The 72,089-nt window shown below is 38.4% G+C and overlaps 2 pseudogenes; one reads left to right on the top strand and one right to left on the bottom strand.

The window, feature by feature from the left end:
* Positions 1 to 37,878: 37,878 nt before the first annotated feature.
* On the top strand, positions 37,879 to 46,720 carry LOC116893275 (annotated as a pseudogene).
* Positions 46,721 to 68,933: 22,213 nt separating this feature from the next.
* On the bottom strand, positions 68,934 to 69,057 carry LOC116895065 (annotated as a pseudogene).
* Positions 69,058 to 72,089: the final 3,032 nt, after the last annotated feature.

Raw genomic sequence — 72,089 nt, 5'->3', positions numbered from 1 at the left:
TGTGCGCGTGCGTGCGCGTACGTGTATGTGCAAATGCATGTATGTGCATGTGCATAATGAGGTATTAAGATCTAAATTCATTCTACAAGTAGATATCCACTTTTCAAAGCACAATGTACTGAAGTCTTTCTTTTCTCCAGTCTATTCTTGACATTTTGTCAAAAAATAAGGTTTCTCCAATTGTGTGAACTTATGTCTTGTTTTATATTCCATTGATTTACATGTGTATATTTTCTTTTCTCCAGTCTATTCTTGACATTTTGCCAAATAATCAGGTGTCTCCAATTGTGTGAACTTATGTCTTGTTTTATATTCCATTGATTTTCATGTCTATATTTTTTATTTGTGAAATGCTGTTTTTTGATTCTGTGCCTGTGGTGTAATTTTAAATAAGCTACAGTGTTTGCAGGATTGGTTTGATTTTCTAGAATTTAGTGTTTTCATATAAATTTGGCATTGACTTGTTGTTTGGAAATTTTATATCTGTATAATGTATAAATATAAATGATTATCAAAACCATTAACACTCTCTATTCTCACTCTTAGTACCATTAACCTCCATTCCCTGTAGTTCTCCTTTAAAACATTTATGTCTACTTATTTGTCATTCATTTAATTTAACCATTATTAGAGTCATCAGTGGAACTGTGGATTTTTAACTACCCATTGAACCCTAATAGGCATCTCAGTGGGAACACAACTGATAACAGTGACTTCTTGTCACCTAGAATACTTCAAAAATCAGGACTATAGCAGGGTATAATAGTATCCCCCGAGAATCATCCCAAAATCATGATGGAAGAGACTTGTTAGAGCCCATTAGAAGAAGTTTCAATTGCTTTGTGGTCATGACTCCATTTGCTCTGTCCTGTCCACATGTTAGCATTTTACAGCTCTTCTCTATTTCTTTTTCAGATTCAACATTTCTCACTCACTTTTCTTTTTTGAAATTTTATTTTTCTTGTATATTTCATGTATTTACATTTCAAATGTTATTCCCCTTTTCCCCTCTCATCCTGTTTCTATGAGGATGCTCCCAATCTCACCTACCCATTCCCCTATCATTGCCCTGGCATTCTCCTACACTGGGGAAAGGAGCGTTCGCACGATTAAGGACTTTTCCTTCTATTGATGCTGAACAATGCCATCCTCTGCAACATATGCAGCTGGAGCCATGGGTCACTCCATATGCTCTCATTGGTTGGTGGTTTAGTTGCTGGGAACTCTGGTGGGGTCTGGTTGGTTGGTACTGTTGTACTTCCTATGGGGTTATAAACTCATTTAGCTCCTTCAGTCCTTTCTCTAACTCCTCCATCAGTTTTCTGTAACAATCTCTAAGCCTTAGAGTTTGGTTGTATAAGGTTCCATTTTGGTATGAGCATGTAAACATTCTGTAGGAATTTTAATATTTATTTCCTGTGGATGATGTCATTAAATTTTTGATTTGCATTTTGTTTAAAATGTATACTTCTTTTGGTAGCATGGCTATTTACATAACATTAATTCTCCTAGTCTGTGAATAGGGTAAGGTTTACCTTCTAATGTCTGCCTATGTTTCATTCTTTAGTGAATTCTTTTTACTATAGATGAGTTAGTATCCTTAGTGTATGCATTACTCTATTACTGTGATAAAACACCATGAACAAGAAAAAATTATAAATGGAATGATCCATTGGGGGTTTAAGTTCCAGAAAGATAAGGGTCCAGCATCATTACGGAAGAATGTGTGGTATAAGAAAAGCAGCAATTGCATTGGGTCATCAACCAATATCTCACACCTGTTTGTGGAAAGAGGAAACAAAGAGGGGAACACTGATCTTTTGAAACCTTAAGTGCCACCCATGGTAATATATTTTCTTTAGCAAGTTTCCATCGGATAATTGTCCTGAACCTTTTACCAACTAGAAACCAAGTATTTGAATGTCTAAAACTTATAGTGGTCATCTCTATTTCACACACACACACACACACACACACACACACACACACACACATACACACACACACTCTCTTGATTAAGTTGATTCTGACATGTGTTCTTGAGATAATTGGGAACAGAATTATCTCTATGATTTGTTTCTCATTTTTTTGTCACTATTATGTAGGGTAACTACTGATGCTTGTATATTAATTTTGTATCTATCTTGTAGGTTTGATAAAATTTTTATTTTATCTAAATCTTTTCTGGTAAACTCTTTTAGACCGCTTAGTAGTATAATTGTCAAAACTAAAGATACTTTGACTTCTCTCTTTCTTATTGTATTCTTTTTTCCCCCTTTGTCTTTTTGGCTTTTGTCTTTTTGTTCTAGCTTATGCTTTATGAATGTTTGCTTCATGTAAATCTGGAGGAAGAGGGTACTGTGAGCTACTATGTGGCCATATTCAATTGAATCCTGATTTCCCAAAGAGAACAGTGAATGCTTTTAACTTTCTTTGATTGTTAACCCTGTCCCTATGTGTTTAAACTTTAAAATGCCATTTGGTTTAATTTTCATAGTTTTTATTTGTGTAGAAATTCATTCACTTTTTAAAGATTGTACATATTATTGAAATGTTTTTTGAAGTAAAATTTAATAATTTTCTGTATTTCACTTGTGTTTGTTATAATGTCTCATTTTACTGTTTTACTCCATTAGCTTTGAAATGCACTTCGTCTTTTGGTTAATTTATCTAACATTTTGAAAGAACCAACTATATTTCAAAACCTTGCTATATTTGTTTTGTTCCATTAGTTTTTTCATTTCACTAATCAATATCAGTGATTTCTTTTCAGCCACTGATTTTAGTGTTTGTCTTGTTTTTTCCAAAGCCTATACGAGAAATATCTTTGATTTATTAATGTAGGTACTTTGAGCTTGAAACAACTTTATTAGAACTGTTTTCATTGCATTCTACAGACCAAAGAATGCTTTGTTTTTATTTTTTTTAGGTGTATTTTTTTCTTGATTTGTTCAAGGACGCATTCATAAAGTTGAGTTGTTTCAGCTCCTCGAATTAGTTTGCATTCTAGAGTTTTTAATTTTTGTCAGATAGAATATAAGGGATAATTTTAGCTTCCCATGTTTTTAAGACTTTCTTTGTGTTATAATATATGATCTTCTTTATAGGAAATTCAATGGGTTACTGAGAACAATGCATATTTTAGGATGTTTGGATAAAATGCTCTATAGAAATCTGTTAAATCCATTTTGTCTATGATATTATATAATTCTTTATTTTTCTATCAGGATGACCAGTCTATGGTTGAGTTTGAGACTACTATGGTGACTGGTGATAACTTGTTACTGTATATCTAGTAGCATCATTTTTTTTGGGGGGTAGAAATGGGTGACCTCTGTTTAGAGTTGTACAGTAATCTCCAGAATATTCCCTCAATCAGTAGAAAGTGATGTTTATTCTTTCTCACCAAATTTGGTTTCAAGTCTGTTTTGTCAGATTAGAACAGCAACACCCCCTGCTTTTTAGCATCATTTACCCAAATCACCTTTTTCATCATTACATTGTAACATTTGTCATTTATGCTAAAATACAATAACTAAATACTTCCTACTCTTTTTATCCAATCTGCTAGCCTTTGTCGTTTTATTACTGAATTGACACTATACATATTCATTTACTACGGAATGGTGTCTATTGATTTTTTTTTCATTTTGATGATTTTGTCAAGGAGCTTGAGCTTTTTCACCCTCTTCATCTTTTTACTTAACAGTTGTACTACTTTGACTTATGGTTTTTCTGATAAAATACTTCATACCAGGAGCAATTTAGGGAAAAATGGTGTTTATTTGGCTTATACTTTCTTTTCTTTTTTCTTTTTTCTTAATTACTTCACTTGTTTACATTTCAAATGATATCTCCCTTCCCAGTTACCACTCTACAACGCCCTATCCTCTTCCCACTCCTCCTTCCCCTTTGCCTCAGTGAAGGTGCTCCTCCACTCCCTCACCCACTCCCACCCCACTACCCTATAGCATTCCCCTATACTTGGTTATTCAGTCTCCAGGAACAAGGGACTTTCCTCCAAGTGATGCCAGATAAGGCCATCCTCTGCTACACATGCAGCTAGAGCTATGGGTCCCTACACGTGTATTCTTGGTTGCCAGTTTAGTCCCTGGGGTCTCTGAGGTGTCTGGTTGTTTTTGATATTTTTGTTCTTCCTATGAGGTTGCAAAACTCTTCATCTCCTCCATTCCTTCCTGTAACTTCTCCATTGGGAGTGTTCAGGCAGATAATTGACAGCAGCATCCTCATTTGCAGGTTCTGGCAGAGGCTCTCAGGAGACAGAAATAGCAGGCTCCAGACAGGAAGCACTTCTTGGCATCAACAATAGTGACTGGATTTGGTGGCTGTATAAAAGAAGAATCTCCTGGTAGGACAGTCTCTGGATGGCCTCTCCTTCAGTCTCTGTTCTACTCTTTCTCCCTGTAAGTCTTTGAGACAAGAGCAATTCTGTGTTAAAATGAAATTTTTTGCAAAGCATGGGTGGCCCCATCCCTTAATCGGGGGCCATGCCCACCTGCTAGATATAGTCTATACAGGTTCTCTATCTCCTTTGGTGGGTTTTTGGCCAATGTCATCCCCGTTGGGTTGGCAGAGACTCTTGCTTTCATGGCATTTAGGACTATCTACTGGGTCCCTCCATTTCCCATTCTCCATTGCTACACACCTCTTCAATTTTCTGACCCTCTGTACATCCCCCCTCTCTCCTTCCACACTGGATCCTGTTGGTGTCTTATCTTCTCTCCTTCATCTCTTCCTCCTAAGTCCCTCCTAACCTCTACTTCAAGTGATTATTGTGCCCCCTTATAAGTAGGACTGAAGCATCCACAATTTGATCCTCCTTCTTGAGCTTTATATGGCTAGTAATTTGTATTATGAGTATTACAAGCTTTTTCCCTAATATCCACTTAGAGTGAATACATACCATATGTGCTTTTTTTGTGATTGGGTTACCTCATTCAGGATGATATTTTCTAGTTCCTTCCATTTACCTGAGAATTTCACCAAGTCATTGTTTTGAATGGCTGAGTAGTACTCCATTATGTAAATGCACCACATTTTCTATATCCATTACTCTGTTGAGGGACATCTGGGTTGTTTTTAGCATCTGACTATTATAAATTAAGGCTGCTATGAACACACTGGAGCATGTGTCCTTGTTATATGTTGGAAATCTTTTGGGTATATGCTCAGGAGTGTTATAGCTGGTTTCTCTGGTAGCTATATCCAATTTTCTGAGGAACTGCCGGAGTGATTTCTAGAGTGGTTGTACTAGATTGTAATCCCACCAGCAATGGAGGTGTGTTCCTCTTTCTCCACATTCTCACCAGCTTCTTCAAGGATTTGTATTGACACTTGTGTGTCTCTGTATTAATCATTATTTACTGGAGAAAGTTTTCTGTTAATGGTTGAGAGATGCACTAAAATATAGGGATAGGTATAATGAAAACTGATTTTGAGTCAGTTGCTGAAGCATATTCAAAAAGCTCACTCTTAGAATAAATAGGTGTTAGATACAAGGACTGGTACCCTTCAGGATTTATGGTAATTATGAGGAGCATGTAGTTCTGACAGTGCAACCTCTCAGGAAGATGTTCCTGCATAGAATCAGGGCTACGTAAGTCTATGAACATAGGAGTTTACTAATGAAATTAATTTTATCTGTTTACTCCTCTCTCTCTCTCTCTCTCTCTCTCTCTCTCTCTCTCTTTCTCTCTTTCTCTCTTTCTGTCTATCAATGTAGTAGTTATCTCAAAACACTTGATCTGAATTCATAAGTCATTTATAGTTTATTCATTATAGTGGTTATATGAGGCATATATATATGTATATATATATATGTGTATATATATATATGCAGATATATATGTATTCGGCATTTGCAGATACACTTTTACCCTTGAGCATTATGTTCCTTATACCAGTGTTGTAACTCACAGTTAATAAGTTCCAAGTTCCATTGAAAACCAAGGCTCTGCATGAGGACACAAATATCATTACCCTGTGATTCACTACTTTAGTATAGAGAATTCTGAGATGGATATGCTGGTAAACACTTTTGAGAGAATAAAATGCATTGCATAATATTTGTCCTCCCAAATACTTCATCATATGGATGCTGCTTTTTAATTTTTGAGGTATTAATAGATCAAAGAAGTATTTCATTTGGTTGGGTTGTATTATCCTGGTTTTAAGATTTAAGCAATAATTTTTCACATACCAGTATGATTATTTTGATTTTATATTCAGACACTACAGAATAACATGCTAATTTCAGTCACTATTTGCTTGATAGAAATTCTGTAAAGACATTGTCACAATCAAGTCACATGTCTGAGAATGTCTTCTGACAAACTTCAGTGGTCCTAGCCCTCTAATACTTCACACTGGGTGTTTCCTTGACAGTGGTCAGACCATTAATCATGGTTACTAATGTCCTTAGAATACACAGAGGAAAAATGAACTGAGGATTGAGGGAAAATCCCACTAACTGCTGGCCAAAATAAAATCCTGAGAAATTTTGAAAAACACTCTTTTGTGAGAACTGCAGCCTCTAGGATTATGAGACTTTCCTTTCTCACAAGAGTTAATCCACCACATATTAGGGTTATCCTGTTATTTGACACACTAAATTTTACAGAGATATTTACACAGAAAGAATGAAGAGAAATGTACGTCTAATGGGTGTATATGCAAAGACATGGTTCTCTTATCTGTACTAATTCATTCCAATGGAAACCATATTGAATTTGCTGAGATTCTTATATCACAGTTTATAGTGTGACTTATTAGGATTCAAGTATGCTATAGGAAACAATAATGAAATATGCTCTAATAATGAATATATTAACAAATCTGAGAGAAACAATAAATACTGAGAGGTTCCCCTCTCATCACATGACACTTTTATTGTTATATCAATTAATTGTGTTTTATTTGAATATGGTGTATCAATAATTACTCTTTAATTATGGTTTTATACATGTTTGTTAATCTATCCTACTGAGGAATTAAGAATAATTTATATGGTACCTAAAGAGAGTAATGTAACAAGGGAAAGCATTACTTCTCTTGTCAATATTTTGGGCTTCAACTATTTATCTATCACTATTATGCCAGGTAACATATCAAGGACTAATTATACCTCATCGACAAAATGAGATCAATGCAAGCACCTTGCTCACTCATTCACGAATGCTTTCAACAATTCCATATTGAGTATCTTTTATAGGTCTGATATTCTTTCACAAATGACCCATCACAGCTAAAGAAAAAAGTTATCTTTCACAAATATTAGCTACATGATCATTCCATTCATATATACAAAATGGAAGTGCACGGAGTATATTGAAGTGTTACAGTTAGGATATAGGAGATAAAATACAGGAAAACGGGGGCTGCAGTTATATACATGATATAGAGATTGGAATAACTGATTACAGTGACATAAATAAGAAAGCCAATAAATATATGTTTATATAGAAGACATCAGAACTCCGGGATGAATAAGCATGCAACATATGAGGAACAATTAAATAATTTGAAGTCTCTAAGGTCAAAACCAAAAGACTACTGTAATGCTGTGATGAGAGCTAACATATGTTCAAAGAAGACAGAGATAGAAAGAATAGGGGATATGATCATGAACATCTTCATGCATCACCAAATACAGTAGTTGTGTGAAAACAGAAGTCCTGGGATATTCTGAGCTGGAAGTCACTTGGATTCCTTCATCTGTTGGAAGCATCAAAATGACTACCATGCAGCTCACACTTGTGCATCTCCAGTTCCAGGGGATCTGATGCTTCCATCCTCCATAGGCATCTGTATTAATTTGTACTAACACACACACAGACACACACACACACACACACACACACACACACACACACACACACACGCACACACACACATGCACCATTATGTTTAACTTTATATATTTGTAAATATTGCTTATATCCTGTGAAGAACGTATATAATTAAACACTAAAACATAGAAAAAAACAAATGAAGTTTGTTTAGATAATTAAGATGAGAAACTCTTTTGGGTAAGATAGGGTGATGGATTCAGGCAAAATGGGAAGCAGGAATAATCTGGACATGTAACAAAAGAGACATAGTGTTGCTTCTAATAGATGGTATGGATTATAAATCAGGAAAGGAGAAGGTGGTACATTATTTCCAAAGAGGAAAAAGTCTTTATGTATATTATTTTATGACATAAAAAGTGTTTTCCAGAGAACCACTGAAAGTTGGATTTTATTAACCGTGTGGTCCTTGTGAAGTAGATAGTAAAGCATGTGAAGTAAGGAGTGAGAACAATGTTAAGATTATCATTAGCCCACCTATATATCTGATTCACATTTTGTGGGGTACACCTGGGGACTGGAAGAATTAATTTATGCTAGCCCAAGCTGAAACCTTTGATAAAATATACCAGGAGAAAAATGGTGTGTTTCCCTCCAGGGCTGTTCCCATGGGAACAAGTTCTTTGAACTTTTAAATCTGTATATGATTTTCCTGTCCTTGTATATATGAATGATTGGAGTGTTCATAGAATAAATATTGTTATTGAATTGTATTTTCTCATTATTTTCTTCATTTTATAACCTATTCACAGCCCTTATCTCCTTTTTTTCCAGTCCCACCCTTACACACTCCTTCCCCTGTTTTTTCCTTTCCTCCTCAGAGAAAGGGAGACCCTCCATTAGTACCAACTTGTTCGGGCATATCCCGTCACAGTCACAGAAGACTAAGTGCATCATCTCCCACTGAGGTCAGACAAGGTAGCCCAGCTAGGTAAAGGAATCAAAATGCAGGCAACAGAGTCAGAGACAAGTTCTACTCCATTTGTCAGGTGACACATATGTAGAAGAAGATACACATCTATTACATATTTGTAGGAGCTCTATGTCAGTCTATGCATACTCTTTTGCTGGTCATTCAGTCTGTGTTAACACCCATGTTTGTTTACTCTGAAGATCTTGTTGTGATGTCCTTGACTCCTCCACCTCCCTCAATCCTCCCACTCTTCCACATGACACCATAAAATCTGCCTATTCTTCAGCAGTGGGTTATTCTTAGTTAGGGTTTTACTGCTATGGACAGATACCATGATCAAGGCAACTCTTGTGAAAATAAAGTTTAATTGGGGTGGACTTATAGGCTCAGAGGTTCAGTCCATTATCATCAAGGCAGGAACATTGAAACATCCAGGCAGGCAAGTTGCAGAAGGAGGTGAGAGTTCTACATTTTTTCCTTAAGGCTGCTAGCAGAATACAGGCTTCAAGGCAGCTAAGATGAGGGTTTTAAAGCACACACCCACAGTGACAAACTTACTCCAACAAAGCTACACCTTATAATAATGCCATTCCCTGGGCCAAGCCATCACATGGTCTCTGCATCTGTTTCCATCAGGTTCTTGACAAAGCCTCACAAAAGACAGGTATCCTAGGCTCCTGTCTGTAAGCATAAAAAGGTATCATTAATAATGTAATGTATTTTCTTTCTCCAATGTGATGGGTCTCAAGATGAGTCAGTCATTGCTTAGTGATTCTTTCAATCTCTGCTCTTTCATTATCCCTTTATATTTCTAGGTTGTAGAAATTTTGGTTTGAAGCATGCTGGTCCCTCCCTTCACTGAAAGGTGTAACTATTTCAGGATCCATATCACTCACTGCTAATCTCACCCCCATAGATTCCATAACTGGGTTTGATCATCAAATAAATCCTGGTGTTGAATTGTCAAGCTTTTTTAAAAGATCCTATTGGTAGTAATAATTGTGATGGCAGCAACAAAAGTAGTAGTAGTAGTAGTAGTAGAAGTAGTAGTAGTAGTAGTAGTAGTTGTGTGTGTGTGAGTGTGTGTGTGTATACCAATTTTTGTGCATAGTGCCTTTAAAAGTCAGAAGAGTGTAGTTACATGCAGCTATCTCTTGGCAGCATGTTTTGGGTCCTAGGAACTGAACTCAGGTCCTTTATAAGAGCAATATGGACCTTTTAACCTCTGATTCATTTCTCCAGCCTCAATTCTTAGTTCTTGGGTCATCAAATGTCAGCTACTTTTATTACTGGTGTGTTATAGATTCCCATCTAATCCCAAATTGGTTTATGAAATTCTATCTTAAAAATATTTAACCATAAAATTACCACAAACTGAAATATTTTTACTCTATAGAATTGAGGAAAAAATATCTTCATAGAGATTCTGAAATGTTATTCAAATATCCTATCATTTAAGACATTTATAAACTTACATTTCTGTTCAAAATTTTAAAATTGTATATCACTTTTTCTTCATTTTTGGTAATTTCTAGTGAGTGTATAAAATAATGTGTCTCATTATAAAACATTTATATATATATATATATATATATATATATATATATATATATATATATATAATTTACTCAGTATTGAACTCTACTGCCTAGGCATGATTGTTCCTGTGATGTACCCTGACTGTTTTCATGTAGTATAGATACACATATATGAATACAGATGTGCATATGGAAGAAAGATTGCAACATTTTCTTCTGTTTTCTGTGGTTGAGGAGATTTTTCCTATAGTTTCGAGGGAGAATAGAGATAGTGACAGGTAGAATACAGTTCAAAGCATAAACACAGTCTAATAGACTGAACATAGTCGCCCAAATAAGCAAGGCCAAATGGTGGTAGTGATAAAGGAAGACCAAGAATAGGGAAAATGGGGAGAAGGGGGACAAGAAGACTGACAGAGCCAAGAGGGCACATGATTGCAACATCAGAGTTATATAGGAACTAAAAACTGGAGAATGGAAGCTCATGATCTGGAGAAGTTTGGTGAAAGGTTAGGGTAATAAGGGCTGACAAAACTCAGGATGCCAGCATTGATTCTATAATAGGTACTTGCTAACAAACCAGGAGGCCAGCATGGATGTTTATATGCCAATAGGCATCACAGTTATCTATTTGTCCTGAATTTCTTTTATGCTTGACATTCTAGCCTTACTGTAGATGGTAAGCAGCAATGTCCTTCTGTACCTACTTCTTTGCTGAGTAAGGATTTCAATCTGACATACCTGGCTAATAAATATTGGAAGGAAAGAGAGGTGTATAAGGTCCAGAAGATTGATGGCATCTGCTTTATTTGCTTCACAGGTTCTGTGTGATCAGCAGGAGCTAGCAAATTTCAGGCAGCTTTGGAGAAGTCTGAAATTCTGAAATTCTGATTCAAACCAGAATCTCAAGCCAGCTTGAAATTTCATCAGAAAAATCTAGTTTATGGTTTTTTTAATAAGTCCAGGGATAGAAATTTTTATTTAGAGAAATTTTCAGTCTTCAGGTGATTATAAATCTGCTAAGACAGATGCAGATATACTGTAGGTACAGAAGGTAAAGTTCAGATGCTTAGGGTAACTTTTATATTGGGTACATCCTTGAAATTTTCAGAACTGTGATCCTGGTATTTGGGGTTTGGAAGAAGTCCAGACTAGCAGTATCATAGAGATAGAGATATAGATGGAGGTAGAAATGGAGATGATAGAGATACATGGATGGATAGATAGGTAGAATCCACAAATAGGAATATGTAATAGGATTATCCCTCTGCCTCTCCTTTAACCCCATCAGACTTCTGAACCATACAGAAAAAGCTTCCTTTCCTTCACCATCTTACCTGCTCTCTGATATCTCTGGGCCAAGCCAAGCTGCCCTAAGTACACTGCAATCCAAGGGAGACTACCATTCTTCAGTTGCCGCTACTCCCTCCTCTATCATAACTGCGACTCCTGAACCAAACAGGCTATCTTCCCTTCCCTGACATCTATCCTGCTGAGCCTGAGCCCCAGTTTTCTTCTGGTTTGCACCTTACCTGAACCCATGGCACATTAACATGTTCTCCTCCCCGCAAAGCCTACATGTCTCACAGGCAGTCTGCCCTAACTAGAAACAGAGGTGATACCATTGCCCCAATACCCACAGCAGCTAGAACCCTCATAGAGCATAGCAGATGTGATATCAATAGCATTCTGCTTGAACCCCATAGTCCTTTAGATCTGTACCTCCACCTGAGCCAATGACAGATTGATGTGTCAGTCTTCTGAGTCCAAAGTCTTCTCATCTCCCAGGAGGTCTGCCCTAACCAGGGACAGAGGGAAATAGTGATACAGTGCACAGGGTACCATAACAAAGGGACAGATGATGCTTGCCATAACCATGCATACAGGAGTCCTGCCAAAAACAGAAATAGCACTGCCTGCCTCCTAGGAAGCCTGCTGTAACCCAGGTTACATTGCTCTACTTGCTACCAAGGAGGCCTTCTCCAGCCTGAAAAACTCAGGCAATTTAGCACCTTAGATAACCAGATGGCCAATACCAACTGCAAGAACATAAGCAACAGGAGCCAATGTAATTTGAGCCTCTAAGAACACATTTCTCCTACCACAGCAAGCCCTGGCTACCCTGATACACCTTAAGACCATGATAAATCCCATCTCATGAAGATGATACAGGCATTTAAGAAGGATAGGATTTCTTTAACCCCCTTAAAGAAATACAGAAAAACACAGGCAAACAGGTGGATGACCTAAAAGAGGAAACAAAGAAATCACCTTAAGAAATACAGGAAAATACTGTCAAACAGGTGAAGTAATCAAACAATATGGTCCAAGACCCAAAAATGTAAAGAGAAACAATAAAGAAATCACAAATGGAAGCAACCCTGGAGATGGAAAACCCAGTAATGAAATTAGCAGAATACAGAATACTAGAGTTGGAAGAAAGTGTCTCGGGCATAGAAGTGGTGTGAATGTTTGCAGCCAACCATCAGACAGAGCATGGGGATCCCAGTGGAAGAATTTGGAGAAGGACCGAAAGAGCTCTTGCAACCCCATAGGAAGAAGAGCAATATCAACAAACCAGTCCCCCCAGAACTCCCAGGGAATTAACCACCAATCAAAGACTACACATGAAAGGACCTATGGCTCCAGCTGCATGTGTAGCAGAGGATGGCATTATTTGGCATCAATTGAAGGGAGGCCCTTGTTCTTGTGAAATCTCAATGACCCTGTGTAGGGGAATGACAGGGCAGTGAGGTGGGAGTAGGTGGGTCTGGGAGCACCCTCATGGAAGCAGGAGAGGGAGTGGGATAGGGGTTTTTGGAGGAGAAATTGGAAAAGGGATAACATTTGAACTCTAAATAAATAAAATATCTTATAAAAAGAAAAAGAAAAAAAGAAAATGAATGGAGCAGAGACAAATAATATGAGACACAGAGTTAAGAAGAAAATTCAAACAGCTAAATGCCTTCAGAAAGGAATTGGAGCCTTCTGATTCTGCCTGTGCCCAGAGCTGACCCCTGCCCACAGATGTCTGTACCCAAATCTTATGGAGGAGAGACTTGGACTCTCAGAGGTGCAGACAATCCTGAGAGTTCAGAGGAGACCTCTACTTCTGCTCATATTCCTGGCCCAAAAGGAACCCACCTAGAGCTCTATGGACACAGGATCCTAGGAGTAGTCAGGAAAAGGATCCTTCCAGACTTTGCCTGTGTTCAAGGCTGAAAGCCAGTCACCAGGAGCGCTGACACACCTGAGAGCACATTTAAGACAAATTTGTCTGCTCTAACTGACCAGCCTGAAGCCTGCAGGAGCAGTATGGGATAGGACACTTCTGGATTCTATTTCACCTGGAACTGACACAGCTCCACGGTTCTCTGAACCCAGATGCCACTGGGAGAAAAGAGGTCTATAGGAGTGCTGACATACAGTCTTACAGGAGGACCAAGCCACTGTCAGAGACAGAAAGACAAGCTAAAACCAGGACAACGTGATGGCAAAAGGCAAATCCAGAAACCAAGACTACTTTGTATCATTGGAACCAAGTTCTCCCACCAAGGCAAATGCAGGATATCCCAATATACTGGAAAAGCAAGATTTGGATTTAAATCACATTTCATGGGGATGATAGAGGACTTTAAGAATGATATAAATAAATCCCTTAAAAAATGCAGGACAACACAGGTAAACAAGTAGAAGCCCTTAAAGAGGAAACACAAAAATCCCATAAAGAATTACAGGAAAACAGAGCCAAACAGGTGAAGGAATTGAAAAATACCATCCAGGGCCAACAGTTCCCTGCTCCCAAACCCTGTGGGAGAGAGAGCTCACCGCCCTGAGAGGAGGGCACTCCTGAGACTGCAGAGTGGGAGAGACCAACAATACTGCCTACCCCTGCCCACATCCCTGACCTAAGAGGAAACTGTATAGGGCCTCTGGGAACAGGAAAATAGGAGCACTCAAGCGGCAGTTAACCTGAGGTCCAGACACCACTTGGACCAGAAGAGTCCTGATCAACAGCTCCCTACACCCAAATCCTGAGGGAGGGAGAGCTAAACATTCAGAGGGGCAGACACACCTGGGAAGCCAGAAGAGACTACACTCTGCACACATATCAGTGACTCCAGAGGAAAATACCAAATGCCATCTGGGACCCAGGTGCACGGGGGCCTGGGGAAAAGGTGGCGCAGGGCCTCTTGGTTTCTGCTCTCACGGAGTGCTCAAAAGCAGCCCCCCCAGGAGCAACTTCAGCCATAGGACCACAGGTAAGACCAAATTTTCTGCTCCAAGCAACCTGCATGGTGGACTCAGGACCCAAGCCCATAGGAACAACTGAAGACCAGTAGAGAGGAAAGACTACACGCCTGAAAGCAGAACACTCTGTTACCATAACTGGTTGAAAGAAAACAGGAAAAGAGGCCTACAGCACTCCTGACACTCAGGAATATAGGACAGTCTAGCCACTGTCAGAAATAGAAGAACAAGGTAACACCAGAGAAAACCTGATGGTGAGAGGCAAGCACAGGAACTCAATCAACAGAAACCAAGACTACATGGTATCATTGGAGCCCAATTCTCCCACCAAAGCAAACACTGAATATCCAAACACACCAGAAAAGCAAGACCTAGATTTAAAATCACATTTGATCATGATGATAGAGGACTTCAAGAAAGACATAAAGAACTCCCTTAGAGAAACGCAGGAAAACACAAATAAACAAGTAGAAGCCTACAGAGAGGAATCACAAAAATCCCTGAAAGAATTCCAGGAAAACAAAATCAAAGAGGTGAAGGAATTAAAAATGGAAATAGAAGCAATAAAGAAATCACAAAGGGAGACAACCCTGGATATACAAAACCAAAGGATGAGACAAGGAGCTGTAGATACAAGCATCACCAACAGAATACAAGAGATAGAAGAGAGAATCTCAGGAGCAGAAGATTCCATAGAAATCATCGACTCAACTGTCAAAGATAATGTAAAGTGGAAAAAGCTACTGGTCCAAAACATAAAGGAAATCCAGGACTCAATGAGAAGATCAAACCTAAGGATAATAGGGATAGAAGAGAGTGAAGACTCCCAGTTCAAAGGACCAGTAAATATCTTCAACAAAATCATAGAAGAAAACTAACCTAAAGAAAGAGATGCCCATAAGCAAACAAGAAGCCTACAGAACTCCAAATAGATTGGACCAGAAAAGAAACTCCTCCCGTCACATAATATTCAAAACACCAAAACCACAAAATAAAGAAAGAATATTAAAAGCAGTAAGGGAAAAAGGTCAAGTAACATATGAAGGCAGACCTATCAGAATCCAACCAGACTTTCCACCAGAGACTAGGAAAGCCAGAAGATCCTAGACAGATGTCATACAGACCCTAAGAGAACACAAATGCCAGCCCAGGTTACTGTATCCTGCAAAACTCTCAATTAGCATAGATAGAGAAACCAAGATATTCCATGACAAAACCAAATTTACACAAAATCTTTCTACAAATCCAGCGCTACAAATGATAATAAATGGTAAAGCCCAACATAAGGAGGCAAACTACACCCTAGAAAAACCAAGAAACTAATTGTCTTGTAACAAAAAAAGAGAAGAAAAGCACACAAACATAATCTCACATCCAAATACCAATATTACAGGAAGCAATGATCACTATTCCTTAATATCTCTCAACATCAATGGACTCAACTCACCAATAAAAAGACATTGATTAAGAAACTGGATATGCAATGAGGACCCTCCATTCTCCTTCCTACAGGAAACACACCTCAGAGACAAAGACAGACACTAACTCAGAGTGAAAGGCTGGAAAACAACATTCCAAGCAAATGGTCGGAAGAAGCAAGCTGGAGTAGCCATTCTAATATCGAATAAAATTGATTTTCAAACAAAAGTCATCAAAATGATAAGGAAGGACACTTTGTAGTCATCAAAGGAAAAATCCACCAAGATGAACTCTGAATCCTAAATATCTATGCTCCAAACACAAGGGCACCTACATACATAAAAGAAATCTTACTAAATCTCAAAGCAGACATTGCACCTCACACAATAATAGTAGGAGAGTTCAATACCCCACACTCATCAATGGACAGATTATGGAAACAGAACTTAAACAGAGACATAGACAGACTAAGAGAAGTCATGAACCAAATGGACTTAACAGATATTTATAGAATATTCTATACTAAAGCAAAAGGATATACCTTCTTCTCACCACCTCATGGTACTTTCTCCAAAATTGACCATATAATTGGTCATAAAATAGGTCTCAATAGATACAGAAAGTTAGGAATAATCCCATGCGTCCTATCAGACCACCGCAGGCTCAAGCTGGTCTTCAACAGCAATAAGGGAAGAATGCCCAAATACACATTGGAAATTGAAGAATGTTCCACTCAATGATAATTGGGTCATGGGAGAAATAAAAAAAGAAATTAAAAACTTTTTAGATTTTAATGAAAATTAAGGTATAAAATACCCAAACTTATGGGACACAATGAAAGTTGTGCTAAGAGGAAAACTCATAGTTTTGTGTGCCTGCAGAAAGCAACAGGAAAGAGCATATATCAGCAGCTGGATAGCACACGTAAAGGCCCTAGAACAAAAAGAAGCAAATACACCCAGAAGTAGAAGGCAGGAAATAATCAAACTCAGAGCTGAAATCAACCAAGTAGAAACAAAAAGGACCATAAAAAGAATCAACGGGGGTTGGGGATTTGGCTCAGTGGTAGAGCCCTTGCCTAGGAAGCGCAAGGTCCTGGGTTCAATCCCCAGCCCTGAAAAAAAAAAAAAAAAAAAAAAAAGAATCAACGGAACAAAAGTTGGTTGTTTGAGAAAATCAACAAGATAGATAAACCCGTAGCCAGACCATTGAGAGGACACAGAGAGTGTGTCCAAATTAATAGAATCTGAAATGAAAAGGGAGACAAAACTACAGAATCAGAGGAAATTCAAAAAATCCTCAGATCCTACTATAAAAGCCTACATTCAACAAAACTTGAAAATCTGCAAGAAAAGGACAATTTCCTAGACAGATACCAGGTACCAAAGTTAAATAAGGAACAGATATATCATTTAAACAACCCCTTACCTCTTCAAGAAATAGAAGAAGTCATTAAGAGTCTCCCAACAAAGAAGAGCCCAGGTACAGATGGGTTCAGTGCAGAATTCTATCAGACCTTCATAGAAGACCTCATACCAATATTATCCAAACTATTCCACAAAATTGAAACAGATGGAGCACTCCCGAATTCCTTCTATGAAGCCACAATTACTCTTATACGTGAACCACACAAAGACCTAACAAAGAAAGAGAACTTCAGACAAATTTCCCTTAGGAATATCGATTAAAAAATGCTCAATAAAATTGTAGCAAACTGAATCCAAGATCACACCAAAACAATCATCCATCATGTTCACATAGGCTTCAACCCAGGCATGCAGGGATGGTTTAGTATATGTAAAACCATCAACGTAATCCACTATATCAACAAACTGAAAGATAAAACCACATGATCATTTCATTAGATGCTGAGAAAGCATTTGACAAAATTCAACACCACTTCATGATAAAAGTCCTGGATAGAATAGGAATTCAAGGCCCATACCTAAAATTAGTAAAAGCCGTATACAGCAAACCAGTAGCTAACATTAAACTAAATGTTGAGAAACTTGAAGCAATCCCACTAAAATCAGGGACTAGACAAGGCTGTCCACTCTCTCCCTACTTATTCAATATAGTTCTTGAAGTTCTCACCAGAGCAATCAGACAACAAAAGGAGATCAAGGGGATACAGTTTGGAAAAGAAGAAGTCAAAATGTCACTATTTGCAGATGATATGATAGTATATTTAAGTGATCCCAAAAGTTCCACCAGAGAACTACTAAACCTGATAAACACCTTCAGCAAAGTGGCTGGGTATAATATTAACTCAAATAAATCAGTAGCTTTCCTCTACACAAAAGAGAAACAAGCCAAGAAAGAAATTAGTGAAAGGATACTCTCCGTAATAGTCCCAAATAATATAAAATACCTAGGTGTGATTTAAACAAGCAAGTGAAAGATCTGTATGACAAGAACTTCAAGCCTCTGACGAAAGCAATTGAAGAAGATCTCAGAAGATGGAAAGATCTCCCATGCTCATGGGTTTGGCAGCATTAATATAGTAAAATGGCCATTTTACCACAAGCAATCTTCAGATTCATTGCAATCCCCATCATAATACCAATCCAATTTTTCAGAGTGTTAGAATAATTTTCTAATTCTTCTGGAATAACAAAAAACCCAGGATAGCTAAAACTATCCTCAACAATGAAAGGACTTCTGGGGGAATCATTATCCCTGAACTCAAGCAATATTACAGAGCGATAGTGATAAAAACTTCATGATATTGATACAGAGACAGACAGATAGACCAGTGGAATAGACTTGAATACCCAGAAATGAACCCATACACCTACAGTCACTTGATTTTTGACAAAGGAGCCAAAACCATACAATGGAAAAAAGATTGCATTTTCAGCAAATGGTGCTGCTTCAACTGGATGTCAGCATGTAGAAGAATGCAGATTGATCCATGTTTATTACCAAGTACAGAGCTTAAGTACAAGTGTATCATGGACCTCCACATCAAACCAGATACACTCAAACTAATAGAAGAAAAAGTGGGGAAGAATCTCGAACACATGGGCACAGGAGAAAATTTCCTGTACAATACACCAATGACTTATGCTCTAAGATCATGATTTGACAAATGGGATCTTATAAAACTGCAAAGGTTTTGTAAGGCAAAGGACACTGTCATTAGGATAAAATGGCAACCAAAATATTGGGGAAAGATCTTTACCAATTCTACAACTGATAGATGGCTTATATCCAAAATATACAAAGAACTGAAGAAGTTAGACTGCAAGGAGACAAATAACCCTAGAAAAATGGGTTTCTAGCTAAACAAAGGATTCACAGCTGAGGAATGCCAAATGGCTGAGAAACACCTAAAGAAATGTTCAACACCTTTAGTCATAAGGGAAATTCAAATCAAAACAACCCTGAGATTTCACCTCAGAGCAAAGAGAATGGCTAAGATCAAAAACGCAGGTGACAGCAGATGCTGGTGAGCATGTGGAGAAAGAGGAACACTCCTCCACTGTTGGTGGGGTTGCAGACTGCTACAACCATTCTTGAAATCAGTCTGGAGGTTCCTCAGAAAATTGGACATTGAACTACCTGAGGACTCAGGTATACCTCTCTTGGGCATATCCAAAAGATGCCCCAACATATAAAAAAGCCACATGCTCCACTATGTTCATAGCAGCCTTCTTTTATAATAGCCAGAAGCTGGAAAGAACCCAGATGCCCTTCAACAGAGGAATGGATACAGAAAATGTGGTACATCTACACAATGGAATATTGCACAGCTATCAAAAACAATGACTTCATGAAATTCGTAGGCAAATGGAGGGAACTGGAAAATATCATCCTGAGTGAGGTAACCCAATCACAGAAAAACACACATGGTATGCTCATTGATAAGTGGCTATTAGCCCAAATGCTCGAATGACCGTAAATGCACAGAACACATGAAACTCAAGAAGGATGACCAAAATGCGAGTGCTTCACTCCTTCTTTGAAACGGGAACAGGAATACTCATGGGAGGGAATAGGGAGGCAACGTTTAGAACAGAGGCAGAAGGAACACCCATTCAGAGCCTGTCCCACATGTGGCCATACATATGCAGCCAGCAAACCAGATAAGATGAATGAAGCAAAGTGTTGCAGGCTGACAGGAACCGTATGTAGATCTCTCCTGAGAGACATAGCCCGAATGCAGCAAATACATAGGCGAATGCCATCGTTAAACCACTGAACTGAGAACAGGACCCCCGTTGAAGGAATCAGAGAAAGGCTAAAAGAGCTTGAAGGGGCTAGAGACCCCACATGAACAACAATGCCAACCAACCAGAGCTTCAAGGGTCTAAGCCACTACTCAAAGTCTATACACAGACTGACCCTGGGCTCCAACCTCATAGGTAACAATGAATAGCCTAGTAAGAGCACCAGTGGAAGGGGAAGCCCTTGGTCCTGCCAAGACTGAACCCCCAATGAACGTGATTGTTGGGGGAAGGGCGGTAATGTGGGGAGGATTGGGAGGGGAACACCCATAGAGAAGGAGAGGGGTAGGGCTTAGGGAGATGTTATCCAGGAAACTGGGAAAGCGAGTAACAATCGAAATGTAAATAAAAAATACCCAATTTAATAAAGAAGAAAAAAAAAGTAAAAAAAAAAAGTAAAAGCAAAATATCATCCAGGATCTAAAAATGGAAATAGAAACAATAAAGAAATTGCAAAGGGATACAACCTTCGAGACAGAAAACCTAGAGAGAAGATCAGGGACTTAGACACGAGCATCTCCGACAGAATAGAAGAGATTGAATAGAGAATCTCAGGGGCATAAGATACCATAGGAATCACTAATACAACCATCAAGGAAAAGGTAAAACACAAAGAGATCCTAACCAAAACACCCAGAAAGTCCAGGACATAATGAGAAGATCAAGCCTAAGGATAATAGCTATTAAAGAGAGTGAAGAACAGAGCCTCACATGCATAATTCCACCTCTAACAACAAAAATAACAGGAAACAAGAACCACTAATTCTTAATATCTCTTAACATCAATGGACTCAATTCCCCAAAAAGACATAGATTACCAGGCTGGATAGTTAAAAAGGAACCAGCATTTTGCTATATACAGGAAACACACCTCAGTGATAAAGACATAAACTATCTCAGAGGTAAAAGGCTAGAAAACATTTTTCCAAGCAAAAAGTCCAAAGAAATCAGCTGAAGTAAGTATTCTAATATCAAATAAAATTAACTTTCAACCATAAGTTATCAAAAAAGCTAAGGAACACTTCATATTCATAAAAGGAAAATCCACCAAGATGAACTCTGTTTTGAATATCAATGCTCCAAATTCAAGGACACCTACATTCATAAAAGAAACCTTACTAAAGCTGTAAGTACAGATTGCACCTCACACAATAATAGTGGGAAATTTCAACACCCTACTCTCACCAATGGACAGATCATGGAAACAGAAACTAAACAGGGACATAGAGAAACTAACAGAAATTTTGAACTAAATGGATTTAACCGATAGTTATAGCACATTTCATCCTAAAACAAAAGAATATAGCTTCTTCTCAGTAATTCATGGTACCTCTCTAACACTGACCGTACAACCAGTCACAAAACAGGCATCAACAGATACAAGAAGATTGAAATAATCCCATGCATCATATCAGATCAGCACAGATTAAGTCTGATCTTCAATAACAACAAAAATGACAAACAGCCTACATCCACATGAAAGTTGAATAACACTCCACTCAATCATACCTTGATCAAGGAAGAAATAAAGAATGAAATTAAAGACTTTTTAGATTTTTAAAGAAAATAAAGGCACAATATACCCAAACTTATGAGACACAAGAAAAGTAGCGCTCAGAGGAAAACTCATAGTTCAACAAACCTAAAAGCTCTAGTGCAAAAAGAAGCAAATACACCCAAAGGACTAGTCTGAAGGAAATAATCAAACTTGGGGCTGAAATCAACAAAGTAGAAACAAAAAGAACTATCCCAAAATCAACAAAACCAGGAGGTGGTTCTTTGAGAAATCAACAAGATAGATAAACACTTAGCCAGACTAACCAGAGGGCAAAGACCAAGTATCCAAATTAACAAAATCAGTAATGAAAAGGGAGACATAACAACAGCATCTGAGGAAATTAAAAAAAAAATCATCAGATCCTACTACAAAACCTGATAATCAACAAAACTGGAGAATCTGGACAAAATGGACGATTTTCTAGACAGATACCATGTACCAAAGTTAAATCAACATCAGATAAACCATCTAAACTGTTCCATAACTCCTAAAGAGATTGAAGCAGTTATTAAAAGTCTCCCTACCAAAACAGCCCAGGACCAGATGGGTTTAGAGGAGAATTCTATCAGACCTTCAAAGAAGACATAATACCACTACTTTAAACAATTCCACAAAATAGAAACAGAGGAACATTACTAATTTCTTCTACGAAGCCACAATTATGCTTATACCTAAACTGCACAAAGACCCAACAAAGAAAGAGAATTGAAAACTCTTACAAATATAGACCCAAATATTGATGCAAAAATTCTAAATAAAATTCTTGCAGACCAAATACATAAACACATCAAAACCGTCATCCATCATGACAAAGTAGGTTTTATTCCAGGGATGCAGGAATGGTTCAATATATGGCAATCCATCAACATACTCCACGATATACACAAAATCAAAGAAAAAAAACCACATTGCATGCTGTGAAATCATGACAAAATTCAACAACTCTTCATGTTAAAAGTCAAGAAAGATCAGGAACTCAGGCCCATACTTAAATGTAGTAAAAACAATATATAGCAAACCAGTAGCCAACATCAAAGTAAATGGAGTGAAATTTGAAATAATCCCGCTAAAATCAGGGACTAGACAAGGCTGCCAACACTCTCCATACTCACTCAATATAGTATTCAAAGCCCTAGCCAGACAACAAAAGGAAGTTAAAGTGATACAAATTGAAAAGGAAGAAGTCAAACTATCGCTATTTGCTGATGATAAGATAGTATACTTAAGTGACCCAAAAGTTCAACCAGAGAACTAGTAAGCCTGATTAACAACTTTAGCAAAGTGGCTGGGCATAAAATCACTCAAACAAATCAGTAGCCTTCCTCTACTCAAAGACTAAACAGGCTGAGAAAGAAATTACGGAAATGACACCCTTCACATAGTCACAAATAACATAAAATACCTCGCTGTTACTCAAACCAAGCAAGTAAAAGACTTGTATGAAAAGAACTTCAAGTCTCTGAAGAAAGAATTTGAAGATCTCAGAAGATGGAAAGATCTCCTATGCTTATGGATTTGCCAGAATAATATAGTAAAAATGGCCATTTTGCCAAAGGCTATTTACGGATTCAATGCAATCCCCATCAAAATTTAAACTCAATTCTTCATAAAGTTAGAAAGAGCAATTTGCAAATTCATTTGGAATAAGAAAAAGCACAGGATAATAAAAATTATCCTCAACAATAAAAGACCTTCTGGGGGAATCACCATTCCTCACCTCAAGCAGTATTACAGAGCAATAGTGATAAAGCTGTATGGTACAGAGAGAAACAAGTAGTTCAAGAGAATAGAAATGAAGACCCAGAAGTGAACCCACACACCAGCATCTGTTGTTATCTCTGTTTTTGATCTTAGCCAGTCTGATGCATGTGAGGTAGAATCTCAGGTTTATTTTGATTTATATTTCCCTGATGACTACGGAAGTTCACATTTCTTTAGGTGCTTCTCAGCTATTTGAGCTAAGAATTCTTTGTTTAGCACTATGGCCCATTTTTAATAGAGTTATTAGATTCTCTGGAGTCTAACTTCTTGAGTTATTTGTATATTGGATATTAACCCTCTATCAGATGTAAGATTGGTAAAGATATTTTCCTAATCTGTGGGTTGCAGTTTTGTTCTGATGACAGTGTCCTTGCCTTACAGAAGCTTTGCAATTTTATGAAGTTCTATTTACCAATTCTTGAACTTAGAGCATAAACTATTGTTCTGTTGAGGAAATTTTCCCTTTTGCTCATGTGATCAAGGCTCTTCTGCACTTTTTATTCTATTAGTTTGAGTGTATCTGGTTTTATATGGAGGTCTTTGACCAACTTGGATTTATGCTTTGTACAGGGTGATAAGAAAGGAGGATCAATTTGCATTTTTCTACATGCTGACCTCCAGTTGAATCAGCACCATTTGTTGAAAACACTAGCTTTTTTTCCACTAGATGGTTTTAGGTCCTTTGTCAAAGATCAAGTGACCATAGGTGTGTGGGTTCATTTCTGGGTCTTTAATTCTATTCCACTGATCTACCTGCCTGTTGCAGTTCCAATACCATACAGGTTTTATCACTATTTCTCTGGAATACAGCTTTAGGTCAGGGATGGTGATTCTCTCAGAAGTTCTTTTATGTTTCAGAATAGTTTTCACTATCCTGGGTTTTTTTTATTTCAAATGAATTTGCAAATTGCTCTTTTGAACTCCATGAAGAACTGAGTTGAAATTTTGATGGGCATTGCATTGAATCTGTATGTAGCTTTTGGCAGAATGGCCACTTTTGCTGTAATAATCTTCCCAATCCAAGAGCACGAGAGGTCTTTCCATAGTCTGAGATCTTCTTCAATTTCTTTCTTTAGAGACTTGAAGTACTTGTCATACAGATTTTCACTTGCTTAGTTAGAGTCATACTAAGGTGTTTTATGTTATTTGTGACTATGTGAAGGGCATCATTTGTCCATGAGAGAATGGGACAACTTCTTGGTACTGTACTATGAAGACATAAAAAAGGTGAGCATCCATTTTACAATTACCACACAATTAAGAGCTAGACTCTAGCAATGAAAAAGGTTACTGAGAACTGTGATTTTTTGTTTGTTTTGACTTATTCAAAATTATCTTGTATTAATTAAAACAACTTTTAAATGTGAATGTATTTGATCATATTCACCCTCTCCCAGAGGCTTTCCAGATGATCTATGCCTTCTCATTCACCCAATTTTAAAGTTTTTCCACAAAACATGTAGTACAAGAACAAGCCTCCCAAATCAAGAAAAGAAAATATAAAAGAATGCAATATAAAATAATGTGCTGAATATTTGTACATGTGTCACAGGCTAGAAAAATCTGAGAGGAGCGAACTTTAATTAAGAAAATGTCTCCATAAGATCTAGCTCTAGGCAGTTCTGCAAGAATTACCATAATCATTGATTGAAGGGGAAGGGCCCAACCCTCACAGGAGCTGTCATCCATGAGTTATTTAAGAAAATAGGTTATACGTAGTATGGTAAAGGAGGCAGCAAACAGCATGCTTCTATTGCCTAGGCATCATTTCCAACCACAAGGTTCCTGCACATTTTAACATCTTGTCCTGACATCCTGCAATGATATATAAGAGTGATATGTAAGTTCAAGTGAAATGAGATGTGATAAAAGAAAAACTATCATATAGAAATTAAACCAGTCAAAACAACAAAACTAATAGAATCTAATTAAAAGTACTAGGATCCAAGGTCCACACATTCACTCACTCAGTAATCTCATGTAAACACTAAACTAGAGACAATGTTATAGACAGAGAGTATGTGGGACAGACACACCCAAGCTCTGTCCATGCTGCTTCCCTCTCTGTTAGTCCATATCACTTTGTGCTCTCAATTTTCTCTTTCTTTAACAATCTATTATGCCTTTCTTTTGCAGGGTTCCCTGATCTCTGAAAAGAGGGCTTTGATAGAGATGTCCATTTAGGGTGTCTCACACTATTTAATTATCTATTATTTAATTTATTGCTGTAGGTTTCTACATATGTCCCCATTTGCTGCAAGAGGAAGTTTCTTTGATGATGCTTAAGCAAGGCACTGTTCAAGGCATATAGGATAAAATAATGAGGAGTCAATTTACTACTTTTTTTTTTCTTTTTAAGATCAATATTTTGTTTTACCACAGGGCCCTGGGCTATCTAGTCTCAGGTCCATGGTCAGCCATGTAGTTTACGATACAGAATCCATATTATGGAATGGGAATTAATTCAAATCAGTTATTGGTTTTATATTCCCATAAGCTTTGAGCCACCACTGACCTAACTTATCTCACAAGTAGTACAGCAGTATCGATAGAAGGATTTGTGTCCAGCTTGGTGTTTATATTTCTCTTTTGAGCAGGCAAAGTTCCTTTCTGTACTAAAAGGACACTAGAATGTAAGGGTGGATGTTCCCTCTAGGGACCAACTTCACATTCATATATTTGTATAGGTGTTGTCTTTATCAATTGGGGACTTGCTGTCAGTTTGTTGAGAGCAATTTCTAATCTTATCAACAGTCTTTTTTTTTGTTTTTGTTTTTTGGTTTTTTTTTGTTTTGTTTTGTTTTTGATGGTGATTCGATGGGATCCATTTAGACATCAGCACAATTAGATGTAACACAATCCTAATACTGGAATTTTTCATTCATTCATTCTCTTTCTTTGGAACAAGAGATGGCCATTATTTGGTGATTTCACTTTGAACACTTTCATATATGCAGATTTTAGGAAGTTTCCACTGTTTTCGGTTTCAATTCTACCTCTCAAATGTCTCTTAATTTTACCTGTCTTTCCCCGTACTCCCTTTCAAAACCCCCTCTCCCTTCCCCTTTCCCACTTGATTCCTAAATCCTAGCTCTTGAACATGCTTTCATAGTTTGTTCTGTATATTTAATTTTTGAATTATTATGTGCTCAGGGAACTTTTTTCCTGGTTCAATCTACTTGGTGTTCTGTATGCTTCTTGAATGTTGATAGGCATCTCTTTCTTCAGGTTAGTACTTTTTCTACTATTTTGTTAAAAATATTTGCTGTGCCTTTGACTTGACTTTCCTGTTTTTCTTCTATTTATATTATTCATAGATCTGGTCTTTTCATTGTAGTGACCAAGATTTTGTGGATATTATGTGCCAGGAGTTTAATATTTTATCATTTATAACATTAAATGTAATATTAATATTAATACTTAATTTATTTATTTTTTCTTTAATATTTTCTTCAATGTATTCCTTTCTTCTATAATGTCTTCAATACCTAAGGTTCTCTATTCTATCTATTGTAGTTATTGGGGAAACTTGCCTCTGTGATACTGGTTTGAGTTCCAAAAATGTCCTTTTTGAGATTTCCTTCAATTTGGATTTCATGCATTGATTCTCTTTCTACTCGGGGGAAGTCAGTTCAACTCGGTTTTTTTTCCTCCTGTGTATTTGTGGTTTATAGATTTCTTTAAGGGAGATATTAATTTCCTTTTAAAAGACCACTATCATATTTATAATTTGTTTTAAAGATTTTTTTCCTTTTGCCTCAGCTATGGTGAAATATTCAGGATGTGCTGTTACAATTGCTGGCCTCTTGGGGATATATATTGTCCTGGTTGTTATTGTTTTTTCACTGGAATTTAGGCTTTATACTGGCTGGTTTTGTGTATTAATTTGAAACAAGCTGGAATTACAACAAATTTTAATGACTCCCTTAAGGAAATGCCTCCATGAGATCCAGCTGTAAGGTATTTATCAATCCGTGATTATTGTGGGTGGACCCTTGTGCATGGTACCAATCCTGGGCTGGTACTCATGGTTTCTGTAAGAAACCAAGCTGAACAAGCCAGGGGAAGCAAGCCTGTAAGTAACATCCTTCCATGGCCTCTGTATCAGCTCCTGCTTCTTGACCTGCAGGAGTTCCACTCCTGACTTCCTTTGGTAATGAAATATAAATTGAATATACCCTTCTCTCCCAAATTACTCCTTGGTCATGATTTTGTGCAGGAATAGACACTGTGACTAAGACATGCATCTTAGATTAGGAAGATAATCAGTTTAGGTGCCGATAGCTGGTCTTGTCTTTATTGGGTGGGAGTTTTGTTTCCTGGCTTCTGTTTCACTCTGGTTATTAAGATAATGGGGTAGATTTATTTATTCTGTAGCAACTAAATTGCAGTACCAGATTCCAGTGTTTGTGAATCGTGGGACCTCAGAGTTAGGCATATATATGTACTGGACTCAATAAAGGGACTACACAAGAGGGAGGACAGCAAGATATTCTACCAGGATCTGTTTAGTCGATCTCCTGGAAATGAGGTCAGAGAGTGAGGAGAGGCCACAGAAGAAGGTTTGATAAAGTGGTGGGGATGAGACTCACAGAATCGATTTGAAGAATGTTCAGGGAAATGAAGATGTGAAGTAGACACCTAATTGCTCCCCTGATCATAATTGGGTGTAGCTTCCTCGGGAGTCCATTCTGGAGTTGAGGGCTGGGGCAAAGCAATTCTTTTACCAAAGTTTTGTGTTTTGCTGCAGAGATAAGTAGGTGTCTGTGTCATTGGACTTAAGACATGTTGGGAGAAGTGAAAGATTTATCTGTAGATAGCCTACCTATTTCTATAACCAGAGTATTCTGCTAATTTCCAGGAAGTGTTGAACTTGGGATCTGAAATAATGCAATAAGTGGAGGGCATAATTTTAGAAGGGAATGGTCTTTGGATCCACTAGAGAAGGAAAGTGTAAGTTTAATAAGGCACTATGGGATCTACCTCCGGGGACATTTTGTTGTCCTCTTTTGTTTGTTAAGCACCTCTTTTAGAGTTTGATTAGATCTTTCTTTAATTTCTTGTCTTGTAGGTTTATGTGAAATGGCTGCAAATTGTTTTATCTAATAATATGTAAAAAAAAACTCTTTCATCTTATTAGAGGCATATGTCGGTCCATTGTTCATTTTAATTTATATGAGTATTCCCATGATGATCATAAATTCTAACAAATATGTAAAAAATGTCCAATGATATACTGAATGTGCCTGTAGTATGGTGCACATATTTCAGTTTATCAAACTCTGTAAAATAGAATATATCCATTTGCCTAATTTATTTCTTTGGATACATTTAAGGTTATGTCCTGTAGGTAATAGAGTTTGGTTATATGAGTAGGAGAGTGCCTCACAATTTCCTTGGGTTGTTCCTAAGTAATGGAGCATTCTTTCTTTAAGCCTTTGCTGCTAACATGGTGGGTTTTTTAATCTCTGAAGCCTCTCATATACTTTCTATCAATAGATGGTCAATTTCATTACTATCTTTTGGTGATGGCCATGAAGAACTGCCTGGGATCTTATGCGTGTTATATATACTGAATGACTCCTACTTCTGATATATTGTGAAATTTGAGTAAATAGTGAAGTCAATTCAGTATCATCATGAATAAGTTAAGCCAACTCTATGTGTAAAACAATCCTTTCTGCATATTGAGAACCCGTTACTATACTAAGAGTCTCTTGAAAATCTGACAACACTGTGAACATTATATATAATTCAGACTCCTGAACCAACTTACAGGGAGTTTCAGCCACTTTACATACATCTTCTGATTTGTATTTTGTCTTTTTTTATTTATTTGCATCAGTGTAAAATGTAGGGGACCTAGAAATTGGAATTCATTTGATTATATGAGTGAGAATCCAATTAGTTCTTTTTAGGAATTGAAGTAACTTTTTTAAAAAGTATCTGTTGTTAATAACTCTCAAGAAATTACTTCACACTCTTTGCCAATATTCATCTTGTGCCCAAAATTAGGCAATTTTTGTATTAGTAAAAGGTACCACAGTTTCAGCTGGATCCATTCCAGATTAGTGTTGAAGTCTCATATTTTCTTCTACTATCAATTTATAGACCTTCTTTATATTGGCTTTTAATACCTGCCTCTATTTATGAGCTAAAATATCTATATTTTATAATCTTACTGATATATAAAAATTCTTGTAGTGAATGAGTGAATGTAAGATAACTAAACTGTGGGCCATTTTTCAATTAATAGAATCTAGATGTTTATCCTGTAATTTTCTTTCTAGCAGATCTAACTCCTTCTCAGCCTCAGCTGATAATTTCCTCTGGCTATTTAAATCTTTAGCACCTTGTAATGTATAAAAAAAAAAAAACCATTTAACTCTTGAGTAGCCAAGGCAATAACAGGCTGCAGCCAGTTAATATATCCTATTAACTTCTGAAATTTAGTCAGATTCTTATGATTTGTACCTTTTGTAGCCTAACCTTTTGTAGTTACATTTTGTAATTTATTCATATTTTAGATAATTAATAGAATTCCCTCTTTGTATTTTTTCATGGGTGATTTAAAATCCCCAGGAAGGCAAGTTCTTTTTCCTTCATCAAAATCTTTACTTATTTATATTTGAATCAGAAATAGGGCACCATCCATATAATGATAAACATTGGACTGGAGACATTGTTTATAAGGTCCCAAGTCTGGCAAAGCTAAAACCCCACCTATGTCTCTCCAGCCCAACTATTGCCTGTGGATATCTTTATCTACCAATTGGAATTAACTGGGATCAGGTTCCCAGAAGCTATGTGCTAACTCCAAATCTTAACATTAGAATACAAGCAGCATTAGGCTAACCTACTAAAAATATATGTCTATTTTCACTTTTCTACATGAAATTATAAAATTTGAACAATGCCATGTGTTGGAGATTCTTTTCTTTTTACAATGTATAGTTTTGGCTTCCTTGTCCAAAACCAATGTCTTGTGGGTCTCTTTCTGGATTTTTCAAATCTATCCTATTGATCAACACAGCTGTACAGTACTGACATAAAAAGACACATTTGTCAATGAATAGTTGTTATAAGGGCAATATCGCCAGGGTAGGATTGCAAGAAGTGGAGGGAGGGGCTGCAATTTGAATATTAAAAAATAATGTGTTAAAAAAATAGGAAACTTCCTGGAGGTTCCAATACCATCCTGGTGCTGTATTTCTCTTCTCAAATCAATTCAATTAGGGAAATCAGACATTAAACCAGTAGAATTTAGAAAATACAAAACCTCTGACACTTTCTCAAAATGTGGATGGAATCAGTCCTCTTATTTGTAATCCTAGCCTGAGCTAAATATATCAGTTATTCTCTAAGGTCCCAATAAATCAAACTTGGTATTCTTTTTGAATCCTGTGTGTTCTTTGGCACCAACATATCAATATTTTGTCAAAACCCTCAAACTTTGAGCAATGTTTTAATTTCTCCTCAACAATAACTGTATATCAGCAAAGTGGCATTTGCTAGTACCACTAATTAGCCAGTATGACCCTGAGACCACCAAAACAAACTCCTCATATGACTTTGCAAAGTGCCCTTCTTCAATTTTGAGTAAGAGTGTTGTGTGTGTGTGTGTGTTTGTGTGTGTGTGTGTGTGTGTGTGTGCATGTGAGTGTGTGTGGGAGAGAGGGGTTGCTGGAATCTATCTCCCATTTAAAACACTCCAATTGCTCAGATGCATTCTAAATCTTGATTATGCATAATCATTTAATCATATGCTTTTTCAAAAGTCATAAAACTCCATAGCTAATATAAAGTGTGCTACATGTAAATTATGCTTCAATAAACCTCACTTAAAGTTTTAAATATTAAACTGCTTTTCCACATTTTTGATTCATTTAATTATTTTTAACTTTATACCCCTCCCCCTCTCCTCCCAATCTTTCTTTCTTTTTCATCCTCCCCATCCTTCAGTCCTCCCAATCTCCTAAAAAAATGGGAGGCCTCCCATGGATATCAAGTTGCAGTAGGACACAACAAATCTCCTATTGTTGCTAGCCAGGGAAGCCCAGTTAGGTGAAAGGCATCCAAGTACAGAAAACAGAGTCAGACAACCCATGTTACTTCTGTTAGGAGTCTCATATTAAGGCCAAGATATGAAACTATTATATATGTGCAGAGGGTCTAGATTTGTCCCATGGATGTCCCTGTTTGTAAATTTTCTTACTATGGGCCCCAGGTCAGTTGACTCTATCAGTTTTCTTGTGGTGTCTTTGGTTCCTTCAGTCCTTCCTCCCCCTCTTTCACAGAATTTTCCAAGCTCCATCTAATATTTGGATGGGGGTTGGTCTCCATGTCAGTTCCCATCTGTTGTGGAATTAAACCTCTCAGATGCTAAGAACCTGTCTTAAAGTACAGCAGAATATCATTTATTTTGTCAATGGTGGTGTCTCCTGCTCTCATTACATCAGTCACAAACTTTGCCTCTCCCCCAATTTCAGGTCCATTGTTATTCTGCACCTCTTATAGGCATGACACTTGTGGATTAAATCTCTTGTCGCTGAGTTGGTCCCTCCATTTTAAGTCTTTTCTGGATACTAGAATTGGCCATCATCTATGGCGATTGTGGCAAGTGGAATATGTTAGGCCCAAAGTCATCAAATTCACATTCTTCTAAACAAAGCCTGGCCAGGCATGTTGCATCAATACCATTGTCCCTGGTACCATCTTCTATCTTAGTTAAGGTTTATATTTTTGTGAGCAGACACCTCGACCAAGGTAACTTTTATAACGGACATTTAATTTTGACTGCCTTACAGTTTCAGGGACTTAGAGTCCATTGTCAGTGTGGAGAGAAGAATGACAGTATGAAGGCACATGTGCTGCTGAAGGAGGATCTCAGAGTTCTACATCTTGATTTCAACACAGTCAGGAGAAGACTGTCTTCCAGGAAGCTAGGTAGGCAGTCTCAATATCAACCCTACAGTGACACTTCCTCCAACAATGCAACAGCTTCTCCAACAAGACCAAATTTCCTAACAGTGCCACTCTCTGGGTCAAGCATATACAATCCACCACAATAATTGAAAGTTTTACTGGGTATATTAGTCTGGGCTGGAATCTGTGATAACTTAGAAACTGCAGCACATCTGTCCTGGCCCTTCTGTCTCTCAGAGTCTCCATTGATAAGTCAAGTGTAGTTTTAATAGGTCTGACTTTATCTGGCTGCCATGGACTAGCTTCATCTTGGTGAGGGGGTCTTGAGATAGGGGTGCTCTGGAATGGCAAAGAAATGATTCAAAGTCAATAATGGGTGCAAGCCTAGTCTTCTATCTGGGATGGCTCTCCCGATAGACAGCTTATCTCTTTCAGATCAATTCTAGACCTTTATTTGCATACTGATTATATCATATGCCCTAGGTTCCCTTTTGATTCTACCATGAATCAACATTTTATTGACTAAACAACCTTGATTTTTAGATAAGAGAGCAAGTACATTTTTTATAACATAGCATTTGAACTCATAGGTCCCCCTGCTTTTGTAAACACAAACAATACATTTAGCTAAGTGGGATATGGCCCTGAGATCACCATACCCATGATGCCTGGACCTAAATTTCCTCTTTCCCAGGCTGAACTTGTGCTCAGAAATATGCCTGACTTTGTATTTTTCTGACAGGCTGGCTCATTACTATAGTTGCCTTTGTTATTTCAGGTCCATGAAGACTCTCATGCAATTCATATTGCATCCTTATATTTTTCATCATTGAGAAAATACATATTTTTGAACTGGTGTTTTTAGTTTTATTTCCCACGTTCTTAAGGATTTTCCTGAATGTAAGAGCATTTATAACCTTGCAGACAAACACCAGACAGACTCTGGCATCATGGACTTAAGGTGTTTATAATATCATGGAGTCATTACCAATGGCAGGAAGAATATTTTCTGAAGGAGGAATATAAATTAAATTATGTATATTATTATATACAAAGAAGCCTCATACATATGGATGCATCAACACTCATGGGGATCCATGCCCTACTGCTTATGATCCAGGGGTGGGACTATAACTCACTGCCCTTCCCTGGCCATGCAGGACTCAGCATATGTTATGTTTTCTTTTCCACTTGCAATTTTTAATATTCTTCCTTGGTTCTTTATATTTAGCGTTTTGATTGTTATATGGCATGGGCCTCTCTTTTCTTGCCCAATCTATTTGATGTTTTGGGGCTTCTTATACTTTTTTAGACATCTTCCTTAAATTAGGAGAATATTCTTCAATGATTTTATTGAAAATATTTATGGGCCTTTGAGGTAACTTTATTCATCTTCCTCTAATCTAGTATTCTTACATATGGGTTTTATATGCTGTCCTAGATTTCCTGGATATTTTGTGTCAGGAGTTTGTAGATTTGACACTTTTTGACTAATGTATTTTTTTGTTATCCTATCTTCAACTCCTGAGATTCTATCTTTCATCTCTGGTATTCTGTTCATAAAAGTCAGCCCTACAGTTCCTGTTCAAATTTCTAAATTTTTCATTCTGGAATTCCAAACATTGTTTTTTATTGATTTTATCCCGTTTCATGGCTTGATCATTTTTTTCACTTCCTTTCACTCTGTGTGCATGTGTGTGTGTGTGTGTGTGTGTGTGTGTGTGTCTGTCTGTCTGTCTGTCTTTCTCTCTATGTTTGTTCTTCAGCAATGATGGAATATTCAGGGCCTGCTCTGACATAATATCCAGGCTCATATAGAGATTTATTTGCATGGCTGTTATTGTTTGTATTTGTATGCTGTTATCTAGGCATCTGGGTTTGGGATGATTATATATTTAGATGTTGTTTTCCAGATATGCCTCAGTTGGATGATATAATTTCCTTGATTTTTGTTTTTTTCTCTGGATTTTGGAGAATGGGATTGCTCTGTGTTGTCTGTTTTCTTGACAAGTTCTGATGGTGTGTTCAGAAGAAAGACCCATAGTTGATAGAGTTTATGATACTGGACTGTGTTGAGGAAAGAAATTTGGAGGTCACAGTGTTCCTTTGAGAACATGGTAAGAAAGAAATTTTAGACCACAACATATTTCCTCCTAGATAGCTGGGCATATGATCGGGATGATTGGATATCAGGAACAGTAGAAAAAGTGTGTAATTTCCTGTTTCCCACTTGTTTCCCTGGGAGGAACAGCCCTTAGTTAGAAAGGGGTGTCTGCTGGAGTTGGGGTTGGGGGTAAAAGCAACAAGCCAGGTGAGAAAAGTTAGGAGGGGGAGATATGTGGAAGTCACAGGAGATGAAATCAGGGTGGCAGGAAAGCTGACACAGTGTTTTGCTGCAGAACTGAGGATGAGTCTGAGTACTTTAGATCTGAAGGAACAATGGAAGAAGAAAGTTCTGTGTGCAGTGTTACTTGTTTTCTGAAAGGTCTGGTTTATGTATCAACAATGAAATCATGCTGGATTTGGGGACCGAGAAAAAGCAAACAATGGGGAAAGAAAGGATAGAAAAGGAAGATTTGCCCTATCCACAATAGAGAGGGGACAGGAAAGTCTGCTGCAAAGTATTCTGCTCCAGAATTTGAAATGCACTGAGTTAAGCTTCTGAATTGGGAAGCAAAAATAAAGAAAAGTTTAGCTCTAGGTATGGCAATACTTTAATCCAAGTCCTCAAAAAGTAGAGGCATGCCAATGTCTAAATCAAGTCCAGCCATTTCTACAGAGCAAATTCCAGAACAGCTAAGCTTAGGCAGAGAAGATAACCACCAAAACAAGGAAGCTAGTGAAGAAGTATGTAAATAACATCTATGTTCCAGCCACAGGAAGCAGAAGAAATTGACAGCCTTGCATACATGTTTCTAGCTTTTAAGGCAAGGATAGAAGAAAGAAGTTACATAATCTTCATTTGTGACTAAGAAGTCTGCTGATGCCAGGTTTGTGGCAGTGGTGATCTGGCATAGAGGCCTAGAAAGCTCATCATGTGAAGTTATGAAGGTGAATCCTGGAAAGCTTTGCAGAACCCAGAAGAGTTGCCAGATTCTTGGGATGCCTGCCACAGAAAGATTGTAAGATGGAAGACAAGGTTATTATAGATGATTCTGTGATGACTCATATAGATTGCATTATTCTCTGTTTGCACTTGGGAAAATTAATCTTGATTAGATTAATTAAAAGAGAAGGATATACCTTTAATGTACATGGCATCAATGACTTGACTTGGGTTATGGACTGAAAAAATGAGAAAGGTAGCTAAGAACAAATATTCATCTCACTCTGTTTCACAATTGTTTGTCCAGTGTGACCAATATAATATAAAGATGTGAGAAATTTCTCACTATTTGATTTTGGAATATGAGATTGTTTAAACCATTTGACTACAAGTGTAATAGTTTCAGAACCACAACTGTACCTAAAGAATATAAACAAACTCATATAGAAAGGTTCAGTCAATCACAAATTTCCTAAAGATATCTGATGAATTTTGACTTGTCATCAACCTGAGTATGAAGGACTGGAGACAATTACAATCCCAATTTATCTGAAAATCCTCCTAACTTTGACTTCATTATTTCCCTTTTCCCTAGGTTCCTTACATATGGCTAACATTTGCTATGACACCAGCAATCCAACTGCAATGTTCTCCTAATCCCCAATAAATGAACTTGTCTATCAGAGAACATTTTCTCAGTTGAAAGATGTTGGATAATAAGTGTTAGAATATGAATTATACTTAATAGTGTAGATGAATTTATTCTAATATATACAGAAGATATTTGGAAAAGAGCTCTCATCTGAGAAGGTAGAACATCCTGGCTTTTTATACATTGGCGTGACATTTCCAGTGTAGGTATTCAACCCTAACTTGATATGACATTATGGAATGGTGTTTTGTATTCTATAGTTTTCAGGATATGCAGTGTTTGGGAGGTGGCTTACATTTTGCCCATTCATTTCATCTTTCAGAATTATTCTCTCATTTACATCCTCCAAAAATGTAAGGAAACCAACTCTATTGGGCAGTGTCTTAATTATTAGCCTCAACCCCTTATAAAGTGCCCTTCATCATGGAGCAATGCATTGTGAGAAGGCACAGATATGCTGCTGCTGCTGCTGCTGCTGCTGCTGCTGCTGCTGCTGCTGCTGCTGCTGCTGCTGCTGCTGCTGAAGGTGTTAACAGGAAAAAGAATATTTGTGGAGGCAGTGGGGAACATGAAGAGAGGTATTGGACAGCTGGGTAAGTCAAACCTGATGATTAAAAAGGTTCCAAAGTATAAATTGTAGAAATGAAGTCTCTTTCATTGCTAATAGAACTCCACTGAGGAAATAACTGATTTTTTTTATAGATTTGTTGGTATTTACTTCATAAGTACAAAAAACAGATATTAACAGCAGCTGCACATGAATGGAAGTGAAGTCACAGAGAGATATCTTGGAGGTCATATTGGCAAAGCTAGTGATTTATTTTTTCCAGGAAAAAAAAATAAAAGGTATATTGTAGTTACTATCTGTTACTACAATGATATTTGGGTCCTTTTGTAGCCAAGACAACTCAAACACCAAGTCATCGTAGCAAAGAGCAGTTAATTTTAATCAGACCATTACTAATTTATCTAGGATGCTGAAGTACAACCACGTGCCAGAATGCTATACAATCACATACTCAATAATCACTTGTGCCAAGTTGTAGTTACATATTCCACCAATCAGTATTCAGACAGGGGACTTTACTAAGAATATTTCATTGTGGTACTGATTGTCATTCCATTGGTTGGTTTGCTCAAATGTGGCTGAGTAACATTCCCATGATTTATGTTTCAACTTGCCAACCAGAATGTTACTCATGCAGGGAGTTCTTGGGAACTTAAAACTTGTTTGCCTTCTATTCAAAAATAGTTTTATTGAAAGTGACTTCACTTTGGTTCCTTCTTACATTGATAAAATACTGACACTGACCTGCTGAGAAAGAAAGTGACAGAAAATGCCCTTCCCAATAGTCCCAAGTAATCTAAGACATCTTCGTGTAACTCTAATCAAGAAAGTGAAAGACTTTTATGTCAAGAATTTCAAGTCTCTTATGAAAGAAATTGGAATATATGAGAAGATGGAATCACTTCCCATGCTCACAAATCAGTAAGATTAACACACTGAAAATGGCCATGTCACCAAATACAATCTATAGATTCAATGCCATTCCCATTAAAATTCCAACACAGCTTTTGCCTCAGATGCTGGCTGTAGCTTGCGGGCAGTTTGTTCATGTTTCAGAATCTTCTTTACCTGCATTCAACTTCACATGGGTTGCTCTAAGCTCTGCTGAGCTGCTCGCTCTCCACACATGCCATTGCCATAATCTGCCATCATGGTGAAACTTGCAAAGCCTGACAAAATTCACAGTGAGTCCAAAAAAATGGCTTCTCTTCCAAAGGAGGTGGAAGAAGATAGTAGGATGAAGAAATGTCAGAATATGAAGATGACAGCAGTGAAGAAGAGGAGGTTGTTATCACTCAGAAAAAAAGGCAAAAATGCTAACACACTACCAGCAAAGTAGGTGGTGGTTTCATAAACAAAAACGGCTGCAGTTCTCACACCAGTTAAGAAAGCAGCTGTTGACCCTCGGATCCCGGCCCGCAGCAGCTCTCTGCTCCCAGAGCCCGTGGGAGACAGACCTCACCGCCTGGTCAGGTGGGCACTCCTGAGGCTGCAGAGCGGAAGAGACCACCAACACTGCCCACCCCTGCCCACATCCCTGGCCCAGGAGGAAACTGTATAAGGCCTCTGGGCTCCCGTGGGAGAGGGCCCAGGAGAGGCAGGAGCCCTGCCTGAGACACCGCCGGAACCTGAAGGAAACAGACCAGATAAACAGTTCTCTGCACCCAAATCCCGTGGGAGGGAGAGCTAAACCTTCAGAGAGGCAGACACGCCTGCGAAACCAGAAGAGACTGCTCTCTGCACACATTGCTGATTCCAGAGGAAAACACCAGAGGCCATCTGGAACCCTGGTGCACGGAGGCTCCCGGAAGAGGCGGCGCAGATCTTCCCGGTTGCTGCCACCACAGAGAGCCCGTGGGCAGCACCCCGCGAGCGAACTTGAGCCTCGGGACCACAGGTAAGACCACCTTTTCTGCTGCAAGTGACCTGCCTGGTGAACTCAAGACACAGGCCCACAGGAACAGCTGAAGACCTGTAGAGGGGCAAAACTACACACGAAAGCAGAACACTCTGTCCCCATAACTGGCAGAAAGAAAACAGTAAAACAGGTCTACAGCACTCCTGACACACAGGCTTATAGGACAGTCTAGCCACTGTCAGAATTAGCAGAACAAAGTAACACTAGAGATAATCTGATGGCGAGAGGCAAGCACAGGAACACAAGCAACAGAAACCAAGAATACATGGCATCATCGGAGCCCAATTCTCCCACCAAAACAAACATGGAATATCCAAACACACCAGAAAAGCAAGATCTAGTTTCAAAATCATATTTGATCATGATGCTGGAGGACTTCAAGAAAGACGTGAAGAACTCCCTTAGAGAACAAGTAGAAGCCTACAGAGAGGAATCGAAAAAATCCCTGAAAGAATTCCAGGAAAACACAATCAGACAGTTGAAGGAATTAAAAATGGAAATAGAAGCAATCAAGAAAGAACACATGGAAATAACCCTGGATATAGAAAACCAAAAAGAAGAGACAAGGAGCTGTAGATACAAGCTTCACCAACAGAATACAAGAGATGGAAGAGAGAATCTCAGGAGCAGAAGATTCCATAGAAATCATTGACTCAACTGTCAAAGATAATGTAAAAGCGGAAAAAGCTACTGGTCCAAAACATACAGGAAATCCAGGACTCAATGAGAAGATCAAACCTAAGGATAATAGGTATAGAAGAGAGTGAAGACTCCCAGCTCAAAGGACCAGTAAATATCTTCAACAAAATCATAGAAGAAAACTTCCTAACCTAAAAAGAGAGATACCCATAGGCATACAAGAAGCCTACAGAACTCCAAATAGATTGGACCAGAAAAGAAACACCTCCCGTCACATAATAGTCAAAACACCAAACGCACAAAATAAAGAAAGAATATTAAAAGCAGTAAGGGAAAAAGGTCAAGTAACATGTAAAGGCAGACCTATCAGAATCACACCAGACTTCTCGCCAGAAACTATGAAGGCCAGAAGATCCTGGACTGATGTCATACAGACCCTAAGAGAACACAAATGCCAGCCCAGGTTACTGTATCCTGCAAAACTCTCAATTAACATAGATGGAGAAACCAAGATATTCCATGACAAAACCAAATTTACACAATATCTTTCTACAAATCCAGCAATACAAAGGATAATAAATGGTAAAGCCCAACATAGGGGGCAAGCTATACCCTAGAAGAAGCAAGAAACTAATCGTCTTGGCAACAAAACAAAGAGAAGAAAAGCACACAAACATAACCTCACATCCAAATATGAATATAACGGGAAGCAATAATCACTATTCCTTAATATCTCTCAACATCAATGGCCTCAACTCCCCAATAAAAAGACATAGATTAACAAACTGGATAGGCAACGAGGACCCTGCATTCTGCTGCCTACAGGAAACACACCTCAGAGACAAAGACAGACACTACCTCAGAGTGAAAGGCTGGGAAACAACTTTCCAAGCAAATGGTCGGAAGAAGCAAGCTGGAGTAGCCATTCTAATATCAAACAAAATCAATTTCCAACTAAAAGTCATCAAAAAAGATAAGGAAGGACACTTTATATTCATCAAAGGAAAAATCCACCAAGGTGAACTCTCAATCCTAAATATCTATGCCCCAAATACAAGGGCACCTACATACGTAAAAGAAACCTTACTAAAGCTCAAAAAACACATTGCACCTCACACAATAATAGTAGGAGATTTCAACACCCCACTCTCATCAATGGACAGATCATGGAAACAGAAATTAAACAGAGATGTAGACAGACTAAGAGAAGTCATGAGCCAAATGGACTTAACGGATATTTATAGAACGTTCTACCCTAAAGCAAAAGGATATACCTTCTTCTCAGCTCCTCATGGTACTTTCTCCAAAATTGACCATATAATTGGTCAAAAAACGGGCCTCAACAGGTACAGAAAGATAGAAATAATCCCATGCGTGCTGTCGGACCACCACGGCCTAAAGCTGGTCTTCAATAACAATAAGGGAAGAATGCCCACATATACGTGGAAATTGAACAATGCTCTACTCAATGATAACCTGGTCAAGGAAGAAATAAAGAAAGAAATTAAAAACTTTTTAGAATTTAATGAAAATGAAGGTACAACATACCCAAACTTATGGGACACAATGAAAGCTGTGCTAAGAGGAAAACTCATAGCGCTGAGTGCCTGCAGAAAGAAACAGGAAAGAGCATACGTCAGCAGCTGGACAGCTCACCTAAAAGCTCTAGAACAAAAAGAAGCAAATACACCCAGGAGGAGTAGAAGGCAGGAAATAATCAAACTCAGAGCTGAAATCAACCAAGTAGAAACAAAAAGGACCATAGAAAGAATCAACAGAACCAAAAGTTGGTTCTTTGAGAAAATCAACAAGATAGATAAACCCCTAGCCAGACTAACGAGAGGACACAGAGAGTGTGTCCAAATTAACAAAATCAGAAATGAAAAGGGAGACATAACTACAGATTCAGAGGAAATTCAAAAAATCATCAGATCTTACTATAAAAGCCTATATTCAACAAAACTTGAAAATCTACAGGAAATAGACAATTTCCTAGACAGATACCAGGTACCGAAGTTAAATCAGGAACAGATAAACCAGTTAAACAACCCCATAACTCCTAAGGAAATAGAAGCAGTCATTAAAGGTCTCCCAACCAAAAAGAGCCCAGGTCCAGACGGGTTTAGTGCAGAATTCTATCAGACCTTCATAGAAGACCTCAGACCAATATTATCCAAACTATTCCACAAAATTGAAACAGATGAAGCACTACCGAATTCCTTCCATGAAGCCACAATTACTCTTATACCTAAACCACACAAAGACCCAACAAAGAAAGAGAACTTCAGACCAATTTCCCTTATGAATATCGACTCAATAAAATTCTGGCAAACCTAATCCAAGAGCACATCAAAACAATCATCCACCATGATCAAGTAGGTTCATCCCAGGTATGCAGGGATGGTTTAATATCGGAAAACCATCAACGTGATCCATTATATAAACAAACTGAAAGAACAAAACCACATGATCATTTCATTAGATGCTGAGAAAGCATTTGACAAAATTAACACCCCTTCATGATAAAAAAGTCCTGGAAAGAATAGGAATTCAAGGCCCATACCTAAACATAGTAAAAGCCATATACAACAAACCAGTGGCTAACATTAAACTAAATGGAGAGAAACTTGAAGCAATCTCACTAAAATCAGGGACTAGACAAGGCTGCCCCTCTCCCTACTTATTCAATATAGTTCTTGAAGTTCTAGCCAGAGCAATCAGACAACAAAAAGGAGGTCAAGGGATACAGATCGGAAAAGAAGAAGTCAAAATATCACTATTTGCAGATGATATGATAGTATATTTAAGTGATCCCAAAAGTTCCACCAGAGAACTACTAAAGCTGATAAACAACTTCAGCAAAGTGGCTGTGTATAAAATTAACTCAAATAAATCAGTAGCCTTCCTCTACACAAAAGAGAAACAAGCCGAGAAAGAAATTAGGGAAACGACACCCTTCATAATAGACCCAAATAATATAAAATACCTCGGTGTGACTTTAACCAAGCAAGTAAAAGATCTGCACAATAAGAACTTCAAGACACTGAAGAAAGAAATTGAAGAAGACCTCAGAAGGTGGAAAGATCTCCCATGCTCATGGATTGGCAGGATTAATATAGTAAAAATGGCCATTTTACCAAAAGCGATCTACAGATTCAATGCAATCCCCATCAAAATACCAATCCAATTCTTCAAAGAGTTAGACAGAACAATTTGCAAGTTCATCTGGAATAACAAAAAACCCAGGATAGCTAAAACTATCCTCAACAATAAAAGGACTTCAGGGGAATCACTATCCCTGAACTCAAGCAGTATTACAGAGCAATAGTGATAAAAACTGCATGGTATTGGTACAGAGACAGACAGATAGACCAATGGAACAGAATTGAAGACCCAGAAATGAACCCACACACCTATGGTCACTTGATTTTTGACAAAGGAGCCAAATCCATCCAATGGAAAAAAGATAGCATTTTCAGCAAATGGTGCTGGTTCAACTGGAGGTCAACATGTAGAAGAATGCAGATCGATCCATGCTTATCACCCTGTACAAAGCTTAAGTCCAAGTGGATCAAGGACCTCCACATCAAACCAGACACACTCAAACTAATAGAAGAAAAACTAGGGAAGCATCTGGAACACATGGGCACTGGAAAAAATTTCCTGAACAAAACACCAATGGCTTATGCTCTAAGATCAAGAATCGACAAATGGGATCTCATAAAACTGCAAAGCTTCTGTAAGGCAAAGGACACTGTGGTTAGGACAAAACGGCAACCAACAGATTGGGAAAAGATCTTTACCAATCCTACAACAGATAGAGGCCTTATATCCAAAATATACAAAGAACTCAAGAAGTTAGACCGCAGGGAGACAAATAACCCTATTAAAAATGGGGTTCAGAGCTAAACAAAGAATTCACAGCTGAGGAATGCCGAATGGCTGAGAAACACCTAAAAGAAATGTTCAACATCTTTAGTCATCAGGAAATGCAAATCAAAACAACCCTGAGATTTCACCTCACACCAGTGAGAATGGCTAAGATCAAAAACTCAGGTGACAGCAAATGCTGGCGAGAATGTGGAGAAAGAGGAACACTCCTCCATTGTTGGTGGGACTGCAGACTGGTACAACCATTCTGGAAATCAGTCTGGAGGTTCCTCAGAAGATTGGACATTAAACTGCCTGAGGATCCAGCTATACCTCTCTTGGGCATATACCCAAAAGATGCCCCAACATATAAAAAAGACACGTGCTCCACTATGTTCATAGCAGCCTTATTTATAATAGCCAGAAGCTGGAAAGAACCCAGATGCCCTTCAACAGAGGAATGGATACAGAAAATGTGGTACATCTACACAATGGATTATTACTCAGCTATCAAAAACAACGAGTTTATGAAATTTGTAGGCAAATGGTTGGAACTGGAAAATATCATTGAGTGAGCTAACCCAATCACAGAAAGACATACATGGTATGCACTCATTGATAAGTGGCTATTAGCCCAAATGCCTGAATTACCCTAGATGCCTAGAACAAATGAAACTCAAGACGGATGATCAAAATGTGAATGCTTCACTCCTTCTTTAAAAGGGGAACAAGAATACCCTTGGCAGGGAAGAGAGAGGCAAAGATTAAAACAGAGACTGAAGGAACACCCATTCAGAGCCTGCCCCACATGTGGCCCATACATATACAGCCACCCAATTAGACAAGATGGATGAAGCAAAGAAGTGCAGAAGTGTAGATCGCTCCTGAGAGACACAGCCAGAATACAGCAAATACAGAGGCGAATGTCAGCAGTAAACCACTGAACTGAGAATATGACCCCCGTTGAAGGAATCAGAGAAAGAACTGGAAGAGCTTGAAGGGGCTTGAGACCCCATACGTACAACAATGCCAAGCAACCAGAGCTTCCAGGGACTAAGCCACTACCTAAAGACTATACATGGACTGACCCTGGACTCTGACTTCATAGGTAGCAATGAATATCCTAGTAAGAGCACCAGTGGAAGGGGAAGCCCTGGGTCCTGCTAATACTGAACCCCCAGTGAACTAGACTGTTGCGGGGAGGGCGGCAATGGGGGGAGGGTCGGGAGGGGAACACCCATAAGGAAGGGGAAGGGGGAGGGGGATGTTTGCCCGGAAACCGGGAAAGGGAATAACACTCGAAATGTATATAAGAAATATTCAAGTAATAAAAAAAAAAAGGAAAAAAAAAAAAAAAGAGTGAGCAATAATTCCAGCCAATCTCACTCAAGGTCCAATGCATTACAGAGGACAAGGAAGCACACAAACCTTGAAATTACTGTTCTAAAAGAAAAGTGAAAACCAAAAAAAAATCACAGAAGGCATAAACACTTTCCTATGCTGAGCTTATGTAAACCAGGAGAAAATGTGACAAGATGAGCATTTGAAAGTGAGCCAGGGAAGTTCCCTTTTCTGGGCAATCAAGAGTAGATGCCTGGTTTCCACAAGGCCAATAGCTAAAATATTTTCAGAGGACATTTGTGTCCCTTGAGGAGTTTCAGTCTCAATTTCTATCAGTGTTCTAGAAAAATGTGTTACAACTTTCTTTGCTTTCTTTACTGTACATGCATCATGAAATTATCATCATGTTGGAATATGGTATATGTGATGATCTAAATCTGTGTCTTGAGGATCGTCATTCATATTTGAGAATATAATAAACAATATCTTACTTCAAAAAAAAAAGAAAGCAGCTGTTACCCTAGGCAACAAGGCAGCAACCACACTAGCCAAGGAAGAAGTTACAACAGCCAAACTAATTCCAATACCTGGTAAGGTGGGAGACAAACAAGCAAAAACAATGGTACAAACTCCTGGCAAATAGGGAGCTGTCACTCCAGCCAACAGGTCTAAGAATGGTAAGAATGCCAAGAAGGAAGACAGTGATGAGGATGAAGATGAATAGGATGGGGAAGAGGATAAATTTGAGCCACTGGTAATAAAAAAGTGAAGCAATCAAAAGCAACTCCTGCTACTTCTGCCTCAGAGTATGAAGATTAGCAAGATGATGATGACAATGAAGAAGATGATGATGAAAAAGAAGAGGAAGAGACTCCGAGGAAGAAGTTATGGAGATCACACCACCCAAACGTAAGGAAACTCCTGCAAACGTAGTTCCTGTGAAAGCAAAGAGTGTGGCTGAGGAGAATGATGACAAGGAAGAGGATAAAAATTAAGATGATAGTGAAAAAGAAGAAGATGAAGGAGTTGAGGAGGAGGAGGAAGAGGAGTAAAAACCTGTAAAAGCAGGACCTGGGAAATGGAAGAAGGAAATAACCAGACAGAAAGAAGCCCTGAAGCCAAGAAACAGAATGTAGAAGGCTCAGAACCAACTGCACCTTTCCATCTGTTGATTGGAAACCTTAATTCAAACAAGTCTGTTGCTGAATTATGAGTTGCCATAAGTGAACTTTTTCCTAAAAATGACCTTGATCTTGTGAATGTCAGAAATACAAATAGGAAACTCTATTTTGTGAACTTTGAGTCTGTTGAAGACCTAGAAAGGCTTTGGATCTCACTGGTTTAAAAGTGTTTGTCAATGACATTAAACTAGAAAAAAAAAGGAAGAGATAGAAAGAAAGTTCAAGCTGCAAGAACATTTTTGGCCAAAAACCTCTCTTTTAACATCACTGAGGATGAATTAAAAGAAGTGTGTGAAGATGCCATGGAGAACAGAGTAGCCAGGATGTGCAAAGTAAAGGGATTGTGTGCACTGAATTTAAGACTCAGACTGATACAGAGAAAAACTTGGAATAAATCAGGAGGCAGAAATTGAAAGTTGACCTGTTTCATTCTACTACACTGGAGAGAAAGGACAAATTCAAGGGAGAATTGCAAAGAATAGCACTTGGAGTGGTGAGTCAGAGACTTTTATTTTAAGTAACTTTTCCTACAGTGCAACAGAAGAAAATCTTCAGGAAGGATTTGAGAAAGCAATTTTTATTAAAGTGCACAGAACCAACATGGAAAATCTAAAATTTATAGTATTTGCTTCATTTGAAGAGGCTAAAGAATCTTGAGATTCCTGTAAAAAAAAGATATTTAGGGCAGAGCAATCAGGCTGGAGTTGGAAAGAACCAGGGGATCAACTAATTCAAGAATTTTGCCATTCAAACCTCTGTAAAAGGTCTGTCTGCGGGTACTACTGAAGAGACTTTAAAAACAATCATTTGAGGGCTTTGTTCTTGCAAGAATAGTCACTGATTGGGAAACTAGTTCTTCTAAAGGTTTTGGTTGTCTAGATTTTAATAGTGAGAAAGATGCCAATGTTGCCAAGGAGGCTATGGAAGATAGAAAAATTGATGGGAAGAAAGTTTCCTTGGGCTGGGCCAAACCTAAGGTTGAAGTTGACTTTGGTGGTCAAGGTGGAGCCAGAGGAGGTTTTGGAGGCAGAAGAGGCAACTGAGGTGGCAGAGGAGAAGGTGGAGACTTCAAACCACAAGGAAAGAAGGCAAATTTGAATAGTTCCTTCCATCTCATTATTACCCTCTTCATTTTAATGAAAGGACTCTGGAGATTTTTACTCTGTCATCTGTTCAAAGACAGAGCCTTCTATGGATATTCCAAAACAGGAAAGATCCAAAACTTTGTTGCCAGAAAAAAATTCAACACAATTATTTTACAAGCCTTGAAATAAATTCTCAAAATCATTTGGAATAAACAGAGCCTTCCCCACATTGCTTTAGAACCCATATATATATAACTGGACATGATTTTTGAAGCTAAGTAGTCCATGCTGACAGTAGACTGATATAGCTGTCTCCTGAGAGGCACAGCCAGAGCAGGTCATATACAGGGGCAAATGCTATCAGCAAACCATTGAACAGAGGATGGGATTTCTATTGGAAGAATTAGAGAAAGGATTGAAAGATTTGAAGCGGCTTCCACCCCATAAGAACAATAATGCCAATGAACCAGAGCTCCCGGGGACCAAAACATGACCCAAAGACTATCCATAGACTGACACATGGTTCCAGTGGCATATGAAGCAGAGGATGGCCTAGTTGGCCACCAATGGAAGGAAAAGCCCTTGGTCCTGCCAAGGCTGATTCCTCAGGTGCAGGGGAATGCTGGGGTGGGCAGGAAGGAGAGCTGGATGGGAATGTGAAAATCCTTCTTGAAGAAGGGGAGTGGAATGAGATAGGGACTTATGTCTGGGAAAGGGAATAACATTTGATATATAAATTAAAAAACTTCGATAAAAGAAAAGAAAGAAAGAAAAAATCAGGGATAGCTAAAACAATTTTGTACAGTAAAAACTTCTGGAGGTATCATCATACCTGTTCTCAACCTGTACTACAGATAAATAACAAAAATAACCAGATGATATTGACATAAATCCATGCTGATCAATAGAATCGAAGTGAAGAACCTGAAATAAGCCCACACATCTGTGGACACTGGAAGTGTGACGCAAAAGCCCAAATGATACAATGGTAAAGAAGAGAACATCTTCAACAAATGACACTGGTCTAATTGAGTGTCTTCATATAAAAATGAAAATAGGTCCACATTTATCACCCTACACAAAATGCAAGGCCAAGTGGATCAAATACCTCAAAATCAAACTCAATATACCAAACCTAATAGAAGACAATGCAAAGAATAGCCTTTTAAAAATAAAACACACAATTAACATTTTTTACTGTCACGGTTTATAAACCACTTCTATTTTTTCTCCATCTTTATTAACTTGGGTATTTGTTATTTACATTTCAATTGTTATTCCATTTCCCAGTTTCTGGGCCAACATACCCCTAACCCCTCCCCCACACCATCTATCTAGGTGTTCCCCTCCCAATCATCCTCCAATTGCTGCCCTCCCCACCAAAATCACGTTCAATGGGGGTTCAGTCTTTGCAGGACCCAGGGCTTCCCCTTCCACTGGTGCTCTTACTAAGCTATTCATTGCTACCTATGCAGTTGGAGCCCAGAATCAGTCGTTTTATAGTCTTTGGGTAGTGGCTTAGTCCTTGGAAGCTCTGGTTGGTTGGCATTGTTGTTCATATGGGGTCTCAAGCTCCTGAAAGCTCTTTCAGTCCTTTCTCTGATTCCTTCAACAGGTGTCTCGATTTCAGTTCAGTGGTTTGCTGCTGGCATTCGCCTATTTATTTGCCATATTCTGACTGTGTCTCTTAGGAGTGATCTACATCCAGTTCCTGTCAGCCTGCACTTCTTTGATTCATCCATCTTATCTAGTTTGGTGGCTGTATATGTAAGGGCCACATGAGAGGCAGGCTCTGAATGGGTGTTCTTTCAACTTCTTTTCAAAACTTTGCCTTCTTATTCCATCCCAAGGTTATTCTTGTTCCCCTTTTAAAGAAGGAGTAAAGCATTCACATTTTGGTCCTCGTTGAGTTTCATGTGTTCTGTATATCTAGGGTAATTCAAGCATTTGAGCTAATAGCCACTTATCAATGAGTGCATATCATGTGTGTTTTTTTGTCATTGGGTTACCTCACTCAGGATGATGTTTTCCAGTTTTATCCATTTGCCTATGGATTTTGTAAAGTCATTGTTTTGATAGCTGAGTAGTATTCCATAGTGTAGATGTACCACATTTTCTGTATCCATTCCTCTAATGAAGGGCATCTGGGTTCTTTCCAGCTTCTGGCTATTATAAATAAGGCTACTATAAACATAGTGGAGCATGTGTCTGTTATTTGTTGGGGCATCTTTTGGGTATATGCCCAAGAGAGGTAAAGCTGGGTCCTCAGGTAGTTCAATGTCCAATTATCTGAGGAACCACCAGACTGATTTCCAGAATGGTTGTACCAGTCTGCAATCCCACCAACAATGGAGGAGTGTTCCTCTTTCTCCACATTCTCGCCAGCATCTGCTGTCATGTGAGTTTTTGATCTTAGCCATTCTGACTGGTGTGAGGTGAAATCTCAGGGTTGTTTTGATTTGCATTTCCTTTATGATGAAAAATTTTGAGCATTTCTTTAGGTGTTTCTCAGCCATTTGGCATTCCTCAGCTGTGAATTCTTTGTTTAGCTCTGAACCCCATTTTTAATAGGTTATTTGTCTCCCTGCGGTCTAATCTGTTGAGTTCTTTGTATATTTTGGATATAAGCCTTCTATCAGTTGTAGGATTGGTAAAGATCTTTTCCCAATCTGTTGGTTGTTGTTTTGTCCTAACCACAGTGTCCTTTGCCTTACAGAAGCTTTGCAGTTTTATGAGATCCCATTTGTCGATTCATGATCTTAGAGCATTAGTGATTGGTATTTTGTTCAGGAAATTTTCTCCAGTGCCCATGTGGCCGAGATACTTCCCCACTTTTTCTTCTCTTAGTTTGAGTGTATCTGTTTTGATGGGGAGGTCCTTGATTCACTAGTACTTAAGCTTTCTACAAGGTGATAAGAATGGGTAGATCTGCATTCTTCTACATGCTGACCTCCAGTTGAACCAGCACCATTTGCTGAAAATGCTATCTTTTTTCCATTGGATGGTTTTGGCTCCTTTGTCAAAAATCAAGTGACCATAGATGTGTGGGTTCATTTCCAGGTCTTCAATTCTATTCCACTGGTCTCTCTGTCTGTTTCTGTACCAATACCATTCAGTTTTCATCACTATTGCTCTGTAATGTTGCTTGAATTCCGGGAGAGTGATTCCCCTGAAAGTCTTTTCACTGTTGAGGATAGTTTTAGCTATCCTGGGTTTTTTGTTTTTCCAGATGAATTTGCAAATTGTTCTGTCTAACTCTATGTAGAATTGGGTTGGAATTTTGATGGGGATTGCATTGAATCTGTAGATCCCTTTTGGTAAAATGTCCATTTTTACTATATTAATCCTGCCAATCCATGAGCATGGGAGATCTTTTCACCTTCTGAGACCTTCACTTTCTTTCTTCAGAGGCTTAACATTCTTATCATACTGATCTTTCACTTGCTTGGTTAAAGTCACACCGAGGTATTTTTTATCATTTGGGACTATTATGAAGGGTATCATTTCCCTAATTTCGTTTTTGGCTTGTTTCTCTTTTCTGTAGAGGAAGGCAACTGATTTATTTGAGTTAATTTTATACCCAGCCACTTTGCTGAAGGTGTTTATAAGGTTTAGTAGTTCTCTGGTGGATGTTTTGGATCACTAAGTATACAATCGTATAGTCAGCAAATAGTGATATTTTGATTTCTTCCTTTCCAATCTGTATTCCTTTGATCTCCTTTTGTTGTCTGATTGCTCTGGCTAGGATGTTGAGAACTACATTGGATAAGTAGGGAGAGAGTGGGCAGACTTGTCTACTCCCTGATTTTAGTGGGATTGCTTCAAGTTTCTCTCCATTTAATTTAGTATTAGTTACTGGTTGGCTGTATAGGACTTTTACTATGTTTAGGCATGGGCCTTGAATTCCTATTCTTTCTAGGACTTTTATCATGAAGGGGTGTTGAATTTTGTCAAATGCTTTCTCAGCATCTAATGAAATGATCATGTGGTTTTTATCTTTCAGTTTGTTTATATAGTGGATTACGTTGAGGTTTTCCATATATTAAACCATCCCTGCATCCTTTGAATGAAGCCTACTTGATCATGATGGATGAATGTTTTGATGTGCTCTTGGATTCAGCTACGAAGAATTTTATTGAGTATATTTGCATCACTATTCATAAGGGAAATTGGTCTGAAGTTCTCTTTCTTTGTTTGGTCTTTGTGTGGTTTAGGTATAAGAGTAATTGTGGCTTCATAGAAGCAATTCGGTAGCGCTCCATCTGTTTCAATTTCCTGGAATAGTTTGGATAGTATTGGTATGAGGTCTTCTATGAGGGTCTGATAGAATTCTGCACTGAACCCATCTGGACCTGGGCACTATTTGTTTGAGAGACTTTTAATGACTGCTTCTATTTCTTTAGGAGTGATGGGGTTGTTTAAATTGTTTATCTTTTCCTGATTTAACTTTGGTACCTGATATCTGTCTAGGAAATTGTCCATTTCCTCCAGATTTTCAAGTTTTGTTGAATATAGGCTTTTGTAATAGGATCTGATGATTTTTTGAATTTCCTCTGGCTCTGTTGTTATGTCTCCCTTTTCATTTGTCATTTTGTTAATTTGGACACACTTTCTATGTCCTCTGGTTAGGGTTTATCTATCTTGTTGATTTACTGAAAGAGCCAGCTTTTGGAGCTTTTGATTCTTTGTATATTCCTTTTTGTTTCTAATTGGTTGATTTCAGCTCTGAGTTTGATCATTTACTGCCTTCTACACCTCTTGGATGTGTTTGCTTCTTTTTGTTCTAGAGCTTTTAGGTTTGCTGTCAAACTGCTAGAATATGCTCTCTCCTGTTTCTTTCTGCAGGCACTGAGAGCTATGAGTTTCCTCAGAAGAAACTCTTAGCACACCTTTCTTTTTGTCTCATAAGTTTGGGTATGTTTACCTTCATTTTCATTAAATTCTAAGAAGCCTTTAATTTCTTTCTTTATTACTTCCTTCACCAGTTTATCATTGAGTAGACTATTATTCAACTTCCATGTATATGTGGGCATTCTTTCCTTATTGATATTGATATTGAAGACCAGCTTTGCCCGTTGTGGTCTGATACATCAGAAAATGTTGGTTCCTCATTGCGTATCCAGTTTGTTAATCTGTGTCTTTTTTGGGGGAATTGAGTTCATTGATGTTCAGAGACATTAAGGAATAGTGATTGATGTTGATTCCTGTTATAATCGTGTTTGGATGTGAAATTATGTTTGTGCTTGTCTTCTCTTTGTTTTGCTGCAAAACAATTAGTTTCTTGCTTTTACTAGGGTGTAGCTTGCCTCCTCATGTTGGGCTTTACTATTTATTATCCTTTGTAGGGCTGGATTTGTAGAAAGATATTGTGTAAATTTGGTTTTGTCATCGAATATCTTGGTTTCTCCATCTATGCTAATTGAGAGTTTTGCTGGATACAGTAACCTGGGCTGACATTTGTGTTCTCTTAGGGTGTGTATGACATCTGTCCAGGATCTTCTTGCTTTCATAATCTCTGGTGAGAAGTCTAGTGTAATTCTGATAGGTCTGCCTTTATATGTTACTTGACCTTTTTCCCTTACTGCTTTTCATATTCTTTCTTCAGTTTATGCATTTAGTGTTTTGAATATTATGTGAAGGGGAGAAGTTTCTTTTCTGGTCCAATCTATTTAGAGTTCTTTAGGCTTCTTGTATGTTTATGGGCATCTCTTTATGTTAGGGAAGTTTTCTTCTATAGTTTTTTTGAAGATATTTTCTGCTCCTTTAAGTTGGGAGTCTTCACTCTCTTCTGTACCTATTATCTTTAGGTTTGATCTTCTCATTATGTCCTGGATTTCCTGTATGTTTTGGGCAAGTAGCTTTTTCCATTTTACATTATCTTTTACAGTTGTGATGATGATTTCTATGGAATCTTCTGCTCCTGAGATTCTCTCTTCTATCTCTTGCATTCTGTTGGTGATGTATCTACAGCTCCTTTTCTCTTCCTTTGGTTTTCTATGTCCAGGGTTGTCTCCCTTTGTGCTTTCTTTATTGCTTCTATTCCCATTTTTAATTTCCTCACCTGTTTGATTGTGTTTTTCTGTAATTCTTTTAAGGATTTTTGCATTCCCTCTCTGTAGGCTTCTGCTTGTTTATTTTTGTTTTCCTGCATTTATGTCTTTCTTTGAAGTCCTCCATTTTCATGATCAAATGTGATTTTAAATCTAGATCTTGCTTTTCTGGTGTGTTTGGATATTCACTGTTTGCTTTGTTGGGAGAATTGGTCTCTGATGATTCCATATAGTCTTTGGTTCTGTTGCTTGGGTTCCTACGCTGGCCTCTTGCCATCACATTGTCTCTGGTGTTACCTTGTTCTGCTCTGTCTGACAGTGGTTTGACTGTCCTATTGGCCTGTGTGTCAAGAGTGCTGTAGACCTGTTTTCCTGTTCTCTTTCAGCCAGTTATGGGAACAGAGTGTTCTGCTTTCAGGCATGTAGCCATTCCGGTCTACTGGTCTTGAGGTGTTCCTGTGGGCTTGTGACCTGAGTCCACCAGGCAGGTCACTTGGATCAGAAAAGTTGGTCTTACCTCTCGTCTCAGGCCTGGAGTCATTTCTCAGAGCCAGGTTTCAGCTCTCCGTGAGGGCAGCATCCAGAAGGGTCTGCCCTGCCTTCACTCGAGACTCTGTGCACAGGGTGCCCAGATGGTGCTAGGCGTTTTCCTGTAGAGTCAGAAATGTGGGCATAGAGTAGTCTCCTCTGGCTTCCCAGGCATGGTTGCCCCTCTGAAGTTTTAGCTCTCCCTCCCACATGATTGTTTCAGGTAGCTGCTTGACTGGGTCCCTTCAGATCCAGGCAGTGTCTGTACCACATTGTTGAGTGCCCCAATCTTCCTGTTCCCAGAAGCCCAATACGGTTTCCTCTTGGGCCAGGAATGTGGGCAAGGATGGGCAGTACTGGTGGTCCCTCCTTCCCTGCAATGTCAGGAATGCCCACTAGTCTGGGCAATGAGGTCTCTCTCCCACGGGGTGTAGGAGTAGGGAGCTCTGGGCCCTGATCAGCAAGGTTCAGGCCTCAGCTCCAGACTTTTATTTTTATTAAGGTTTAGTCCATTATTATTATGAAGACACATAAGTAGACATGGTGCTGGAGAAGGAGCTGAGAATTTTACATCTTTTATATCTTGTTTGTTTGGTTGGTTGGTTTTTATGGTTTTGTTGGTTCTTACCTACTTTACTTCTATCTTGTATATTTTATTTATTTAGATTTCAAATGTTAAAATATGCTTACTATGAATTGTCTTATTTAGTCTTCACTGCATTCTGAAAAGAAGTAAGCATTTTCATTATATTGTTTTGTAGCTGAAGATAAAATGGATCTGAACCCGCCTCAAGTATTTGGTCATTAGGCTGCAGAACAAGGGCTTGAATTCTTGTCACTGCTTATTTAAATTCTTGGTACATGCTAGTTAAATTAACATTGATTTTCTTTCTCAATTTTTTGTTGGCTTACTACCTTCCTGCCCTTCTCTATTGTCCTTTTTTCTTTAAACCTATCAACTCTCCATTTTATTCTCCTGCAAGTTACATAATGTGAAATACCAATAGGATCACATTGGTAAGTTGGAATAATTATTGAAAACTTAAAACCATCAAATAATGATTGTTAAGGAAACAGTAAAGAGGGGTTTATGAAGCAAGGATCAGTAGAATGACAGCCCAGTGGTAGAATGAGTAACAAATAGATTAGAGACAACTTGTGTAATAATTATCTCAGAGTCACTTATAAACTTATAAGGTTTCTGGAGGATTTATCATCACCTTGGTTTAATTCCTAATGTAAAGTGACAAAAGTTTAGAATCCTGCTCTAAGGTTTGGACATAGAATTGAAAAATGAATTTTTTTAACATTAACATTCTTAGATGATTCTAGTCGACAGAACACAGCAAAACTTGTAAAGTGCCAAAGTTCAATGCACAATAAATATGCTGCAAGGCTGGAATTTGGTATTCCAAAGAATCATAGTATATGGCAGCATCTGGATATTTTGGGCCTTTCATCCTCTCTTAATGCATGCACAGTCACTGTTACCAAGGACCTCATTCAGTTTGTTCCTTAATGAGACATTAACACAAAGACAGCTTTCCCAAACAAAAATTATTTTTTTATATCTCAATTTTTGATGTTATCGGTATGAAGACCCATGAAAATTAGAGTAACATCTGTATATTCAAAATCAGTTAATTTTCCTGTTTCCTCACTAATGCCAGTTTTCAGTTCACTAAGGCACAGGATAGACATAAGTTGCTGCTGTGGATATGTCTTGAGAAGCCCCACCACCTAACCTAAATTCAGACATATTAAGTTCAACTTGCAATCCTGATTTCTCAGGGTCATTGTCAAATTATTTTAAAGGTGAAGCAGAGAGTACAGTGGTAGGGAGAGCGATGGCTGTGAGGATAGGGAAGGCCAAGACTGTTGAAGTGGAAACTTAAGGGTTCTTTGAAAAGTTGTTTGGATGGTGTTTTGCTGGGGCATACATATGAAGGAACATTTTGTTAAAGTGGACCCAGGTGAAAAGGAAAGGCAGACTCCTGAAGGAACATTGTATTGAAGCAGACAAAGTACAAAGGAAGTTTTACTAAAGCAAAAACATGAAAGGAGACATGATGAATAATTATTTGGTAGCAACACACATGTATTGGTCTGTCTTGCATTTTGTTTGAGCTGCAATTGTTTGGACACCCTAGAGAGAAATATACCAAAAAACTTCTGCTGATGTACTGTGGTTTCTTAACACATCTGTGGACTCAGGCTGATTAGATACACATGCTGAGGTAAGCTCGATGCTGATGCAAGGCATGTGGAGGACACGGGATGTTTGGATGGTATAAATAGGATTTCATGTAGAGAAGGAGACAGAGCTTTGCTTGCTGGTGCAGTTAGCTGTGCAATGCTTGAGGGTCTTGGTTCTTGACTTGCCTTTGCTTCCTTGAGAGAGATATAACTTGGAACTTATCCAGGTGTTTCTTCTTGTCTCACCTGCTGAATTGAGCCAAGGCTCATGCCTGGCAGTCTTTGCTAGGTCATGCCACTGCTGCTGAGATGCTATCCCAACTCTACCAAACTATAGTATTGGTGTATATGTGAGGTATTTGGGAGTGCACTGAGCTACAGCTGCTGAACTGTGATCTGGACTGCTGATTTCCAAACAATACAGATGGGAATTGATCTAAAGAACCTTTCTAAACAGCTCCACTCCCTAATCCCTGTATACTATCTTTTCCACTACCCCTGGTGGGTGGTGAGCTACAAGAGATATTAAAGCATTTAAAACCCATCTTTTAAATTAGTATTTGAATGAATTAAAATTATAACTGTAGCTGCAATTTGGGGAAGAACAAGGTGAAAATGTATGTAGAAAAGAAAAGTAGAGAAAGTGTGTGATAATGTCTGGAAGGCAGGGCAATCAAATGTAACTCTTGAGAGCAAAGATGTCATGTTAACTAAAGTAGAAAGACTTGAAAGGCCCAACAAAGCTGGGTTCAGCCTCAGCCTTAACATTGCTGGCTTATTCATGCATATACCTCTTTCATGTATCCTATCAGATCATCACATACTGAGGCTTGTCTTCAATTATGGTGTGGCAAGTTGTGAAAGGTAGCATGATTCTTGGTTGAGACAGGTCAAATCCATGGAAACCCTAATAAGGATGGCAGGCACATTCTTAGCCTCCCAGATCAGATTCTCACTAGATGCAGACCCCACAGACCCCAATAGAGAGGATCGAATCAGACAATGTTTCAGGTATGGTAATGCCCCAAGCCCCTCTTCTACAGTTGGGGATGTGACCATAGGTGACATAGGCGTAGGACAGATAAGTCATAGAGAAAGGAACATGCCCCTGGATATGTAGATGAGGTGACACAAGCAAAAACTATTTCAAGGTCATGTCCAGAATTAAAGGTATGCAAAGCATCACTCCATTGTCTAAGAACTTCTGCCATAAGAGCTGTAACACTGCCACTTGGAGAAGAGATCTTCTCTCCCATTAAACACCACCAAAAGCCACCCTGCACCCCTTGCTTCCTAGTCCATCTCCTGCTTGATAAGCATGGCCTCAAACAGAAGCAGAATAACACCTGCTCAAGTTCTTTTCCTTTCTCCTGGGCCCAAGAAACTAGACAGACCAGAAATCTTCTTGGCAAAACTCCAGCAAGGAAACCCACATTTAAAAACAAAAACAACAACAACAACAGTAACAACAACAATAACAACAACAACAACAGAAAGCCTACAAACACAAGAAATTTGAACAAAATTTTGTTCAAATATAGCTTAGTCCAGGAAGAAATAAAGAAAAAAATTAAAGACATTATAAATTTTGATGAAAATGAAGGCACAACATGTCCAAAATTATGGGGCACTATGAAAACAGGGCCAAAAGGAAAACACATAACTCTGAATGTCTCCAAGAAGAATCCTGATAGAGTATATATGAGCAGCTTGATGGCACACCTAAAAGCTTTAGAACAAAAAGAATCAAATACACCCAGAGGACTAGGCAGAATTAAATTATCAAGCTCAGGGCTGAAATCAACCAAATAGAAACAAAAAAGCATGTTTGAGGCCATGCTTATCAAAATAGGAAAACATAATCAGGAGGTGGTTCTTTGATAAAATAAAAAAGATAGATTAACCCTTTGCCAGACTAACCAGAAGGCACAGAGATTGTATCCAAATTAACAAATTGAGATGTGAAAAGGAGACATAATAAGAGAATCTGAGGAAAACCAAAAAAATCATCAGATACTACTACAAAAGCATATATTCAACAAAGCTGGAAAATCTGGAGGAAATGGATAATTTTCTAGATAGAAACCAGGTAACAAAGATAAATCAGGAACAAATAAACCATGTAAACATCACCATAACTCCTAAAGAAATAGAAGCAGTTTCTAAAGATCTACCAAACAAAAAAAGCCCAGGACCAGACTGGTTTAGTGTAGAATTCTGTCAGATCTTCATAGAAGACTTAATACCAATACTGTTCAAACTATTCCACAAAATAGAAACAGAAGGAACATTGCAAAATTCCTTATATAAAGCCAAAATTACTCTTATATCTAAATCTCACAAAGACCCAACAAGAAGAGAAATTCAAACCAATTTCCCTTATGAATATTGATGAAAAGATATTCAATAGAATTCTTGAAATCTGAATCCAAAACTTATCAAAATGGTAATCCACCATGATCAACTAGGCTTCTGCCAGAGATTCAGTGATGGCTAAATATATTGAAACACATCAATATAATCCACTTTGTAAACAAACGAAAAGTAAAATAGCACATGATCATCTCATGAGATGCTGATAGCATTTGATGAAATTCAATACCTCTTCATGTTAAAAGACTTTGAAAGATCAGGATTTCACGGCCCATACCTAAACATAGTAAAAACAACATACAGAAAACCAGTAACCAACCTGTAATTAAATGAAGATAAACTTGAAGCAATCCCACTAAATATCAGGGACTAGACAATGCTGACCACTACTCTCTCCTTACTTATTCAATAGAGTACCTGAAGTCATAGCCAGAGCAATCAGACAATAGAGGGAGGTCAAAGTGATACAAATTGGGAGGAAGCCAAAATATCACCATTTCCAGAAGATATGATAGTATACTTAAGTGACCCCAAACGTTCCACCACAAAACAACAAAGCCTCATAAACAGCTTCAGCAAAGTAGCTGGATATAAAATTAACTCAAATAAATCAGAGGCCTTCTTCTACACAAAGGATAAAGAGGAAAAGAAAGAAATTAGAGAAATAACACAGTTCACAATAGTCACAAATAACATAAAATACCTTGGTGCAACTCTAACCAAGCAAGTAAAAGACATAGATGAGAACTTCAATTCTATGAAAAAGAAATTGAAGAAAATCTCAGAAGATGGAAAGATCAACCATGCTTAAGAATAGTGCGATTAATATAGTAAAAATAGACATTTTGCCAAAAGCAATCTACAGATTTAGTGTACTCACCATCAAAATTCCAATTCCATTTCTCACAGAGTTAGAAAGAGCAATTTGCAAAATCATTTGAAATACAAGAAAACCAGGATAGCCAAAACTATCCTAATCAATAATAGCAGTTCTGGTGGAATCACCGTCCCTGACCTCAAGCAGTATTACTGAGCAATACTGATAAAAACTTCATGGTATTGCTACAGAGACAAGCAGGTAGATTAATGGAACAGAACTGAAGACCCAAAAATGAACCCAAATATTGATCTTTTAAAAAACATTTTTCAACAAATGGTGCTGGTTGATCTAGAGGTCAGCATGTAGAAAACTGCTACTTGATCCATTCTTATCATCCTCTTCAAAGCTTAATCCCAAGTGGATCAAGGACCTCTCCCCCCCCCAAAAAAAACCAACCAACCAAACAAACAAACAAAAAAAACAGAAACAATCAAGGATATAGAAGAAAAATGGGGAAGAGCCTGGCAACCATGTGCACTATGGAAAAATTTGCCTGAGCAAAAAAAACAAACCTTTAAGCTCTAGGATCAAAAATAGACAAATAGGACCTCATAAAACTGCAAAGGACACTGTCATTAGGGCAAAATGGCAACCAACAGATTGGGAAACGATCTTTATCAATCCTACATCTGATAGAGGGCTAATGTCCATTTTATACAAAGAACACAAGAAGATATATGCCAAAGAGCCAAATAGCCCTATTGAAAATGGGGTACACAGCTAAACAAAAAATTTTCAGCTGAGGAATATTGAATGGCTGAGAAGTACATAAAGAAATGTTCAATGCCCTTAGTCATCAGGGAAATGCAAATCCAAACAACCCTGAGATACCACCTCACACCATACAGAATAACTAAGTTAAAAATCTCAGGTGACAACATATGATTGTGAGGATATAGAGAAAGAGAAAAACTCCTCCATAGTTTGTGGGATTGTAAGGTGGTACAATCACTCTGGAAATTAGTCTGTATTTTTCCCAGAATATTGGACACTGTACTACCTGAGGACCCAACTATACCACTCCTGGCCATATACCCAAATGATGCTCCAACATACAGCAAAACATGTTCTATATGTTCATAGTAACACTAATTATAATAGAAAGAAGCTGGAAAGAATTCAGATGGTTACAGAAAATATGGTACATCTTTAGAATGGAGATCTACTCAGTTATCAAAAACAGTGACTTCATGAAATTCATAGGCAAATGAATGTAATTAGAAAATGTCATCCCAATTGAGGTAATCCAATCCCCAAAAGCACACACAGTATGCAATTAGTTATAAGTGTATATTAGCCCAAAGGTTCAAATTACCAAAGATACACCCACAAACCACATGAAGTTCAAGAAGAATGACCAAACTGTGGATTCTTCAGTATTTCTTAAAAGGGGGAACAAAAGTATTCATAGGAGTAGATATGGAGGCAAGGTTTGGAGAAGAGACTGAAGGAATGGCCAATCAGGACCTGGTGAGCCTGTGGATCCAGTATATGTATATATGTATATATAGATAACACAATTTGACAATATTGATGTAACCAAGAAGTGAATGCTCACAGGACCCTGATATATGTGTCTCCTGAGTGGCTAAGCCACAGCATGACAAATATACAGGTGGATGCTTGTAGCCAACCATTGAACTGAGAACAGAGTCCCAGTTGGAGGAATTAGAGAAAGGATTGAAGTGGATGCAGGGTCTTGGAAATCCATTAGAGCAACAATACCAAACAATGAGAGGTCCCAAGAAATAAAGTATGACCCAAAGAGTACACATGGGAAGACCTATGTCTCCAGCTGCATATGTAGCAGAGGATGGCCTTGTTGGACATCAAGAGGAGGAGAAGTCCATAGTCCTGCTAAGGCTGGATCCCCCAGTGTAGAGAAATATCTGGACTGGGAGTAAGGAGGGGGCTTGTTTAGGGAGTGAAAACACCCTTATTGAAGAAGAGGGAAGGGGATGGGATAGGGTGTTTATGGAAGGAAAACTGGGAAAGGGAATAACATTTGAAATGTAAATTATAAAATCCAATATAAATAAAATAAAATAAAATAAAATAAAATAAAATAAAATAAACCTATCATTTAAAAAAACCCTAAAGGTTAAAATCTTAGAACTTTGCTGCCAAGTACTGAGAGGTGTTACTGACTCCGCAGATTTCTCATTTTTTTCCTCTAATCCCATGAAGCCAGTACCTGGCAATTTTTCCAAATGTCAGAGTACTGATTAAGCGTAGGGGTAAAGAGGACTGCTAGCTTTAATGGGAGAATATGGGGGGAATAAATCATCCAGTATAGAGTAACTAGAGTATGAATTTCTCAGTGTCCAGTATCCATAGTAGTTTTGGAAGTTAATATCCAGTATATCCACAGGAATACAATGTAACTAAAATAGACTCAGTAAAAGGAAAAAGCAGGGTGTGTGTGTGTGTGTGTGTGTGTGTGTGTGTGCGTGTGTGTGTGCGTGTGTGTATGCATGGAATTCTCAACCGATAAATAAAATACCCCTTAAAAATCAGATAAAATCTATTTCTCATTTTCTGAGCAACCTTCAAACTAATTTCCAGAGTAGTTGAACCAGTTTGCATTTCCATCAGCTATGGAAGAGTATTCCTCTTTCTCCATATCCTTGCCAATGTGTGTTTTGACCTCAGGTTTTGATCTTAGCCATTCTGGCTGGTAAAAGGTGGAATCTCAGGGTCATTTTGATCCACATATCTCTGATCACTTAGTTTCCTCAGAAAATTGGAAATAAATCTACTTAAAAATTCCAGAAATAGCACTCTTGGGAATATACCTCAAAGAAGCCTCACCATGCCACAGGGGAACATGTTATACACTTTTCATATGGGCCTTATTTGTGATAGCCAGAAGCTGAAAACACCCCAGATGTTCCATGACAGAAGAATGAATACAGAAAATGTGGTTCTTTCACACAATGGAATATTACTCAGTTATTAAGAATGAGGATATCCTGAGCTTTACAGGTAAGTGGATGGAACTAAAAAAATGTCATTCTGAGCGAGGTAACTCAGACCCAAATGTATGTAAATAGTATGTGCTCAATAATAACTGGATATTAGCCCAAAAATATACAGAATAAACAAGATACAGCCCACAAAACTCAAAGTGAACAACAACATGCTGAAGGGCCCAAGAGAGGTTGCCTCAGTCCCATTTGGAAACCAATGACAAGAGGAGGAAGGGAGTGACCTGGGTGGGAAAAGAGACAGGAAAGGAAAGAGGGAAATACTATCTGGTATTTTGTGTGGGAAAAGGACTGAAACCATGACAGCCTGCAGAAATAATGGAAACAGGCAACCTCAGGAGGAATGAGTTTGCAAGACCCTCAAGAATAAAATAGTCATAGGAAGCAGATAGATAGAGGAAACTGGATGAGAATGGGGATCGGGAGGAGGAAGGGGGAGTTCAGGATCACATGTAGAGAGAGACAGAAGAGAGGGCAATAAGGCCAAGAGAATGAATGACAGTATGGAGCTGGGTTGGAAGATTGGGAGCATCTCTAGGACTTGTTATTAATGTGAGATAGGGAGAAGCTTCCAGAAATCAATGCAAGTGAATTTAACTCAGATGCAAACAGTAGAGATAAACAACCTAAAGAGGCCAATTCCTTTAGCCAGTCAGGAACCTCAGTGGAGTGTAAAGGACACTAATACACCCACAAAACTTTTAACCCAATATTTGTCCTATCTAAAAAAAATACAGGGAGAAAGATGGGGGAAATACCAACCAATAATCATTCTAACTTGAGACCCATCCCATGGGGAAGCACCAACCTCTGACACTATTAGTGATATGCTCTTATGCTTGCAGATATGAGCCTAGCATAACTGTCCTCTTAGAGATTCTACCAAGCACCTGACTGATACAGATGCCAAACCCACATCCAAACATTGAGTAGATCTCATAGACTCTAATGAAAAAGTTGTGGGAAAAATGGAGGACCCTGAAGGGGATAGGATCTCCATAGGGAGACCAATAGAATAGACTTCACTGGGCCTTTTGTGGCTCTTAGAGATGGAGTTACCAAACAAAGACCATGAAGGCTGACCAAGGCCCCTGACATAAATAAAAAGATTATGCAACTCAGACTCCACGTCTTAGCAGAATTATTTTAAGCACATCGAAGCACAAATGACTGGCCCAGTAATGGTGCCATATTTGGGTTTCATCTTGTGGAGTGGGACTTAAATTCAATCAGAAAGAGGCTGGTCAATATTTCCTCAGTGCATATCCTACCCGACTAGTCTTTTGGTAGCTCACATAGTCCACAATGTGGTAATAATGAATGAATGAATATAAATGTAGATTTACACATAAGAATATAATTTGGATGTCAAGAAAATTGAAATTAACATGTAAATAGATAAGGCTAGAAACATTCATTTTGAGTGAGATGGCATATGTTCAGAAAGACAAATAGCTAGGAGCCTGCCCAGCCTAGAATGAGCTGAAAATGGGATACAGAATTGGATATTGCCTTTAAGACTAATGGTCTCTGACCTTCTTGCTCTCTCACTGTACTGAATACTTGGTAATAATTTTTAAAATAATCTGAAAACTTCCTTGTGCATTATATGGTAAAAAAAATACCTGGTTTCTTTTTTCTTTAACTCTTTGCTTTACTAAGCATTATAACTCTCTCCGCTGTGCTTTATTTAACTTTTTAAGCTTAAAAAGGTGCTAGAGAAATTTAACTCTTCCTGGTCTGTGTTAAGAACTTACCTCTTTATTATTTGTGCTTTAATAAATGCTAATATCTGGCAATTAAAACATATGGTTTAGCAGGAGCGTGTTAAGGGATAGGATTGCTGGTCACTTTCTCTAGTGAATCAGCCAGAAGCCTCTCTAGCTAAGTTGTTTAACTCTTTGTGAACCAGATAGGAAGGAAGGGAAATGAATAAAGATGATTTATATAGCAAATATGAACGGACACATATACATTCAAACTTTCATATACCCACATTCTAGCTGAGCCAGACATTTACAATCAACTTCCCAAGTATTAATGCATGCATACATGTATATGTATAGCTACACACAAATGTATAGACAAACATATATACACATTTAGATGGACAAATTGAAGGATAGAAGGATGGAGAGGTGGATGACATATGGCTGAATAAATGAATAGGTGGATGGAGGGATGGATGGGTCAAAGCTCCCCAAGCCAAACCATTCAACCTACATCTTTCTTTTCTCTGGTCCTTTTTACTTCCTTAGACAAAAATATTTTTTAGAAAATTATCTCAGAGATAAATTGCTACACAAAATGATAGTTAAGGAAGAATGCTGATAATAAATTCAAGAGTTTTTCATTATAATATATTAATTTGAAGTTCAAGGCAACAGGATTTTTTTCTTAGTATATAGCCAAAATATTTTCTTATTTATTTATTGATTGACTAGTTGTATATTTTTTATTTTCATTTCAAATATTATCCCCTTTCCTGTTTTCCCATACATAATCTGCCTATTCAATACCTCTTCACTTCTTCTATAAGGGTGTTTCCCCTCTCCAAACACTCCCCCTAACTTCCTCCCAACATTTCCATGCACTGGGGTTCCAGAATTGGCAGCAGCAAGGGCTGCCTCTTCCATTGGAGCCCAACAAGGCCACCCTCTGCTACATATGCACCTGGAGCCACATTGGTCTATCCATGTGGAGTCGTTGGGTAGTGGTTTAGTCCCTGGGAGCTCTGGTTGTTGGTATTGTACTTATGGGGTTGCGAGCCATTTCAGCTCCCCCACTCCTTCCTCTAACTGCTCCAGTAGGGACCCCTTTTTCAGTTCAATGGTTTGCTGCTAGCATTTCCTTCTGTATTTGACATGCTTTGGCTGAGCCTCACAGGAGACAGCTTTAGCAGGCTCCTGCCAGCATGGACTTCTTGGCTTCATCAATATTATGTAGTTTTCGTGGCTGTATATATATGGCCTTGATCCCCAGGTGGGGCAGGCTCTGAATGGCAGTCTCTGCTCCAAACTTTGTCTCCAAATCGCCTCCTATGAATATTTTTGTTCCCTCTTTTAAGAAGGACTGAAGCATCTGCACTTTAGTTGTACTCTTCTTGGGCTTCAAGTGGTCTGTGGAGCTGAGCAGGATTTTCCAGAGGTATAGTTCTGTGTCTGTTGAATAGGGTCTTTGCTAGTCATTTAGTTGGGATTGGGGAAATGGTGTTTTACATTAATCTGCTGCAATGGAGCATGAAATTGCTGTCATGCATCACCTGGAAAGACTTTCAGATAAATAATCATTATAGAACTGTAAACAGATGATTTGTTTACAGAGTAAAACTAGGAGATAGCCCCAGAAGATGGTGTATGAGGAGTTAAGGGGAGAGATTCAAAGTGAGCCAGTGAGTGAAAGTGTGTGTAGAGTTGATTAAGTGTTACACTGACTAGTTCCACCACTATAGCAAAGGAGTATAGCAAAGTATGTGAAATTAATAAGCACAAGATCCTCAGAATCGTGCAAGTGACCTCCTCTAGGAAGCCATGGAAACCATGGATAAAATTCAAAGCAAAGAAGACTACACATCTTAAGTTTCTGAGGCAGTATAACGAGATAGAAGATAGACTATCACAGGAGCCAGAACTTCAACAAAATGGAAGATTCTGTAAACTTTCTCCTGTATCTTTCTTGATTATAATGAGATAGACATGGCAGAACCTGCCAAGTTTTCGGCTTACATGGGCTACAATATGGCCCTTTGTTTGAATTACATTTGGATACAATTACTGTTGATGTTTAGGCTTCTGTATTCGTCAGGGTTCTCTGGAGTCAAAGAATTTATGAGTAGTCTTTATATAGTATGGAAATTTATTATCATGACTTACAGTGCATAGTCCAACTCCAACACTGATCAACTGTGAATGCAACTCCCAAACAATGACCAGTTATGAATGCAAAGTCCAAGGATCTAGTTGTTGCTCAGTGCCACAAGGGTAGTAGATCCAACAAATGTGCTAGCAAGTAAGTTTAAGCAGGCAAGAAAGGTGAATTTTCCTTCTTCCAATGTCATTATGTGGGTCTCCAGCAGAAGGTATGGTCCAGAATAAAGGTGTGTACCACCATTCCTGGATCTGGGACTTGCTTTGTTCCATGGTGATCTTGAACTCACAGATCACCTTGCCTTAGTCTCCTGGTATTCATAGCCACTATGCCTGAAGATCTCCATGCCAAGATCTAGGTCAGAAACTTGTATCTCCGAGCCTCAAGATATGGAACACAGGTGACCCTTTCAGTTCTGGATTGTAGTTCATTCCAGATATAGTCAAGTTGACAACCTGCAATAGCCATTACAGCCTAGGACCTCATCCTTGTTCCTTTCACAGGTTGCAGGATTACCTATGTGGAGTCATGACCTGATGCTAGAAACCTCTTTTTTCATTTAGCATCAGGCCTGTCTTTAAACTTTGTATGTTCTATAGTACAAGATTTGGCTTTAACATTACGTTATCTGGTGCTCCCTTTCTCCTCAAACTATACCTTTTGTATTCCTGTTTGTCGGTTTGTTAATTTCCACAACATAAGAGTGAATACTGATAACTAGGTAAAAGATTTAATGCTTTGAAATTCCAGGAGTGGACATTCTATGACCCCAGCCCACTTTATTCTTAGGAGGACAGCAAGTACATATTTTTTTAATGTTGCAAAATTAATTTCCAAGATCTGTCAGCCTTTGTAGAGGATAATATAGGTGGGTGGGATCCTGCCCTGAAATTACCATTCCTATCATACCTGGGCCTGGATCTAAACTTCCTCTGTATCAGAATGACCTTGAACTGTGGAATCTCTGTGCCTTTGTAAGAATAAACAAACAAAACTTAACTGGGTGGGGTCTTGCCCTGTGATTACTATTCTGGATATCTCTGTATCTCCTTCCTTAATATTTTTCGGAGAAGCTGGCTCATAGTGCAGCTGCCTCTGTCCCTTTAAATCTGTGAAGCTCCTTATATAATTCATATTGCATCATTATATTTTACGTAGTTGAGAAATTAAACAATTTTGACGATGTTTTCAGTGTTCTTTCCTGCCACCTTAAGAGGTGTTCTGAAGGTCACAGAGTGGTACCATTTTTACTGAGACATGAGAAATTTCCTGCCTCCTGGACTTGTACTTTCTCAAATTATCATGAGTGTCATTAATTTTGGTATTCCTCAAAAGAAAAACATGAACACACACACACACACACACACACACACACACACACACACACACACACATACACACCTTACTCCCACAGCAACCTTCAATATTTGTGGAGGTCCATGCCCTGCTGGCTCTGTTCTAAGGGCAGGAAACCCGTCATGTAGTCCCCTTTTACATGACCAAGCAATATTCAAGAATAGATTCTCATCCAATTTATCCTTAGCATTATACCTTTATTAGAATGGTCCATTATTGTTCCACTTAAGTATTAATATCATTTTTTTCAAAACTTTAAATGTATGGGCCTCTTTGTTTTGTCTTTATTTTTCATTTGTCTAAGTTTTCATTGTTCTCTATAAATGTCACATCATGCATCCCAATTACACTCATTTCTTCCTCCCTCATAGCTAAAGGATCCTTACACCTGCCCCATGGTAACAATAGGCTAGGATTCAGCTTCCTGCCTCTGATTTAGGCTAGACCAAGTTCCATTCTCCACCCATGGAAACATTCTTGAGTCAAAAATTCACAGAATTTATTGACTGATGCTTGCTAGCCAATAGATTTATAGGTCAATATGCTTAGGCAAGAAGTATAAACTGTTACCATGCTAATATAACCTGTACCCCTAAAATGTATAAAAACTGCTTGTTATAGGCATTCAGAGTCATCTTCTAGTCACTTGCCATGAGGCAACCCTGATTGAGGGTTGACACTGAAGTGCCAGAAAATAAACCTCTTGTGTTTGCATTGCTTTGGTATGGGGCCTCTGCCTTTTGATACATTATTCTGCTACTTCCCAAATGCTGGAACCTCACTGGGACTCCTATCAGATATCTTCTTGCTGCCCTGTGTCACGGAGACACTGTTATTTTGGATCTGTTTAAGACAGACCCCTTCACGTATTCCAGCAGTTCATCAATGGTGTAGAGGTTGGGGTTGGTTAATTCAAAGCCCGGAATTGGGGCCGAGAAGTTTCTGAGATGGTCAACCAGCTGGCTCTTCCACTTTCATGGACTCAGAGTCAGATCACCAGCAATTCCACCACCAGGGACAACTCCACTGTGCTGCCCAGGCAGAGTACAGGCCCTACTCTCTTGAGTGTTCTAGCTAGTAGTGGACATGACAAATTTTTCCAATTTCATGATTCTGTGGCAAGGTGTCTTGCCTGACATAAATCATGAGGTATGAGTGAAGGGAGAAGAGTATTTCTCCTTTGTCCATGACACTGCCCAGCACATGAGATGCAGGGCTGACTCTCTGAAACTCACTGCCCTTAGGACTGGCTTACTCAGTGTTCAAACTTCAACATGTCTATCCGGCCTTTGTTGGCAACAGACCCTTGCTGCTTCAGGGCCATGGACCACGATCTGGCTCTCAGAGGAACAGGCCAGGACTCCACCATTATCTGAAGTGGCATCACCAACTATTTACATCAGTCTGTTCCTCACTACCCTCAAGTCTCCAGTTCTGCCTCTTTTCATCATACCCTCATTGTTTGGTTTCTCTTTCTCTTTTTTTCTCCCCTACTTCCTTGTTACTCTTGGAGGCTCCTGGGACTCACAGTATCTGAGGTTATCTTGGAAGTGGTCTGAGGAGTCCTATGCCTTGCTAGTGCATTATAATGCCAGGCAGGGGTGGTCTCAGGAATGGTCTGCACATCACCAGGCCAATATGACACCCAATTGGTAGGTGTCTCAAGTTCCTTGTTCAAGCCCCATGGTGCGAGTATTGTGGTCACATTGGACTCATTCCTCACCTGGTCCACATAAGTGGCCCCATGTGAGAACTGTTTGGGTAAAGCTTACCCCTTCTTAGGTCACTCAGTCTAAGTTGGCATTCTTTTAGTCTCTGGATTGCTTCTTATCCTGGGAGCCCCTGGAGTCTGCACAGCCTGCATAGTCATCTCAGGCTAACTCCCTTTCCAATCTCCTTGGTGCTGGACTGGTGGTCATCTCAGTCTCACTGGAAATGTCAGGCCCATCCATCAGTTGTTCAAAGGTCAGAACATTCAGTATAAACATAGCCTCTTTCTGCCCACTAGTGATGCATGTGTGAAAAAGCAGCCACACCTGGAATGATTCTAGGAGCAGGATCATACATTTTCATGGTCCAAAGAACTAGTCCTACTATAACATTACCATGCAGGTTATCACTGCAATATCTCAGTTCCCATTAACAACTCATGTCTGAAATACTGGTCTGTGAAGCTACTGTTTCTATGAAGAAACATTTTAACAAAAGCAAGTCTCATAAAAGAAAATGTTTACAATTATTTTTCGGTGCTCCCTTACAGCTTCCAGAAGATAGTTCATCATCATTATGGCAGAAAGAATGCTAGCAAGCAGGCAGAGATGGTACCAGAGAAATAGATGAGAGTTATTTCCTGATATACAAGTAGCAGGAAGAGAGATGGACAGATAGAAAGATAAAGAGGCAGACTCAAGCATTGGCTTTTCAATCTCCAATGCACACTCTTAGTGACATACCTCTTTCAAAAAAGCCATTTAGTCTCCAACAAGGCTACAATTGCCTGTCCTTCTAATATAGTTTTACTCTCTTGTGGTTAAGCATTTAAATATATGAATCTATAGGAACTGTTCTCAGTCAAACCACCACAGTCTGTATAATACTGTTGAACTTTCTTTTCTGGGCACACCATTTGATGTTAGATAACCAACTATTGTGTTCTTACCTGGACTATTTCTCCAAATGTAAGCAATCTTTAGTAATATATAGTTCTTTATGTATAATTGAGGTTTTGGGGGTTTTCCCTGTCCGTTCAGGCATTTCTTCTTTTTTATTGGATATTTTTTATTTACATTTCAGAAGAGTTGCTTTTACCTCTGCTTTCAGGTGTGTCAGCACTCCTGGTGACTGGCTTTCAGCTCTGGGCACAGCAGAGACTGGAAAGATATTCTCCCTTATTACTCCTAGGTTCCTATGTCCAGAGGGTATTAGCCAGGTTTTTCTTGGGCCAGGTATGTGAGCAGAAGGGGATGTCTACCCTGTACTCTCAGAATTGTTCACACTTTTGAGAGTCCAACTCTCTTCCCCATGGGATTTGGGAACAGAGAACTGTAGGACCTGTCAGCTCTGGGTGCAGGCAAAAACTGGAAGGGTGCGCCTGAATTTGTTTGTCCTGGGGGCTCCAGGCTGGTTGCTTGGAACAGAAGAGTTGGTCTAACCTCTACTCTCAGGTGTGTCAGGCCTGTATGAAGTTTGTATAAGAATAGAGTGGTCCAATCTAGCAGCTCTGCTTTTTAATCCAGGTTTGCTCCATTTTGACCTCTCTCAAAGAGGAATATATTAGCACCATTGCCATCGAACCTATAACTATATTTATTTTGATAAATCAAAACAAGTTTGTATAGAATCCAAGTAGCCTCTTCTAAAATGATATATCTATTATTATTTATTGAGACAGAGTTTATTTGTATAGTCCAGGCTGATTTTGATTTGCTCCATAGTTCAGGCTGGTCTTGAAATGGCAAGGAAATTATCTGTCTCTGTTTTGTCTCCCAAATATTAGAATCAAAAGCATGAGTTATTTATTTAGTATCTGTTGACCATTGAAAACATTTATATCAATTTTTATCTCTTTCTTCCTTCTCCAAAGATTACTAAATTTGTGTATTTAGCCTTCTTTTTCTCTCTTAATTTAACATATTTTTGCATTCAATTTTATTTCTCATTTCTATTTTAGTGTCCAAGCATATCGTCAATAAATTGTATTTGCTCAGAGGTTTCATCCTGGGTTATGTATCATGTGCTAGGCTGAACCATTGTCAGTTCTCCCACGGGAGTCCCATGTCTAAGGAGACTGTTTGCACAGAACAACTTGACCTTGTATTTTAGGTTAGCTTTCATTAGCTGCTATTAGTCTTCCTATGGGAGCTCCACATTTTATGGTGACTTTGTTGCCTGATCAAATTAGTGTGATATATTTCTTTATGTTAACTCTATAAATCTTAGCTGTGGGTGTTTGTCAGGTTGCTGGTCTTGTACTTGGTCAGCTCTGGAGCCAAGTGTCCTAGCCCTGGGCAGATATACAGCAAGGCTTGATGTGAGGTTGGCTTGAGGGTGAAATGGTACCTTAGCTCATGAACTGACCCCTTGGAATCAAATGTGCCAAATTAGCATTCATTCTGACCCTTGTTCTGAACCATGAACTGTTTGAGGAAAAACTAGCATTGCTCAGGACCCATTTGTCCCTCTAACTTCCTTAGCCACCATCCTGGTGTCTATCTTAATGGAATAACATTCCTTTTATCTGGGAAGCTGAATTCTCAATTTGGGTTAAAAGTAAGTTCTTACCTCATGTTGGTTACCAAAAATACTGTGATAAATATTAATTGAGGGTCTCTACCCCACATTTGATAATTTATTTCCAAAATTAAAGACACGAATCCCTTATATTTATAATAAGCTCTAAAAAGCACTAGAAATGGGAGATATCAATCCTCTGTGCTATTTTGTCCCACCGACACCTTGGCATTTTCTTCTTTCCTTTTCTTTCTCTCCTCTCCCTTCTTGTCTCTACCTTGGATCCCATGTCTGGGAACTGAAGCAAACCCACAGCCCAGCCACAGGTTGTAGGCATTTTTATTTGAACAAAAGTTTTAAATTAAGGACCAAGAACTGAACAACAAAAGTTCACACACACACAAGAGAATTCAACCATCTTGAGGCAAACAGACCTTGGGGTACAGAAATTAGCATGACAATACTCAGGAACAGACTGAAGCTCCAAAAATTGGTCTATTTACATGGAAATGCATGTGTGTGATGTGTGAAAAAGAGTGTACTGTGTAAATGTGTGTTGGGTGAATATAAGTATGTTTGACTGTGTGGTACTGTAAAGGCATGCAGTGTGTGAACAAAGTGTACATATATGGGTTATGTGTGTGTTTTGCAGTTGTTTTTATTCATCTCACAGTCCCAAAGATTTATTTTTATCCAATGTAATTTATTAATATTTTATTAGACAAGGTATCTTGAAGCCTACACTGGCCATAAACTCACTTTGTAGCTGATTATAACATCAAGTTTATGACCCTTCTGTACTAAGCTGTAAGTGCTGGAATTAGAAGGTAGTACCAGTGTGCTCACCATTCAAAGGTGTA

The sequence above is a fragment of the Rattus rattus genome, chromosome 2 (assembly GCF_011064425.1).
Source record: "Rattus rattus isolate New Zealand chromosome 2, Rrattus_CSIRO_v1, whole genome shotgun sequence".
NCBI lineage: Eukaryota > Metazoa > Chordata > Mammalia > Rodentia > Muridae > Rattus > Rattus rattus.
Note: the sequence above shows the minus strand (reverse complement) of the source record. Positions and strands in the feature narration are given on the sequence as shown.